Here is a 72,089-nt window from a genome sequence, read left to right as displayed (position 1 = left end):
CACATCTGCCGACTATATCTTTCGCCATTTCATTTGTCCGTGGCCAATAGAATCCAGCTCGGTATGCTTTAGCCACGATGGCCCGAGAGGACGCATGGTGACCACAGGTTCCCGAGTGGATGTCATTGAGGATCATTCGACCTTCTTCTGGTGTTATGCATTTCTGACTGACTCCAGTCACACTTTCCTTGAACAGTTGTCCTCTTATCACAGTAAAGGCCTTGGATCGACAGACGATCTGTCGAGCCTCTTCCTCATCCTCTGGGATTTCTTTCCTGAGGATGTACGCAATGTAGGGCACTGTCCAGTCGGGAGTAATGGCTAGAACCTCCATGATCAGGTCGACCACGGCTGGGACCTCGACTTCAGCCGGGTCTGTGGCGCTCTTAGGCTGCGGGGGCTCTTCAGTAAAAGGATCTTCCTGAACTGTCGGCGTGTGAATATGCTCCAAAAACACATTGCTGGGAATGGCTTCTCTCTTGGAACCTATCTTTGCCAAGTCATCGGCTGCTTGATTTTTCAGTCGGGGTATGTGATGGAGCTCTAACCACTCAAACTTCTTTTCCAGCTTCCTCACCGCGTTGCAGTAACCAGTCATGGCTGGGATTCTGACGTCCCACTCCTTCATCACTTGATTGACTACCAAATCTGAGTCGCCGTAGACCATGAGGCGACGGACGCCGAGTGAAATGGCCATGCGCAACCCATACAGGAGTGCTTCATATTCTGCTTCATTGTTGGAGGAATCAAAGTGAATCTGGAGGACATATCTGAGCCTGTCTCCTCGGGGGGATACCAGTACTACCCCAGCACCAGAACCATTCAGCATTTTGGATCCGTCAAAGAACATGGTCCAGCGCTCCGAGTGAACTTGAGTCGGCTGTTGTTGTTCGATCCACTCGGCGAGGAAATCTGCTATTGCTTGGGACTTGATAGCTTTCTTTGCCCCAAACTTGATATCCAGGGGAAGGAGTTCAATCGCCCATTTTGCCACTCGACCAGTCGCATCTCTGTTGTGCAGAATCTCTGACAATGGAGCGTCGCTGACGACTGTAACAGAGTGATCAGAGAAATAGTGTGCAACCTTCTTCGTGGTCATGTAAATCCCATAGACGAGCTTCTGATAGTGTGGATATCTCTGCTTTGACGGAGTCAGGACTTCAGAAATATAATAAACTGGGCGCTGAACTTTATAAGCTTTTCCTTCTTCTTCCCGCTCGACCGTAAGTACTGTACTGACGACTTGTCCCGTGGCTGCTATATAAAGCAGTAAAGGCTCTTTGCTTATTGGAGCAGCAAGCATCGGCTGGGTGGAAAGCAGGGCTTTAATTTAGCTCTGCAAATGCTGCATCAGCTTCTGGGGTCCACTCGAACTTATCTGATTTCTTCATCAGTCGGTAAAGAGGCAGCGCCTTTTCACCGACGCGAGAAATGAATCGACTTAGGGTGGCCAAGCAACCAGTAAGCTTCTAGGCATCATGCACACGCACAGGGCGTTTCATTCAGAGTATAGCACCCACTTTCTCTGGGTTAGCATCGATCCCTCGTTCGGAAACGGGGAAACCGAGTAATTTTCCGCCAAGAACTCCAAACGTGCACTTTGATGGATTGAGCTTGATATCATACCTTTTGAGGCTGGCAAAGGTTTCAGCAAGGTCAGTCAGTAGGTCAGAACCTTTACATGACTTGACCACAATGTCATCCATGTATGCTTCCACATTCCGACTGATCTGAGTGAGCAGGCACTTCTGAATCATCCGCATGAATGTGGCTCCAGCGTTCTTCAAACCGAATGGCATTGTGACATAACAGAAGCACCCAAACGGGGTGATAAAAGCTGTCTTTATCTCGTCGGGTCCGTACAGACGGATCTGGTGGTACCCGGAGTAGGCGTCCAAAAAGGACAAACGCTCGCACCCTGCAGTCGAGTCGACTATCTGGTCGATGCGAGGGAGAGGAAAGTGATCTTTCGGGCAGGCCCGATTGATATGCTTGAAATCAATGCACATGCGAAGTGAGTCGTCCTTCTTTGGGACCATGACAACATTGGCTAACCACTCAGAGTGGTAAATCTCTCGGATAAACTCAGCTGCCAAAGCCGAGCCACCTCTTCACCGATTGCCTTTCTCTTCTGTACGGCGGACCGTCGAAGATGTTCTTTAACTGGTTTCACTTTTGGGTCGACTCGCAAACGATGCTCAGCCAGTCCCCTGGGAACACCCGGCATGTCAGAAGGCTTCCATGCAAAGATGTCCCAGTTCTCACGGAGGAACTGGATGAGCGCTTCTTCCTATTTGGAGTCGAGTGTGGTTGAAATGTGAGTCGGAGCAGTATTGGGTCTGTCGGGTGAATGTGAATCGACTTCGTTTCACCAGACGACTAGAATGCTGAATCTGTGGCTGGCTTCTTGGCTCGCAACAAATCACTCGGATCTGCATTTTTCTGGTATTCTTGCAATTCTACCACGGCCATCTGAGCATCGGCGATCTTTTAGCCCTTCTGGAAGCACTCTTCTGCCTTCTTCCGATTACCAGAGATAGTGATCACCCCTTTGGGACCAGGCATCTTCAATTTAAGATACACGTAACATGGTCGAGCCATAAAACATGCATAAGCTGGCCTACCCAGAATGGCATGATAAGCACTCTGGAAATGCACAACTTCAAATGTCAACTTTTCTTTGCGGTAATTCTTGGAATCACCCAAAACCACGTCGAGAGCAATCTGGCCGAGTGATGCAGCCTTCTTGCCTGGAATGACCCCATGGAAACTCATATTGCTCTCGCTGAGTCTGGACATCGGAATGCCCATTCCCTTCAATGTCTCTGCATACAGTATGTTCAGGCCACTGCCACCGTCCATCAGGACTTTTGTCAGTCGAGTGCCTTCAACCACCGGCTCGACCACCAGTGCTTGCGTCCCAGGGGTGGCTATGTGCGCTGGATGATCAGACTGGTCGAATGTAATGGCAGTCTGTGACCACTTCAAATAACTGGGTGTCACCGGAGCGACCATGTTCACTTCTCTATTGATGACTTTCAATCGACTTTTGCTCTCAACGTCAGCAAAAATCATCAGAGTGGAATTCACGTGGGGATAACCATCATCATCCCCTTCCTCATCCTCAGCCTTGTCTGCTTCCTTCTCCTTTTCTTTGGGTTGTTTCTCTCGGAATTGCTGGATTAGGAGCCGACACTGCCGAGTGGTGTGCTTCGGGTAATGAAATTACCCTCTTCATCTTTTTTGGTGTGGATGTGGCACGGCAGATCCAACACGTCATTTCCATCTTGATCTTTTACTTTCTTGGGGTTCCACAACCCTTTGGGCTTCCCCTTGAACTTTCCTTGAACCACAGCCAAGGCTTCACCAGGAGCAGCTGGCTCGGCCTTGCGCTTCTGTTTCCGACCGGAGTTTCCTCCTCCAGCTTCGTGGGCGACTGCTTTGTGCTTGCCACTCCGGAGTCGTTCTTCTTCTTCATCATTGGCATACTTGGTGGAAATCTCCATCATCCGAGCCAGAGTCATATTTCCTGTCCGGCCGAATTTCATATTCAACTCCCGATACCTAACACCTTCCTTAAAGGCACAAATTGCCTGATGATCTGACACATCCTCTACCGTGTGGTGTAGGGTGATCCATCTTTGGATATGATCCCTCAAAGTTTCATTCGGTTTCTGAACACAACACCGTAATTCTGTCAAACCTGTCGGCCGTTTGCGAGTGCCCTCGAATGTTCTGATAAACACTCGGGCGAGATCTTCCCCAAGTATAAATACTGCTAGGCGTCAACTGATTCAGCCATGCTCTAGCCGAGCCCTCCAACATCAGAGGAAGGTGTTTCATGGCCACTTCATCAATGCCGCCACCAATCTGGAAAGTAACTCAGTAGTCTTCAAGCCAAGTGTCCGGCTTGGACTCACCAGTGAACTTACTGACTCCAGACGCCAACCTGAAGTTGGGGGGAATCACTGCAGCTCTGATAGCTCTGCTAAAGCACTCTGGTCCTGAGACATGCGCTCTGTTGCTGGTTTGCAGATCCCTGTCCTGGCCCTCTCGATGAGCTCTGTTTCTGTCGTCCAAGCCCTGAACGAGAATAGATCTCGCATCAAAGCCTGGCTCCCTGGGGTTGACTAGAATACCTCGCCCAACACTGTGAGGGCATCTGTCTTCATGTTGCTGAGGCACGTACGACCCACTCCTTGGGGGAGGCGTGGGCACTCGACGACGATCATCGCGATCGACTTGGTGATCATACTGCTCTCGGTTTCTGTACTGATCTCGTCGATCTCCACGTCCCTCACGCCTCGGGGGCGATCTTGGGCTATGGGCCGACTGAACTGTGTCTGCAACCTCGGATCTGCTATGGATCCTATTCCACGACTGAGATACAACCGTATTCTGTTCTCCCGCCGCCTAGAGCAAGGCCCGGATCTGCACCAGACCGCGGCCATCTTCTGACTGGGAGGGTTGGATCGACTCCACTATCCGGGCAGCAGCTACTAGATTCTGGATCAGGGTTCGGTATACCTGAGTCAGAGGAGGAAAAAGTTGGCGTCGACTGGATTCGGGAGCGTGCTGCCGAGCGCGATCGTCGAGGGCGCGCTGGAGGTTCTCCAGTCGAGTGCGCTCAGCCAAGTTGGCCAAGCGCGCCTGCTCCAAGGCCTGGGCCTCAGGGGTTTCTCCAACTATAGGAGTATGCAGTGCATCCATGTTCCGGCGGCGAAGTTCCTCCCTCTGCTGCGAAGAGAGGGGTTCGGGGCGGTACTCTTCATGAACGCGCGACGGATCGCCGTTCCCGTCGCTTCCGTCTTCACGGGTGAAGCCAGGAGGGCTGCGTGGTCCATTGACCATCAGAACTTCAGCCGCTGGGTCGCTGCTGTCGCACTCGGATGCGGTCTCTACGGAGCCAGCCAACAGATCGAACAGGCCGTAGAGAGTTTCGTCGGGCTCGATCGCCACGACTTGAGGGGTGGCCGACCGGCGGGCCACTGCATGCCTCACCCACCGCTGAAGCCTCGACCGACTGGAGCGTTTGCTCCGGCGGGCCGCAGGGAGGTGGAAAGCTGCTGGAGTCGACTGATACTGGGTCAACGGCTGCCGCAGGAGGAGGACGCGGATGCACGCGCGAAAGTGCGTCGCCCCACGGGCGGGGAGCGCGTCGACATCGAGTGGAGCCTCCTGAAGCCAAGCGGAGTCGTCAGCGACAAACACGAGCACGTCGAGACGGATCTCGCGGCCCACAGCCAAACCTCCGCCTGAAACCATGATGAAGGGGATCGGAAAAATTGCAACTTCTCCAACAAGTCGCTAAGACACCTGCCCCACGGTGGGCGCCAACTGTCGTGGTTCTAAGCCTGACAGTAGAATAGGGGGTAGGAATGTAGAGGCGAGATCCTAGCTATGGAGAAGTTGTACACGCGAGTTTTACGAGTTCAGGCCCTTCTCTGAGGAAGTAACAGCCCTACGTCTCGGAGCCCGGAGGCGGTCGACTGGATATATGCGTGTCAATTACAGAAAGTGTGAACCCTTGTCCCAGAGGAGGGGGTGTCTTATATAGAGTGCGCCAGGACCCCAGCTCCCCTCCGTTACACAGGGTTCAATGTTCATAAAGGAGGAGCGTTACTGGTAATGTCTGAAGTAAAGTGCTATAAATGTCCATAAAGCTATGGTTTAAACCCCGACCATTGCAGAGTGAAGGGCTTCTCATCTTCTGGTGGTCGAGTGTCTTCAAGGTGGTCGAGTGAACACATCTTCATGGTCGAGTGGATGATCGTTTCTCTTTGACTTCTTCTGATTCTTTGTAGAGATGTCCTTGGGGAGGGTATGTTGGACAGATCCATGACCCTACCCTAGGTACATAGCTTCATCATTAGCCCCCGAATGGATCAGGGTTTGAGTGAGGAAGGAGTTGGGAACACTTCCGACTCATTCTTTGTGCTATGAGTATATCTTGTTCTGGAACAATGAATTGAGGAGACGACGTCGACTCCTTTTTCAGTCGCCTTGGTCCATTCTTGATCTTGTTCTGGAACAAGGTCGGGATGTGTTTTGTTGGAGCCTTACTTCATCAGGGTCTTTCACAGTAGACTCTATGTACCGTGCACTCACGCATTCTGAGGTACCAACGAGTAATAATAAGAAAATTTGGAAGTCTAAAATTCCACTAAAAGTGAAAATCTTCATGTGGTATCTCCGTAGGGGAGTTGTGTTAACCAAAGACAACCTCGCATGGCGAAACTGGCAAGGGAGTAAGAAGTGTTCTTTTCATACTCATGACGAGACAATCAAACACCTCATTTTCCAATGCAAATTTGCACGTTCTACGTGGTCAGTCATCCAAATAGCGTCAAATTTGTATCCGCCCACAAGTGTTGCCAATATTTTTGGTCATTGGTTGGACGGTATTACATATAGGTTCAAAACGCTAATAAGGGTGGGAGCGTATGCCTTAATTTGGTCACTTTGGCTATGTAAGAATGATTTGGTTTTTAATGACAAAAATGTTTCTCCTCTACAGGTTATTTTCCGGTGCACGCACTCGCTACGTATGTGGTCTAGGCTACAACAGCCGGAGTACCAACCGATGTTCATGGTGGTGTGTACGCGATTGGAACAGGTGGCTACGGAGGTTTTTTCCCAACATGGCAGCATAACCTACGGATCGATCCACCACCTTCTTCGACATATGCGTACTGTCTGTTGGTGTCAAAACCGGCGGATCTCGGGTAGGGGGTCCCGAACTGTGCGTCTAGGCCGGATGGTAACAGGAGGCAAGGGACACGAAGTTTTACCCAGGTTCGGGCCCTCTCGATGGAGGTAAAACCCTACGTCCTGCTTGATTAATATTGATGATATGGGTAGTACAAGAGTAGATCTACCACGAGATCAGAGAGGCTAAACCCTAGAAGCTAGCCTATGGTATGATTGTTGACGTGTATGTTGTCCTACGGACTAAAACCCTCCAGTTTATATAGACACCGGAGAGGGTTAGGGTTACATAGAGTCGGTTACAATGGTAGGAGATCTGAACATCCGTATCACCAAGCTTGCCTTCCACGCCAAGGAAAGTCCCTTCCGGACACGGGACGGAGTCTTCAATCTTGTATCTTCATAGTCCAGGAGTCCGGCTGAAGGTACAGTTCGGCTATCCGAACACCCCCTAATCCAGGACTCCCTCAGTAGCCCCTGAACCAGGCTTCAATGACGACGAGTCCGGCGCGCAGTTTGTCTTCGGCATTGCAAAGCGGGTTCCTCCTCCAAGTACTTCATAGAAGATTTTGAACACAAAGATAGTGTCCAGCTCTGCAAAATAAGTTTCCACATATTGCCATAGAGAGAATAATATTTACACAAATCTAATCTGCTGACGTATTCCGTAGCGTGACACACCACGGCCAAGCCTTTATCCGAGTCGTTTCATTATCCCACCTCAACGTGTTATGCGAGGCGGTTTCCTTGGCACGTCTTATCAAAGCAGAGATCGTGTCCCCTTATTCCGGGATTCTCATCAATACGGGCGTGGGTAACCCAACCGCGCCTTTGATTACGGCGCTTGGAGATAAGCGAGTTTCACCAGGTTGGTGGGGACATGTAGTTGCGTCCACCCATATAAGGGGATAAGGATCCACCTTTTCACCCACGCCTTCTTCCTCCTTCGCCTATCCATTGTTGCGCACTCGAGCTCCAGCGCCCAAGTCCGCACTACCACCTCAACCTTCTCCAGTCATGTCCGGAGCGGGAGGCAAGTGGATGGTCTCCTCCGTCACGGAGGGACACATCAAAAAGCTGAGGAAAGCCGGATATCTGGCTAGCGACATCGCGCACTGGCTTCCCGAAAAGGGGCAGCTCATCCCCACTCCTAGGCCCCATGAGAGGGTGGTATTCCTCCCCCATTTTCTCCGCGGACTGGGCTTCCCTCTGCATCCATTTGTCCGGGGGCTCATGTTCTACTACGGCCTGGATTTCCACGATCTGGCCCCGAACTTCGTCCTCAACATCTCGGCGTTTATCGTCGTGTGCGAGGCGTTCCTCCGCATCTGCCCCCATTTCGGCCTATGGCTTAAGACTTTCAACGTCAAGCCAAAGGTGGTGCGCGGCAGCCAGGCGGAGTGCGGCGGTGCCATGGTTGGCAAGATGGCCAATGTCCTGTGGCTCGAGGGCTCCTTTGTGGAGACCCTGAAGGGGTGGCAATCAGGGTGGTTTTACGTCACCGAGCCGCGCGACGCCGAATGGGTCGCACCCCCTGAGTTTCGATCTGGCCCCCCTACGCGGCTCACCTCCTGGAAGGAGACAGACCTGTCTTGGGGTAAAAAAGGAGAGCTGACTGGACTCCAAACATGCATCCAAACCCTGGTGGACAAGAAGCTCAACCTTGTCAACGTAGTCCAGGTTATGCTCATCCGCCTGATCCTCCCGTGTCAACGACGGGCCTTCAACCTGTGGGAGTTCGACCCGGCGCAGCATCAAACTCTAAACAGGCTCTTTGACACGACGTACGAAGATGCCTGGAGGATGCTTTTCAAGGGCGCCGAGGCTCCCGCATCCGCTGCCGAGGATAGCGGATTCAGTACTCAGCATCACGCTCATGCGGTAAGCTGTCTTTGTCCTTTTACAGGGTATCAGTTTTTCATAGTTTGACTCTATGCAGGATCTGAGTTCCCTTATCTTTTATAGGATTGGGTGGTGACGTCCGGACAGATCAACTGTCCGGCTCCTTTGCTCGAAGGCCCAGCGGACGCTCGCTTGGCGAAGCTGCTGGTTCCGGCGCCCTATGTGGTGCCAGAGAAGAAGGCCACGAAAAGGGCCACGGGGACTCGAAAGAGTGCCCGGCGCCAAGAGGTGTCGGATTCGTCATCCGACGGTCCCGAAGCGCCTTCCTCTCGCGAAGACGAGGAGGAAGAAGAAGAGACCTCTCCCCCTCCAGCGGGAGGAGAGAAGAAAAGGAAGGCCGCCCTCTCTGCGGAGGCCGGAGGGTCCAAGAAGGGGAAAACCCTTCCTCCGGACTGCTCCACCGACGCCAATGATGACGAAGAGGAGTGGCAGCCCAGGGCCAAGCCCGTGGCAAAATCGTAAGTATCCGGATACCGGAGTGACTCATAGTATTTGTTTATTGCACAGCTTTCCCTTATGTTGAATGTGTTTATGCAGCCCACCCAAAGACCGGCTCGACGCATCATCGAGCGGCTCACTGGACTCGTCGGAGGTGAACTCACTTCCGACGGCTTACTCCCCCCGCCCTACGGGCGACACCGAAGTGTTGTCCCAACAGGTTCCAAGCAGGGAGGAGGTGGTCCTGGAGGCGCCACAAGGCGACCTCCCGGACTCCAGGAGTAAAGGGGAGGAAACCCCCCAGGGCTCCAAGTCCGGCTTAAGGCCGGACACCGCTCTGAAATCTTCAAAGGTTCCAGAGTCCGGCGGGCACCTCCTTCCAAGAGGAGCAAGCCTACCGTGCCGGTGACCCCCGTCCAACCGGGGGCGCCGGACAATCTGTTGGAGGTGCTCGAAGGCGCCTCCATCGAAGAGGAGCACCGCACTATTATGAGTGCGGTGGTCCAGAAGGTTCAGTCCGCCAAGAGCGGACTGACTGAAGCTTGTACTAGCCTTTTGACAGGCTTTGTGGTAAGTAAATAATGTGTAAATAATATTACTGCATAAACAGTAGCCCCTGATGCTCTGTTGGGCGTTCATGAAGAAAAGCCGAATAGAGGATCAAAAATTCGCAGGAGTCTAACAAAGGAGTCAATATGCGTATGCAGGCTTCTCTGCTGGCGTCCGCCGCACTGACTGTGGAAGTGGACACGCTGAAGCAGAGCCTCGAGAAGTCCGAGCAAGAGCTCGGGCGTGCCAAGAAGCAGCTCGAGGAGAAGGAAGGTAAGAAATACCTTGGTTGAATATGTATATAAAAGAGGTGCAATTGCAAGAAATGATAGGATTAGCATGGCTATTTGTAGGGGCCACATCTGAGGTGGCGACCCTTAAGCAAGCGCTGCTCGAGGCCGAGAAGAGTGCGGCCGCGGAGCGCACCGAGCGGGAGAGGTATGAGGCCGAGGTTGGCAAGGTGCGGCAAGAGCTCCAGGTTCTCATGAAGAAACATGAGAGTTTGGAGCTTGACACGAAGACGCGAGCGTCCGAGCTCGCGGCGGCTATTGAAAATGCCAAGTCTGCCAAGGCCGAATCCGAGAAGACCCTCCAGGAGTTGGATGAGGTGAAGAAAATAGCAGCGGGTAAGGCATTCTTTATGCAAAGTAAACACATAAACGTGAGTTACTTGATACTTACCCGAATCCGGAGCTCTCCAGGGGCATTTGCAGATCTTCCCCGGAGTGTATCTGATGCCGCCGCATTCTATCGAGCCGAGGAGGGAAGCTCGACGGAGAAGGTGTTCTGGTCTCAGTATGCTGAGGCCGGACACCCCGTGCCCCTGAGCGCCCAGCTGAAGCAACTGGTCGAGCTCCACAAGGCGGCCGAACAGGCTATGAAGGGTCTCCTAGTTCGGCTGTGGCCTGGAGAGGCTCTACCTGGGAGCTATTTCGGGCTGGTGCGGCGGCTGGTGGAGGCCTGTCCAAGGCTCGAAGTCATCAAGCGCTCCATCTGTATTGAAGGTGCCCATAGGGCCTTTGCCCGTGCTAAGGTGCACTGGGGCAGGCTGGATGCGGAGAAGCTTGTGAAGGACGGGCCGCCAGCGGGGAAGGAGCATCGCAAGCCCGAAAATTATTATAAGGATGTTCTGAAGGGTGCCCGCCTTGTGGCGGATGAATGTACTAGGGATGTAATTTTTGAGTAAAACTCGCTCGTTTTTGTCCTGTGCGCTGAAAACTTGTTCATATGCGTTGAGCAATGCTGCTTGAATTTAAAATATTACCTTCTGTGCGGCTGTTTATCAATACTGAGAGATGGCGAGTCGTCGGCTTCTGCCCCCTTGCCACTAGTGCTGGGGTGTTCGGGGATAAATCTGGGCGCTCTTTTTCCCATGTTTGGGTCCTTCGAGGGAGGCGCTCAGCCCGACGAATGAGGCAATCGGACTATAATGCGTGAACACTCTCACTTAGCCATAGAATTCTATAATTTTAAATTTCGGCGAAGCCCCTAGTATTCGGAAGACCGAGTTTGGGGCGCTATTCACGCCTTGGCCGGACAGAGCCGACTCGTCTCCCTAAGCGGCATAAGTCTTTAGGGACTCGAAAAAACCTCTCGAACAGCGACCAGCTCTCGCTTCATCATGACAGTCAGTTTTAGCTTTCTCCACTGAGGTGCTCGGCCCAGCTCAACTGGGGCACAATCGCAGTGGTTCTCCTAGTGCTACCTTAGCCGATATAGTGGAACGTAAGGCACCAAAACATAGGAGCCGGGCAAACCCAACTATTGACCCAAGACATGATTCGGAGCCGATGCATATAATGCTATAAGTTCGGGGTGCCGCACTTGTGAAAGTGTTCGGACTTCTCACACCATATTGAGGGGTGCTAAAAAGCCCCTGGCGTATTTTGGCCGTACCAAGTTGTACGGGTGCAACATGTCGTTAAGGAACATTTATTTATAAAAAGATAGTGCAAAAATAGACAAAAGCTATGCATTGTTTATTAGAAATAGCTGCGATGAAAGCAGAACAATACAGGTAATGCGATAAACGAAAAGTTGGACTATTTAACATGTCTGCTCCATGGGCAAGCTGCGGAATAGTATGCGAAACGGGTATACTGCTCGTGATAGAGACCACCTGGGATTTCCGTAATGCGGCATGGCTTGTCTTCCTCCCTGGTTCTTGCATCGTTTGTGCGGCAATTGAACTGCCGAACAGGCCTTCCGAAGAGTAGAGTCCTGGAAGTAAGAGAAAAGTAAAAAATCGGCAGCCCCTGGTGCGGTTTAAGCCGTGTTTTGGGTGTGCCGTGATGGTTCCCCTCCCCCTGTGCCCGTGGTATTTCTAGAGCGTAATTATGTACGCCAAGTACTGGCGTCGCCTTTTTGCTAGGGTTGGGGTAGGGGCCGTATTGCTATGCCTGCTCGGAACATGCCAGGCGGTCTTGTTGTAGGTTACTCTAGGCGCGCTTGATGGTGTTCGGGCGTTTAATGGCCGGACTGGAGAACTGCCTGGAGAGGCTGCTTTGTACTTCCGCTGCAAGGGCCACCGTGTGCTCCTCCGTTCGGAGGGAGCGTTCGGTGTTTCCATTGACCGTAATTACTCCACGAGGGCCTGGCATCTTGAGCTTGAGGTATGCGTAGTGCGGTACCGCATTGAATTTGGTGAATGCGGTTCGTCCGAGCAGTGCATGATAGCCACTGCGGAATGGGACTATGTCGAAGACCAATTCCTCGCTTCGGAAATTATCCGGAGATCCGAAGACCACTTCAAGTGTGACTGAGCCTGTACAGTTGGCCTCTACACCTGGTATTACGCCTTTAAAGGTCGTTTTGGTGGGCTTAATCCTCGAGGGATCGATGCCCATTTTTCGCACTGTATCCTGGTAAAGCAGGTTCAGGCTGCTGCCGCCGTCCATGTGGACTCTAGTGAGATGAAATCCGTCAATAATTGGGTCTAGAACCAATGCGGCAAATCCTCCATTACGGATGCTAGTGGGATGGTCTCTTCGATCAAAGGTGATCGGGCAGGAGGACCATGGGTTGAACTTTGGGGCGACTGGCTCTACCGCGTATACGTCCCTTAACGCGCGCTTCCGCTCCCTTTTTGGGACGTGGGTGGCGTATATCATGTTCACCGTCCGCACTTGTGGGAGAAAACCCTTCTGTCCATTGTTGTTCGGCGGCCGGGGCTCCTCGTCGTCATCGCTATGCAGCCCCTTGTCTTCATTGTCGGCGCTTAACTTGCATGCCTGCTTGAACACCCAACAATCCCTGTTGGTGTGATTGGCCGGCTTTTCGGGGGTGCCATGTAGTTGGCACAAGCGGTCGAGTATTAGGTCCAAGCTGGACGGGCCCCTAGGATTCCTTTTAAATGGCTTTTTCCGCTAACCGGATTTAGAGCCTCTGAATCCGGCATTAACTGCCATATCCTCAGCATTGTCGCCGTTAATGTGGCGCTTCTGCTTGTTGCGACGCGACCTGCCACTAATGTCCCTGGTGCCCGAACTACCAGGGTTCTTGGTCATATTGTTGCTGCAAGCAAGCCAGCTGTCTTCTCCTGCGCAAAAGCGGGTCATGAGTGTCGTGAGTGCTGCCATGGATTTCGGCTTTTCCTGTCCAAGGTGCCGGGCCAGCCACTCGTCACGGATATTGTGCTTGAAGGCTGCTAGGGCCTCAGCGTCCGGACAGTCGACTATTTGATTTTTCTTTATTAGGAACCGTGTCCAGAATTGCCTAGCCGATTATTCTAGCTGCTGAATTACGTGACTTAGGTCATCGGCGTCCAGGGGTCGCACATAAGTGCCCTGGAAATTGTCGAGGAATGCGGCTTCCAGGTCCTCCCAACAACTGATCGATCCTGTTGGCAAGCTGTTGAGCCAATGCCAAGGTGGTCCTTTAAGCTTGAGTGGGAGGTATTTGATGGCGTGAAAATCGTCACTGCGGGCCATGTGGATATGAAGGAGATAATCCTCGATCCATACTGCAGGGTCTGTTGTGCCATCATATGATTCAATGTTTACGGGTTTGAAACCCTCGGGGATTTGATGATCCATTATTTCGTCTGTAAAGCACAGTGGGTGTGCGGCGCCTCTGTACTGGGCGATATCATGACGTAGCTCCAATGAGTTTTGTCTATTGTGTTCGGCCCTGCCGAATGTGTGGCCGGCATGACGGTTACTGTCTCGAGTCGTGGGGTGCCCACGCGATCCGTAGATCGATCGTGTTTGCCTTGCCTTGTCCTCCAGCATGTCTCGTAAGTCTGGCGCATATTCCCGTGCCTTGGTACGGGGTGCGGCTTGAGTGGAGGGCCGGGTGGCCTCTCTGTCGCGGCCACGAGGTGGCCGTTCGGCCACATCAAGTGCTTCCTCCTCTAATTGGGGTAGCAACCTGCGCTTTGGGTAACTCTTGGAGGGGCGTTCGAGTTTATGCTCTTCGCCCGCAAGGACTTCGGTCCATCTGTCAACCAGCAAATCTTGATTAGCTCGGAGTTGTTGCTATTTTTTCTTGAGGTTTCTTGCCGTGGCCATAAGCCTGCGTTGGAAACGCTTTTACTCGACGGGATCCTCTGGCACGACGAATTCGTCGTCGTCGAGGCTTGCCTCGTCTTCGGAGGGAGGCATATAATTATCGTCCTCGACCTCTCTGTCTGCCGCTCTCTCATGAGGGCTGGTTTCTCCATCCTCCTGTGCTAAACCTTGTTGTAGGGGGTTTTCTTCGGCACTCTCCGGAGTATTATTATCTCCCGTGCTAGAATCACCGTTTTTGTGTTGGCGGGATTTTGAGCGGCGCCGCTGACGCCGGCGCTTGGGCTGTTTCTTGGAGGGGTCATCCTCCGCTTTTCCGTCGCCCTCTCCCTCTTTGGGGGTGTCCACCATGTATATGTCATATGACGAGGTGGCTTTCCAGGGCCTAGTAGGCGCTGGTTCTTCATCATCTCCTTCATCGGCGTCCATACCGTCGATGTCTTCGGAGTCGAAGTCGAGCATGTCGGTTAAGTCGTCGGCAGTGGCTACAAAGTGGGTGGTGGGTGGGTTTTGAATTTCTTCATCGTCCGTACCCCAACCTTGCTGACCGTAGTCCGGCCAGGGCTCTCCTGATAAAGAGAGAGACTTCAGTGACTTCAGGATATTGCCGAGAGGTGAGTGCTGAAAGACGTTCGCGGCCGTGAACTCCATGATCGGCGCCCAATCGGATTTGATCGGCAGGGGCGCAGAGGGTTCGGAGTTCGGAGAAGAATCCGGCTTCGTGGATTCACGAGTCTTGCAGAGTACGGGGCTGGTGTTCGGCTCAACTGCCGTTGGGATCACAGCCCCCGAGGTGGCGTCCAACCGCCCATCCTCGATCGGCGCGGTTGGCTCCGAACTAAGGGTCGGAGCCGATGCGGGTGCGGCCTCCAGGGCACTATTCGGCGGCAGAGCTAGATCATGCTCGTCATGACAGTGCGGCGCGCTCGGCGGTGGTTCGAGTCCGTCAAAGATTAAGTCCCCGCGGATGTCAGCCGTGTAGTTTAAATTTCTGAATCTGACCTGACGGCCAGGGGCGTAGCTTTCGATCTGCTCTAGATGGCCAAGTGAATTGGCCCGCGGTGCGAAGCCGCCAAAGACGAAGATCTGTCCGGGGAGGAAGGTCTCACCCTGGACTGCATCGCCATTGATGATCGTAGGAGCCATCAGGCCTGACGGCGACGGCACACAGGAACTCTCAATGAAAGCACCAATGTCGCTGTCAAAACCGGCGAATCTCGGGTAGGGGGTCCCAAACTGTGCGTCTAGGCCGGATGGTAACAGGAGGCAAGGGACACGAAGTTTTACCCAGGTTCGGGCCCTCTCGATGGAGGTAAAACCCTGCGTCCTGCTTGATTAATATTCATGATATGGGTAGTACAAGAGTAGATCTACCACGAGATCAGAGAGGCTAAACCCTAGAAGCTAGCCTATGGTATGATTGTTGACGTGTATGTTGTCCTACGGACTAAAACCCTCTGGTTTATATAGACACCGGAGAGGGTTAGGGTTACATAGAGTCGGTTACAATGGTAGGAGATCTGAACATCCGTATCGCCAAGCTTGCCTTCCACGCCAAGGAAAGTCCCTTTCGGACACGGGACGGAGTCTTCAATCTTGTATCTTCATAGTCCAGGAGTCCGGCTGAAGGTACAGTTCGGCTATCCGAACACCCCCTAATCCAGGACTCCCTCAGTGTCAGTCTAAAGGGCTCTACTGTTGCCGATTTGTCAATTTTTATTTCATGAATTTTTGTCAGACTTCTGGATTTGGCTGTTTGCATCTTAGTTATGCAGAGGCCGGGTGTTACTCATAATGCTTTGTATCCGCTTGACGCTACATTTTGAGATAATAAAGTCTTCCTTTATCGAAAAAAAGATAGATTACGAAACACTCCAACACGGTGTTACAACGTCGCCTTCCTTCCTTTGCACCCTTTTCTTGGAGGTAATAGCACCCCAGGTACCCTAACTTGCATGGAAAGTGATGATTTAGTCCCAAACTTACAAAATGCTACTCCACCATACCTCAACTTGCACTAGATGTGATGATTTAGTCCCCGGCCTATCAAGCACGACAAGTGGCAGCTAGCTGGCCGGGCAAGTTGTCGCCTGCACTTTTACAAAAAAAACACCCTGCGTTTTTCTAATTAACCCCCGCTACAGGCAGCTCTTCTGTTGCTCCACGTCCTGAATTTCGAGGAGGCACTGGCAAGGTGTGGTGGTTCCGCTACTCATACTGGAACAACAGCCAGACCTACGTCCTCACCAAGGCTGGAGCCGCTTCGTGAAGGAGAAGGGCCTTGGCGCCTAAGACGTCATCGGGTTCTACCGCTCCGCCGCCGGCAGCACTGGCGAAGGCACCAAGTGTTAGAAAATAAACCATGATGCGTGTGAGTCCGTGGTCACCAGCGTGTGTGCGTGTGTATGTCTAGGTCTACACCGGACGCCGGTGCATGGCTGCGTGGGTTCTCGAGTTCAAGCCGCAGTCCATTGGCATCGTGCGCGCGTAGAGCCAGCTAGTTAGTTGGATACGTCGTTGATGTCTACTACACAACCTTCTTCTTGTAGACATTGTTGGGCCTCCAAGTGCAGAGGTTTGTAGGACAGTAGCAAATTTCTCTCAAGTGGATGACCTAAGGTTTATCAATCCGTAGGAGGCGTAGGATGAAGATGGTCTCTCTCAAGCAACCCTACAACCAAATAATAAAGAGTCTCTTGTGTCCCCAACACACCCAATACAATGGTAAATTGTATAGGTGCACTAGTTCGGCGAAGAGATGGTGATACAAGTGGTATATGGATGGTAGATAAAGGTATTTGTAATCTGAAATTATAAAAACAGCAAGGTAACTAATGATAAAAGTGAGCGTAAACGGTATTGCAATGCGTTGAAACGAGGCCTAGGGTTCATACTTTCACTAGTGCAAGTTCCCTCAACAATAATAACATAATTGGATCACATAACTATCCCTCAACATGCAACAAAGAGTCACTCCAAAGTCACTAATAGCAGAGAACGAACGAAGAGATTATGGTAGGGTACGAAACCACCTCAAAGTTATTCTTTCCAATCAATCCGTTGGGCTATTCCTATAAGTGTCACAAACAGCCCTAGAGTTCGTACTAGAATAACACCTTAAGACACAAATCAACAAAAACCCTAATGTCACCTAGATACTCCAATGTCACCTCAAGTATCCGTGGGTATGATTATACGATATGCGTCACACAATCTCAGATTCATCTATTCAACCAACACATAGGACCTCAAAGAGTTCCCCAATGTTTCTACCGGAGAATCACGACGAAAATGTGTGCCAACCCCTATGCATAGGTTCATGGGTGGAACCCGCAAGTTGATCACCAAAACATACATCAAGTGAATCATGTGATATCCCATTGTCACCACAGATACGCACAGCAAGACATACATCAAGTTTTCTCAAATCTTTAAAGACTCAATCCGTTAAGGTAACTTCAAAGGGGAAACTCAATCCATTACAAGAGAGTAGAGGGGGGAAGAAAACATCATAAGATCCAACTATAATAGCAAAGCTCGCGATACATCAAGATCGTATCACCTCAAGAACACGAGAGAAAGAGAGAGAAAGAGAGATCAAACACATAGCTACTGGTACATACCCTCAGCCCCGAGGGAGAACTACTCCCTCCTCATCATGGAGAGCACCGGGATGATGAAGATGGCCACCGGAGAGGGATGCCCCCTCCGGCAGGGTGCTAGAACGGTTCTAGATTGGCTTTCGGTGGCTACGGAGGCTTCTGGCGGCGGAACTCCCGATCTATTGTGCTCTCGGATGTTTTTAGGGTATATGGAGATATATAGGCGGAAGAAATACGTCAGGGGGGCCACGAGGGGCCCACAAGGGTGGAGAGCGCGCCCAGGGGGGTGGGCGCGCCCCCCTTCCTCGTTGCTTCCTCGTAGATCCCCTAACGTGCACTCCAAGTCTTCTGGGCTTCTTTTGATCCAAAAATAAGTTCCGTGAAGTTTCAGGTCAATTGGACTCTGTTTGGTTTTCCTTTTCTGCGATATTCTAAAACAAGGTAAAAACAGAAACTGGCACTGGGCTCTGGGTTAATAGGTTAGTTCCAAAAATGATATAAAAATGTATAATAAAGCCCATAAACATCCAAAACAAAAGATAATATAGCATGGAGCAATCAAAAATTATAGATACGTTGGACACGTATCAGCATCCCCAAGCTTAATTCCTGCTCGTCCTCGAGTAGGTGAATGATAAAAACAGAATTTTTGATGCGGAGTGCTACTTGGCATAATTTCAACGTAATTCTTCTTAATTGTTGCATGAATATTCAGATCCGAAAGATTCAAGATAAAATTTCATATTGACATGAAAATAATAATACTTCAAGCATACTAACTAAGCAATTATGTCTTCTCAAAATAACATGGCGAAAGAAAGTTCATCCCTACAAAATCATATAGTTTAGTCATGCTCCATTTTCGTCACACAAGAATGCTCTCATCATGCACAACCCCGATGACAAGCCAAGCAATTGTTTCATACTTTAGTAATCTCAAACCTATAAACTTTCGCGCAATACATGAGAGCGAGCCATGGACATAACACTATGGGTGGAATAGAATATAATGAGGGGGTTATGTGGAGAAGACAAAAAAGGAGAAAGTCTCACATCAACGAGGCTAATCAATGGGCTATGGAGATGCCCATCGATTGATGTTAATGCAAGGAGTAGGGATTGCCATGCAACGGATGCACTAGAGCTATAAATGTATGAAAGCTCAACAAAAGAAACTAAGTGGGTGTGCATCCAACTTGCTTGCTCACGAAGACCTAGGGCACTTGAGGAGGCCCATTGTTGGAATATACAAGCCAAGTTCTATAATGAAAAATTCCCACTAGTATATGAAAGTGACAAAACAAGAGACTCTCTATCATGAGGATTATGGTGCTACTTTGAAGCACAAGTGTGGCAAAGGATAGTAGCATTGTCCCTTCTCTCCTTTTCTCTCATTTTTGTGGGCCTTCTCTCTTTTTTATGGCCTTTCTTTTTTTTGGCCTTCTCTTTTTTTATGGCTTTTCTCTCTTTCTTTTTTTATTATTATTCCTCACTTGGGACAATGCTCTAGAAAATGATGATCATCACACTTCTATTTATTTACAACTCAATGATTACAACTCGATACTAGAACAAAGTATGACTCTATATGAATGCCTCCGGCGGTGTACCGGGATAGCAATGATGCATGAGTGACATGTATGAAAGAATTATGAATGGTGGCTTTGCCACAAATACGATGTCAACTACATGATCATGCAAAGCAATATGACAATGATGATGCGTGTCATAATAAACGGAATGGTGGAAAGTTGCATGGCAATATATCTCGGAATGGCTATGGAAATGCCATAATAGGTAGGTATGGTGGCTGTTTGGAGCAAGATATAAGGAGCTTTATGTGTGAAAGAGCGTATCATATCACGGGGTTTGGATGGACCGGCGAAGTTTGCACCAACTCTCAATGTGAGAAAGGGCAATGCACGGTACCTAAGAGGCTAGCAATGATGGAAGGGTGAGAGTGCGAATAATCCATGGACTCAACATTAGTCATAAAGAACTCACATACTTATTGCAAAAATCTACAGGTCATCAAAAACCTCGGCACTACGCGCATGCTCCTAGGGGGGTAGATTGGTAGGAAAAGACCATCGCTCGTCCCCGACCGCCACTCATAAGGAAGACAATCAAAGAACACCTCTTTTTTCAAATTTGTTACAAAACGTTTACCATATGTGCATGCTACGGGACTAGCAAACTTCAACACAAGTACTTCTCAAATTCACAACTACTCAAATAGCATGACTTTGATATATATATATATTTTTGACTATATACTGCAATGCAACAGCCTCACAGCCCTTTATTAAAACCAAGAAGTAAAGGATACAAAGTTACAAAGAGAAACAGGGTTAAGGAGGAGAGGCTACTTACAAAGAGAGTTTAATGTAGGGAAGCTATCCAAGAAGTTAGACTATCTCTATATTTACACTTGATTCTATGAGCTAAAAGAGAAATATCATGAATAAAATTCCTCCTCCAAGATCTGAAGGTAGGCAACTCATTTCTGAAGATCCTCCCATTCCTTTGAGTCCAAATATTCCAAGTAGCCGTGAAGACTACCTCAGTAAAAAAGGATAGCCAAAATCCTTCCTGGCCGCGCAAGCCATTTCAAAAGTAGTCTGGTTAGGGTGAACACTCCATGAGATGCCCAAGTAATTCCAAACACGTTGGCTGAAGTTGCAAGCAAAGAAGAGATGAGCTCTATCTTCATGCAAAGCTGAGAGACACATAGCACACGTGTCATCCTGAATAATCCAATGCCTTCGCTGCATCATGTCCCTAGTATTTAGACGATCCATCAAAAGGAGCCAGCCAAACACCTTGAGCTTGAGTGTGCAAGAGCATTTCCAGATCCACCCAAATATGGGGTCAACCACGACGTCGGAAAAACAAGACAAATAATAGATCCTTGACCGATAATCCCCAGATTTTGAAGGCCATTTCCAGACATCATTTTCCCCCTCATGCAAATTGATCAAAGGCATTAAAGCATGAAGCTGATTGAATTCCTCGAAAGCTTCAACTGATAAAGGCAGGTGAAAATTGTCGGTCGGGTCAGATAGCTCCATCACATCCTTGATGGTAAGCGTGTCATCAATCACAAAAGAGTGGAGCCTCGGGAATCGTTGTTGCATGATAACCACGGCGTTATTAAGTTGCCAACGATCCAGCCAAAAAACCACCGTATGCCCCGAGCGCACGTGAGGGACGGCCAATTTACAAAATTTGTCATATAGCTTCAACACGTCTCGCCACCAGAAAGAACCACAACTTTGAGTGACTTGGGGCGGTGCAGCAGCATAATATGTGTCCCAGATGAGTGAAACCCAGGGCACATCCAACTTATTAAAAAATTGAAGAGATGCTTGATCAGCAAGGCATCATTTTGTATGCCTAGGTCAAGCACTCCAAGGCCTCCCTGTTTCTTAGGCCGACAGACCAAATCCCAAGCTGCCAATGATTGCCTTGGTGTATCAGAATTTCCCTGCCACAAACATTGCCGCATGATACGTTCAATCTGCTTCAAAATTCCTTGAGGCAACGAGAGAGTGCACAGAAAGTATATTGGCATGGAACAAAGAACAGATTTCAAAAGCTGCAGCCGGCTCCCTTGGTTCAACAGACAAGAGGAAGCAGATAATCTTCTCTCTATGCAATCCACTAAGGGCAGCAAGTCATAAATTGTGGGCCGAGAGGTACCCATTGGCAATCCAAGATAGGTAAATGGCATGGAACCAACATCACACCCAAGCAAAGCAGAAACACGCTTACCCTCATCATCGGACAGATTTATTGGAATCAATGAAGATTTGGTAAAGTTGACCCGCAAACCCGTAGACTTAGCAAAGACTTTATTATATCCCTCCTGGATGCCCATCATATTAGGACTAGTTTCATAACCAAAGAAAACTACCATGTTGTTCTAAAGACTCTCAAAATAATATAAATGAAGCACGAGAGTTCATCTATTTCTTGAAAATAAAACTACCACCATGCTCTAAAAGATATAAGTGAAGTACTAGAGCAAACAACAAACTACTCCGAAAGATATAAGTGAAGATCAATGAGTAGTCGAATAATTATGCAACTATGTAAAGACTCTCTAACATTTAATAATTTCAGATATTGGTATTTTATTCAAACAGCAACCAAAGCAAAATAAAATGACATTCTAAGAATGGCAAACATCATGTGAAGAAGCAAAAACTTAGGATCAACCGAAACTAACCGATAGTTGTTGAAGAAGAAAGGTGGGATGCCAACCGGGGCATCCCCAAGCTTAGACGCTTGAGACTTCTTGAAATATTATCTTGGGATGCCTTGGGCATCCCCAAGCTTGAGCTTTTGTGTCTCCTTAATTCCTCTCATATCACGGTCTCCCTAAATCTCAAAAGCTTCATCCACACAAAACTCAACAAGGACTCGTGAGATAAGTTAGTATAAACCATTGCAAAAACCTTATCATACTCTACTATAGCAAATCACTAAAATTATTACTAAACATTGCATACTAAATGCCTCTGCATATTTAATAGTCCTATCCTCAAATAGAATCATTAAAGAAGCAAACATATGCAAACAATGCAAACATAAGAGCAATCTGCCTAAACAGGACAGTTTGTAAAGAATGCAGCAACATCCATACTTCCCTAGTTCCAAAAATTATGAAAGAAAATTCCCACTGTAGTAAATTTATCAGAGCTTAATATGCAAAAGGTTTCAACATTTTATCACATTCTTACTTTTCTAGGGAATTATTGCAACAGCGGTAAACTTTCTGTTTTCAAACAGCAACATGAAGACTTGTAAAATAGGCATAGTAAAGGCTATCAATGCCACCTTTATTGAAATAAAAGATGCAAAACATTGTTCTAAATAACATCAATCAAATCCTAACAAAATAAATTGACTCTCCAAGCAAAACACATATCATGTGGCGAAGAAAAATATAGCTCCAAGTAAAGTTACCGATGAACGAAGACGAAAGAGGGGATGCCTTCCGGGGCATCCCCAAGCTTAGGCTCTTAGTTGTCCTTGAATATTACCTTGGGGTGCCTTGGGAATCACCAAGCTTAGGCTCTTGCCACTCCTTATTTCATACTCCATCGAATCCTTACCCAAAACTTGAAAACTTCACAACACAAAACTTAACAGAAAACTCGTAAGCTCCGTTAGTATAAGAAAATAAATCACCACTTCAAGGTACTGTAATGAACTCATTATTTATTTATATTGGTGTTAAACCTACTGCATTCAAACTTCTCTATGGTTTATAAACTCTATTACTAGCCATAGATTCATCAAAATAAGAAAATAACACATCAAAAACAGAATCTGTCAAAAACAGAACAGTATGTAGTAATCGGGATCAAACGTATACTTTTGGAACTCATAAAATTCTCAAATAAATTTCTGGACATGCGGAATTTATCTATTAATCATATTCAAAAAGAATTAACTAAATAGCACTCTCCAATTAAAAATGGCAGCAATTCTCGTGAGCGCTTAAGTTTCTGTTGTTTTTACAGCAAGATCAACAAGACTTTCCCCAAGTCTTCCCAACGGTTCTACTTGGCACAAACACTAATTAAACACATAAAACCACATCTAAACAGAGGCTAGATGAATTATTTATTACTAAACAGGAACAAAAAGCAAGTAACAAAAATAAAATTAGGTTGCCTCCCAACAAGCGCTATCATTTAACGCCCCTAGCTAGGCATGATGATTTCAATGATGCTCACATAAAAGATAAGAATTGAAACATAAAGAGAGCATCATGAAGAATATTGATAATACATTTAAATCTAACCCACTTCCTATGCATAGGGATTTTGTGAGCAAACAACTTATGGAAACAATAATAAACTAGCATAGGAGGGCAAAACAAGCATAACTTCAAAACATTAAGCACATAGAGAGGAAACTTGATATTATTGCAATTCCTACAAGCATATGTTCCTCCCTCATAATAATTTTCAGTGGCATCATGAATGAATTCAACAATATAACCAGCATCTAAAGCATTCTTTTCATGATCTACAAGCATAGAAAATTTACTACTCTCCACATAAGCAAAAATTTTCTCATTCGGAATAGTGGGAGTATCATAAGAAACTCGAATACTATAAATTGTTTCCACATTAAAAGAGTAATGTTCAGAGAAGGGGTAACCATAATCATGACAAGTTTTATAAATATAATCACTACTTTTAATAGCATAAGTATCATCACTATAATCATCATAGGTAGGAGGCATGCTATCATCATTATAAACTTGCATATCAAAACTTGGGGGACTAAAAATATCATCTTCATTAAACGTAGCATCCCCAAGCTTGGGACAAACATTAATTGCAGTAAATATATTCTCAAAAACATCATCTTCATCAAACATAGCATCCCCAAGCTTGGGCATTTTCATATCATAAGCATAATCACTCTCATAATTAATAGTATGGATAGCACCAATAGTATAGCAATTATCATATTCTTCCAAGCAAGTGCCAAAAAGATTTTCAAGATCATAAGAAGTATCATTATCTTCCACAATTACATTTTCATGAGGCACAATAGTAATAGGAGCAGCATTATTTGGGAGAGATATCTTTTTACCTCTCTTCCTTTTTCTTTTCTTCTTCTTCACCACATCATGTGTGGGTTCAAGCCTCTTTTTGGAGCTCCTTATTAATGAGATTGGTTGAATAGGAGGCTCCTCCTCGTTACCTGATTCATCATAAGAAATAATAGGATAATATTGGGAAGTCTCTTCCCTTTCGTTAGTATTCTCTCCATCCTCTATTTGTTTTCTTTTCTTTATGTAATTGTCAATATAAGGATTTTCAATGCAATTCACCGCACAATACATATAAATATTCTCTATATCAAAATCAAGAAATCTATCAAGATTAAACTTTGGAATACCCTTAGTTATACATTTCATTTCCTCATACCTCGAAAGAAGACTAAGCTCTTTATGATGCTCAACGGTAATCAAATTATCACAATTTTTGGATACGATTTGGTCATGAAACAATTTGCATTGGAGATTTAAATGACCATGTTCATTGCAAAGTTCACAAGGGGCGCGAAAAATATTGAATTTTTCAGCACAATCATCAAGACTTTCTTGCAACAATTTAGTTTCTAAGTACTTATGCCGCTTGCAATATCTATCTTCCCTATTTGGTGTGTACTTGCAAACCCAATGCACTCCACAAAAATTGATATGTTTATAGGAGACATTTTCATCATAACTAGTGTAATCATCATTAGTACCATGGATATTAAAGGAGGTCATACTAACAACATTGCAAGGGAGTAAGAAGTGTTCTTTTTGTTCTCATGACGAGACAATCAAACACCTCTTTTTCCAATGCAAGTTTGCACGTTCTAAGTGGTCAGTCATCCAAATAGCGTCAAATTTGTATCCGCCCACAAGTGTTGCCAATATTTTTGGTCATTGGTTGGACGGTATTACAAATAGGTTCAAAACGCTAATAAGGGTGGGAGCGTATGCCTTAATTTGGTCGCTTTGACTATGTAGAAATGATTTGGTTTTTAATGACAAAAATGTTTCTCCTCTACAGGTTATTTTCCGGTGTACGCACTCGCTACGTATGTGGTCTATGCTACAACGGCCGGAGTACCAACCGATGTTCATGGTGGTGTGTACGCGATTGGAACAGGTGGATACGGAGGTTTTTTCCCAACATGGCAGCATAACCTACGGATCGATCCACCACCTTCTTCGACATATGCATAGTGTCGGTCTAAAGGACTCTACTGTTGCCGATTTGTCGATTTTTATTTCATGAATTTTTGTCAGACTTCTGGATTTGGCTGTGTGCATCTTAGTTATGCAGAGGCCGGGTGTTACTCATAATGCTTTGTATCCGCTTGACGCTACATTTTGAGATAATAAAGTCTTCCTTTATCGAAAAAAAGATAGATTACGAAACGCTCCAACATGGTGTTACAACGTCGCCTTCCTTCCTCTTCACCCTTTTCTTGGAGGTAATAGCATCGCAGGTACCCTCGCTTGCATGGAATGTGATGATTTAGTCCCAAACTTGCAAAATGCTACTCCACCATACCTCAACTTGCACTAGATGTGATGATTTAGTCCCCGGCCTATCACAGCACGACAAGTGGCAGCCAGCAGGCCGGACAAGTTGTCGCCTGCACTTTTACAAAAAAAACACTGCGTTTTGTCTCATTAACCCCCGGTACATGCAGCTCTTCTGTTGCTCCGTGTCCTGAATTTCGAGGAGGCACTGGCAAGGTGTGGCGGTTCCGCTACTCATACTGGAACAACAGCCAGAGCTACGTCCTCACCAAGGCTGGAGCCGCTTCGTGAAGGAGAAGGGCCTTGGCGCCTAAGACATCATCGGGTTCTACCGCTCCGCCGCCAGTAGCACTGGCGAAGGCACCAAGTGTTAGAAAATAAACCGTGACGCGTGTGAGTCCGTGGTCACCAGTGTGTGTGCGTGTGTATGTATAGGTCTACACCGGACGCCGGTGCATGGCTGCGTGGGTGCTCGAGTTCGATCCGCGGTCCATTGGCGTCGTGCGCGCGTAGAGCCAGCTAGTTAGTTGGATACGTCGTTGATGTCTACTACACAACCTTCTTCTTGTAGACATTGTTGGGACTCCAAGTGCAGAGTTTTGTAGGACAGTACCAAATTTCCCTCAAGTGGATGACCTAAGGTTTATCAATCCGTAGGAGGCGTAGGATGAAGATGGTCTCTCTCAAGCAACCCTGCAACCAAATAATAAAGAGTCTCTTGTCTCCAACGCACCCAATATAATGGTAAATTGTATAGGTGCACTAGTTCGGCGAAGAGATGGTGATACAAGTGGTATATGGATGGTAGTTAAAGGTATTTGTAATCTGAAATTATAAAAACAGTAAGGTAACTAATGATAAAAGTGAGCGTAAACGGTATTGCAATGCGTTGAAACAAGGCCTAGGGTTCATACTTTCACTAGTGCAAGTTCCCTCAACAATAATAACATTATTGGATCACATAACTATCCCTCAACATGCAACAAAGAGTCACTCCAAAGTCACTAATAGCGGAGAACGAACGAAGAGATTATGGTAGGGTACGAAACCACCTCAAAGTTATTCTTTCCAATCAATCCGTTGGGCTATTCCTATAAGTGTCACAAACAGCCCTAGAGTTCGTACTAGAATAACACCTTAAGACACAAATCAACCAAAACCCTAATGTCACCTAGATACTCCAATGTCACCTCAAGTATCCGTGGGTATGATTATACGATATGCGTCACACAATCTCAGATTCATCTATTCAACCAACACCTAGGACCTCAAAGAGTGCCCCAAAGTTTCTACCGGAGAATCACGACGAAAACGTGTGCCAACCTCTATTCATAGGTTCATGGGTGGAATCCGCAAGTTGATCATCAAAACATACATCAAGTGAATCACGTGATATCCCATTCTCACCACAGATACGCACGGCAAGCCATACATCAAGTGTTCTCAAATCTTTAAAGACTCAATCCGATAAGGTAACTTCAAAGGGAAAACTCAATCCATTACAAGAGAGTAGAGGGGGGGAAGAAAACATCATAAGATCCAACTATAATAGCAAAGTTTGCGATACATCAAGATCGTATCACCTTAAGAACACGAGAGAGAGAGAGAGATCAAACACATAGCTACTGGTACATACCCTCAACCGCGAGGGAGAACTACTCCCTCCTCGTCATGGAGAGCACCGGATGATGAAGATGGCCACCAGAGAGGGATGCCCCCTCCGGCAGGGTGCCGGAACAGGTCTAGATTGGCTTTCGGTGGCTACGGAGACTTCTGGCGGCGGAACTCCGGATCTATTGTGCTCTCGGATGTTTTTAGGGTATATGGAGATATATAGGCAGAAGAAATACGTCAGGGGGCACGAGGGGCCCACGAGGGTGGAGGGCGCGCCCAGGGGGGTGGGCGCGCCCCCCTGCCTCGTGGCTTCCTCGTATTACCCCTGACGTGCACTCCAAGTCTTCTGGGCTTGTTCTGATCCAAAAATAAGTTCCGTGAAGTTTCAGGTCAATTGAACTCCGTTTGGTTTTCCTTTTCTGCGATATTCTAAAACAAGGTAAAAACAGAAACTGACACTGGGCTCTGGATTAATAGGTTAGTCCCAAAAATGATATAAAAGTGTATAATAAAGCCCATAAACATTCAAAACAGAAGATAATATAGCATAGAACAATTAAAAATTGTAGATACGTTGGAGACGTATCAATCTTGCGTGCGGTCGTATCAGTAGTAGTTAGTTAATGTGTAGCGTGCATGCAATAGTCAGTTAGTGCATGCATGTAGATATCCGTTGGTTGCCAGCTGAGACGTACGCGTACAACCGCGCATTGTGGGCGCTGGCGAGTACGGATCGTGCGAAACAGTAGACCTGGCTCCCCGTGCCTGCCAGCCGCGCCTCCAGCCCCTCGGCGAAGCTGTGCGCCGGCCTCTACGTGGCGTCTCCCATCGGCCCGGAGTGCTGCTTGATCTGCCTGAGCAGCTCCGTCGTGCCCCGGTGGTCGCCCGCGGCCACGGCCTGCGCGCAGTGGGTGAGCATGGTGCGCAGGTCCACCGCCTCGCTCTTCTTCGCGCGTGCCGCCTTCCCGTTCTTCTTCTTGGCCTCGCTGTCCATGGCGAGGCGCGGCTCCTCTATCCCCTGCATGCATGCATCATACCCCTCCAGCATTATTTCGTCTAACATCTCACGGGCGCCGGTCTCCTCGATGTCCGGCATCATCGGCTTGCTGCTCCTGGCGGTCTCCGCCTCCAGGTCGTCCTCGTCGTACCTGTATTTGCGGCCCCGGCCATTGTCAGACGTCGGTGTTCCATTCGCCACCTCCTTCTTGATGGTGAAGCCGCGCTCCTTGCCGGGGATGGCCTCGAGGAGGGTGTTGTTGGTCGGCAAGAACTTGTTGGCCTCCTCCATGCCCTTGAGGAAGGCCGAGTTGAGCATGTCCATGTCACCGCCGTTACAGAAGAAGGCCGAGAGCAGCCCGCCCTGGCCGCCATCGCCATCTTCCGCTCGGCCTCCTCCTCCGCCAGACCATTTAAGATTGCGAACTCTGGGTGCCCGGGCTGCCGCTGTTCTGGCCGAAGAAGGCGTTGGCCCCATCGGCTGCGCAAGTTGCGCCGGATTCTGCTGGAACCCCGCAGCTGGGGCGTCAGCAAGGAACATGATAATGTTTAATTAGACAAGACGCATCGTGGGCGCTGGCGAGTGCGGATCACGCGAAAGTATCTTGTAAATCGCGCGAAACAGAAGAGCTGCATGTAGCGGGGGTTAATTAGACAAGATGCAGGGTGTTTTTTTAAAAGTACAGGCGACGAACTATCCGGCCAGCTGGCTGCCACTTGTCGTGCTGTGATAGGCTGGGGACTAAATCATCACATCTAGTGCAAGTTGGGATATAATGAAGTAGTATTTTGCAAGTTTGGGACTAAATCATCACATTTTATACAAATTAAGGTACATGGGGTGCTATTACCTCCTTTTCTTGGTAAAAAGAAACACATTGAGTACAGAGCATGCATGATTGAATCTCCGGCCGTCTCGATAGGCGTGTCTCGTGATTCAGCCGTCCACACTGATACAATTACACGTCGACCGTTAGTGTTGGTACGTACGTAGTACATAACGAACGGGGACGCATGGTCCTGGAAGGACGGCGTTGGCCGCTTCCATGAACAGAATAAGGTTCACACGAAAAAATCAATAACAGAACGTAATAACATGTTACAGTCTGAAATGAACTCTAAAATTGTAGACCTCGACGGAAATAAACTTCACATCTAAATCCCTGAAATATGTATCCTGACCTTTCAGATCTCAGTCATTTTGAACCTTTTGACGTTTCTAGGAGAGGATTTGATGACATGGCACTAGGAGTCTGGGATTGCTGACTTTGACCGAATCAATGACTGCCAAGGTGGGCCGTGGGCGTGCTCACATGCGAGCCACCGCCATGCCCATTTGACCACTGCTGGCTATCTGCGTTGCGCTTCGGCGCTGCCAGTACGAGCTCCACTGCCTGCCTCCTGCCCATGCTCTAGCTCGCTGCCCTGTCCTCAAACGATCTCCGTTTTGCCCGCGTCCCATGCTTCGTCCTGTACATCTTCGTCGCCGACTTCTCATTCTGCCTCGCGTGTGTCGTGTTTCTTGCTGGGAACAGATGAGTAGCACGCTTGTACATGCGTATATTTACGCGTTTAGCCGGTGCAATCAGAAGCACGCCCGTGGCTTGCTGGCTTGTACGTGCATATAGCCCGCGAACATTGATCAAGCTCTACAACAAGCCGGTGCATGGCACCAAGCACCGGATCGGAGCCAGGTAAAAATGTTCTTGGACCACCACGGCGACCCCCGCGTCCAGCACACCACGGTGGCTAGCAGCAACGTGCTCAGAAATCACAGGGTGATGTGGCTGCGCTCCGCCATGGGTGGCTTCGACTTCCTGGTGCCCCGTAGCCGAATTGCTGAAATATTACCACGGCGTGCACGCCTCACTAGATGCATGGCCCAGGTCTCAGCAAGTCACGCGGCACGGCGGCAGCGCTTGAGGCAACTGGCAAGGGAGCCAGTGAGGCGCTCTGCCCTGGCTTCAACTAGACGCGCCACCGCCTGAGCGACGAAGAAACCGACGATGTAAGGACGCCCGACAGCCCAAGCGACGCAGGATATGGCTAGACGGTGGGCAGCTCGCCGCTGTAGGAAGTTGGCTGTGCTGCCATGGCTAGCACCGAAAACGAGTAGGTCCTGGTACCCCAGCCGGCGATCCTCGCGTGGCCATGAGTGGTTGCCAGTGACACAGCTCTCGTGGCCGCCCGCACGAGGTGCAGTCCAGGGTGATGATGCTGAGTGCCGAGTGCTGACAAGGGGTTTGATTCTGTGGGACCCATCTGCATGTGTTGGCTGACTAATCAATCCCGGCCTTTCCATATGGTATGTAGGAATCCTCTGTTTTGGTACGACCTCAAGGTTCAAAACGACCGGGATAAGTGAAGTCATGGTACATATTTCATGGATTTAGACGTGAGGGTTTGTTTTCATCGAGCTCTACAACCTCAGGGTTTATTTTAGACTTCGCTCCATGTTTTTTGGAACGAAGACGCCAACAGCGTCCAACTATAAATTAATAAAGCCAACAGGAGTAAACCATCATAGTTCACACAAGTCATTGAACGACAGGCCATCAAAATGACCAAAAGATAAGAAATTTAAAGTTCAGCGATATCAGCATGCAAGCTAGCAGATCATCAGCACGTAGGCTGGCATAACAAAGTTCTAAAAGCTACGGGGACGAACAAAAGGTGCCGAGGATAAGGACGATGCAAAGTATCAGTCAAGGCCTGCATCTTGTCTCGCTTCCATCTGAATGCAGTGGATCTTTGCCATCGTCTCGGTCATGCGCTCCTCATCACGTGGTTTTCCCAACAGAGCCCAAGTCTGAGACCTCCAGGTTTTTGTCAGCAATGCGAAGCTGAGCGCTCTCGAGAGAAGAAAGATCTCCCAGCTTGGCCTTGGACCTCGCGCTCGGGGCACGTTGCCGCACCGGAGTCGCCTTGGACCTCTTCGCCTTCGCGCCCGCTCCCACCGACGCCAGCGCCGCGCCAGATCACCCCAAAGCTGCTCCGACTCTGCCACCGCACACACCTTGGCCGCCGGCTTCCGGCCCGCCGTCTTCTTGTGGGGTCTTCTCGATCCAGCCGAGCTGCGGTGCCCAGAGGGAGGGGTAGGAGCCGAGTCGTCGTTGAGCACACATCCCGCATCCACGCCACCAGTAGCCACCAGAGAGTTGTGGTCCGTGCCCCCCACGTCACCTAAGAGCACCATATCCACCATGGGAGCCAGGGATGGCGAACCCAAGTGGGAACCGTACTCATCAAAAGAGACAACAAGCGTCCTGGCCAGCGGAGGAAGACTGACAGCAGTATCCTGCGTAGCCACAGCCCGAGAACCCCCGTCCAGCATCCCAAATTTATCCCAAGTCTCGGTATCAATGGAGGTGTCGTGCATGCTTTCGTCCAGCTCATCTTCTTGGCCACCCATCACCATATCCTTGGCCATCGCCGACCCGCACGCGCCTCCCGTCGGCTGCTTGGACCTTGATTTGGTAGCCTTCCCCATTTAACCACACCTCGACGAAGCCGTTGAGCTTAATTGTCTGGCGAAATGCACGCCAGCTTCATCCTCATTGGCCCCAGCCGTATGAGAGAGAGCTCATCCACCACAATGATACGACCCAGCATCTTGAGACCTTCCATCAGATGCTCCACACGGCGATGCTTCCTGGGAATGTCGTGGAGCTGAACCCACGTCTCTGGCATGACCATAGGTGCCACCTCCTCATGCAGTGACTCCCGCACCCGAGCGGTTATGTCGTTGATAGAGAGGAAAAGTTTGCCGCTGGATTTGGCCATATGGAGCAAATTACTCGAGGAAAGATAAACGAGAAATAATTGTCCCCAACCTGGGCAACCTGCCAATCCCAATCACCAGTCACCATGTGTTTAAGCTCTTGCTTGAGGACAAGGAGCGAGAGTTGGCTCGGATCTGCAGAGATGATAGCTGCGTTGTTGATTTTCAGATCCGCTCCTCCGTCCATCTCCTCATCCTCCTCAAACTGTTCCCATGATCTGGAGGTTTAGGGCCTTCCCACGCGTTGGGCATGCAGCCGAGACGTGACCCTCCTCCTTGCACAGCACACACAGCGGCTCGAACTTGCATTTGGACTGGTAATGCCCCAAGTGACCACACTTGAAGCATTCCACATCCGAGATCTCTTCCACTGGAATGGGCGCATTGGCCGAGCCTTTGGGGGCTATAAGGCCTGTTACACATTGTGTCATCCTGTAAGCACCACTTTTGCTTGATCACGCTCGCATTTGCCTTCCTATGCTCTAAGCTTTGCTGTGTCACTGTCCAACGTGCTTGAATGCTTGATCAGGTAAGATTCTTCCAGCAATAGACTAGTCCTAAGTTCTAACGTGCATCTTTCACGGGGCTATCAGCCAGAAAGTAAAACCAAAACATGGCTAGCAGCTAAGTCTGGGATTCTGGGATCAGTAGAACTGTGATGACGACTAAAAATGAAAGTTGAGTTCCTAAGGCCGCCCATTCCCAATGCAATGTATATTCCTTCTCGGTTAAAATATGCAAAGCTAGGTATATGTCAATAGCTCAAGAAGCCAGGTGAGGCGGGATTGTGTATGTATGTTGTGACCTAGTTGTGAGTGCACATATATACACATCCTTTTACAAGGAATAAATGAATGGTGAGGTTTGTGGTAGGTGAAGTTGTACTTTACATCAATTGCAGACAGTTTTACCATCAGAGACAACCATAGACATTTCATCATCTCGAAACATTCCACACCGGGAGGTTGTTTCATGTACACTTCCTCTTCCAGAACACCATGAAGGAACGCGTTCTGTACGCCTAGCTGTCTGAGACTCTAGCCCCTGGACACAGCAATGGACAAAACGAGACGAATAGTTGCAGCTTTTACCACTGGACTAAATGTATCCTCATAGTCAATACCATACCGTTGCTTGAAGCCTTTTGCCACAAGTCTTGCCTTGTAGTGACCAATAGTGCCATCAGATTTTCTCTTGATTCGAAACACCCACTTGCAATCAATGAGGTTTTTACCATGTTGTGGAGGGACCAAATGCCATGTTTTCTTTCTCTTCAATGCCATGTACTCTTCATGCATGGCCTTCTTCCAATTTTCATCGGCTAGGGCTTCATCAAGTGTGTAGGGTTCACCTGGTTCACCTGTGGAGCACACCATACCATATTTTGTAATATGCTTATAATTAATTAGTTGAATTACCCCCTATTGCAGCCATGTACGTCATGGTGTTGAGGTAGCTGGCACGGGTGGCGCAGAGGATCCTGTGCAACCTGCAGGTACAGTAGGAATCGATCCCGAGGCAGATCCCAGCGAAGCAGCAGCAGGTTCGGCAGCAGATTCCGCCAGCGGATCTTCTGTGGCGGTAGACGACGGTGTGCAACGGCGCGGCTCCGTAGAAGATCCCAGCGGACGGGGCTCATCATGACGCCGCGATGGAGAGGCGGCATCCGCTGCGCCAGAGGCGGGTCCCGCGCCTGTCGGCCGACTCGGGTTGCGCCGTTTGTAGCACACGGGTTGGACCGGAAACCGGGCCCCCGAAGACCCAATAGGAGGCGGACAGGCGACGCCGCGTGATTCGCTCGGGTTGATGGAGACGCCGCCGCGAATCGCTGGTGGCCGCGTGGCACACGCGGGCTCGCTCACTGCGCGCGCTGTCGGCGGCTCCATGCGCAGCTGATGGTGCGGATTCCTGAGGGGATTCTGTCCCCCTGCCAGCAGCGGCGGATCCCGAGGACTATCTGCTGGGCAGGTCTGACTCTGCCATGGGAACTGATCCCGAGGCGGATTTGTTCCCTGGTTCGGGGCACATGAAATATGGCACGTGCACTTCATTTTCTGCATCGTTTTGCATTCCGTTTTCTTCTGCAACATCACACAACTCATGCACAATAGTTTGAGGGTTAGTCAACATATGATCATCATGGTTTCGTTCCCCTTCATCAAGGCCAGTGAGAGAAGATGGTAGAAGGAAGGTTTCTTTACGGAGTAAAGCACCGGCGTTAGGATGAAGGTCGGCAAAGGGAAATGTGTTCTCATCAAACACAACATCACGGGAAATATAAACGCGCCCGGTGGAAACATCTAGGCACTTAACCCCCTTGTGTTGGGCGCTATAGCCAAGGAAAACACATTGTTTAGATCTGAACATGAGTTTGCGAGAGTTGTAGGGACGGAGGTTGGGCCAACATGCACAACCAAAGACTCATAGAGATGTGTAGTTGGGCTTGACATGAAGAAGCCGTTCTATGGAGGTTTCATTGTTTATGACACGGCTTGGGAGCATATTGATGATATGAACAACGGTGAGGAACGCTTCATCCCAAAACTTGAGAGGCATGGAAGCACTGGCTGAAAGAGCTAGACCAACTTCAACTATATGCCTATGCTTGTGTTCGACAGAACCGTTTTGTTGATGAGCATGAGGGCATGACACATGATGTGAAATGCCAAGTGTTTGAAAGAAGGAATTTAATTTCTCGTATTCCCCTCCCCAGTCGGATTGGACAACAATGATCTTGCTATCGAACTTGCGTTCAACAAGTGCTTGAAAGTTTTTGAACACTTGAAAAACGTTGGATCGTTTCTTAATAAGATAGATCCAAGAAAATTTGCTATAGTCATCAATGAAACTTACATAGTACGTGTGTCTACCAACAGAACTAGGAGCAGGGCCCCAAACATCGGAGAAAATTAATTGCAATGGTTGAGTAGAGACACTTGTAGAAATAGGATAAGGTAATTGATGACATTTTGCTCTTTGGCAAGAATCACAAATAGTTTCAACATTTCGCTCACCAACAAACGGGAGCTTATTTTTCCTAAGCAAACGTTCACCAAGAGGAAAAGAGGCATGCCCTAAACGATCGTGCCAACGTGTTGAAGAAAGTTTGACAACACCATAGGCTTTTTTATTGAATCTCCTAAGCTCCGGAATCAACGGGTAAAGCCCTCGAACGCATCTACCTCTATATAGTACCTTCTTCGTGGCGTGATCCTTTATCAAAAAGAAAAAGGGATGGAATTCAATAAAGACATGATTGTCAATGGTAATGCGATGAACGGATAGGAGATTTTTGTTGGCACTAGGAACATGCAAAATTTTGCGAAGATGAATTTTACGAGAAGGGGTATGATACGTCTCCGCCGTATCTATAATTTTTTATTGTTCCATGCCAATATTCTGCAACTTTCATATACTTTTGGCAACTTTTTATACTATTTTTGGGACTAACATATTGATCCAGTGCCCAGTGCCAGTTCCTATTTGTTGCATGTTTTTTGTTTCACAGAATATCCATATCAAACGGAGTCCAAACGGGATAAAAATTGACGGAGATTTTTTTGGAATATATATGATTTTTGGGAAGAAAAATACAAGCGAGACGGTGCCCGAGGGAGGCACGAGGCAGGGGGCGCTCCCCTGACCCTCGTGGCCACCCCGTAAGGCGGTTTATGCCCTTCTTTCGCCGCAAGAAATCTAATATCTGGATAGAGATCGTGTTAAAATTTCAGCCCAATCAGAGTTATGGATCTCCGGAAATATAAGAAAAGGTGAAAGGGCGGAATCTGAGAACGCAGAAACAGAGAGAGACAAAGAGACAGATCCAATCTCGGAGGGGCTCTCGCCCCTCCCACGCCATGGAGGCCAAGGACCAGAGGGGAAACCCTTCTCCCATTTAGGGAGGATGTCAAGGAAGAAGAAGACGAAGGGGCCCCCTCTCCCCTTCTCTTCCGGTGGCGTCGGAACGCTGCCGTGGCCATCATCATCACCGCAATCTTCACCAACAACTTCACCGCCATCATCACCAACTCTTCCCCCCCCCCTCTATGCAGCGGTGTAACCTCTCTCTTACCCGCTGTAATCTCTACTTAAACATGGTGCTCAACGCTATATATTATTTCCCAGTGATGTATGGCTATCCTATGATGTTTGAGTAGATCCGTTTTGTCCTATGGGCTATTTGATGATCAAGATTGGTTTGAGTTGGATGTTTTATTATTGGTGTTGTCCTCTGGTGCTCTCTGTGTCGCGCAAGCGTGAGGGATCCCCGCTGTAGGGCGTTGCGATACATTCATGATTCGCTTATAGTGGGTTGCGTGAGTGACTGAAACGCAAACCCGAGTAAGGGGGTTGTTGCGTATGGGATAAAGAGGACTTGATGCTTCAATGTTATGGTTGGGTTTTACCTTAATGATCTTTAGTAGTTGCGGATGCTTGCTAGAGTTCCAATCATAAGTGCATATGATCCAAGTAGAGAAAGTATGTTAGCTTATGCCTCTCCCTCATATAAAATTGCAATAGTGATTACCGGTCTAGTTATCGATTGCCTAGGGACAAATAACTTTCTCGTAACAAAAAGCTCTTTACTAAAACTAACTTAGTTATGTCTTTACCTAAACAGCCCCTACTTTTTATTTACGTAATCTTTATTATCTTGCAAACCTATCCAACAACACCTACAAAGTACTTCTAGTTGCATACTTGTTCTAGGTAAAGCGAACGTCAAGCGTGCATAGAGTTGTATCGGTGGTCGATAGAACTTGAGGGAATATTTGTTCTACCTTTAGCTCCTCGTTGGGTTTGACACTCTTACTTACCGAAAACTGTTGCGATCCCCTATACTTGTGGGTTATCAAGACCTTTTTATGGCGCCATTGCCGGGGAGCAATAGCGTGGGGTGAATATTCTCGTGTGTGCTTGTTTTCTTTATCACTAAGTAATTTTTATTTGCTGTTCTTAGTTGTTCTTTGTCTTTAGTTATGGATATGGAACACGAAATACCAAAACAATTAGGTGTACTTGCTCCTCATGGAGATGAGGAACCTCCTAAAACCCTCGATGCTCGTTATGTGACAGATATTATGTACTACTTTGATAATCCAGAGAAAACCCCATTCAATTTGGTAATGGGAGACACGTTGGATCAACATGAATACTTTAGGGATTATCACTTGACTTAAAAAGGGAAACTATTATGGGATCAATATATGTTGTATTGGTATGCTAGGCAACTATGCTTGAGATATGATTATACTTGTTTCTCTAGGATGAAGGCTCCACACCTTCCCTTTTCATGTGAATTTAATGATAATGAAACTTTGGCTTCTTATGCTAGAGGTATATATGACTACTATGATGTGGAACAAATAGAAAATTTTGTTACTTTTATGGGTGCTTATGAAATTGAATCTATGTTCAAAGAATATGAAAATCTTTATGATGCTGTCTACAAACCTGAAAATTTAGCTATCCTTAAATATTGTTATGAGAATTATGAATACAATTCCGATATTGATGCGTTTATTGAGAAAGTCTCTGTTGTCCCAGAAGAGACTAATATTTTGCAGGAATCTATGGAAGAAGAAATTGATGAAACTGTGAGCTCACTGAATGAAAAAGATGAGGAGGAGAGCGAAGAACAAAAGGAGGAAGAGCGGATTGATCACCCGTGCCCACCTTCTAATGAGAGTAACTCTTCAACTCATACATTGTTTAATTTCCCTTCGTGCTTACCGAAGGAGGAATGCTATGATAATTGCTATGATCCCGTAGATTCTTTTGAAATATCCCTTTTTGATGATGCTTGCTATGCTTGTGGCCAAGATGCCAATATGAATTATGCTTATGGAGATGAACTTGCTATATTTTCTTATGTTAAACATGAAATTGTTGCTATTGCACCCACACATGATAGTCATATTATCTTTTTTAATTCTCCAAACTACACTATATCGGAGAAGTTTGTGCTTATTAAGGATTATGTTGATGGGTTGCCTTTTACTACTACACATGATGATTTTGATAGATATAATATGCATGTGCTTGCTGCTCCTACTTGCAATTATTATGAGAGAGGAACTATATCTCCACCTCTCTATGTTTCCCACACGATAAAATTGCAAGAAACTATTTATACTATGCATTGGCCTTTACTATGTGTGCATGAATTGTTCTTTTATGACACGCCGATGCATAGGAAGAGAGTTAGACTTCGTTATTACATGATATACGTTGCTTTGTGCTCACTACTAAATTACAAATCATTGTTAATTAAAATTGGCTTTGATATACCCTGGGATCCGGGTGGATTCATTACTTGAGCACTATATGCCTAGCTTAATGGCTTTAAAGAAAGCGCTGCCAGGGAGACAACCCGAAAGTTTTAGAGAGTCATTTATTTCTGTTTAGTGCTTTTATAAAGTTTAAAAACAAAAAAATAAAGAGGGGAACCTAAAACTTTTTCAAAAAGAAAAGCGAAAGTGAGAAAGACGAGCATTGTTAAAATGGGAGCTAGCCTTGAACTTTGTTCATGCCCATGGAAACTTTGTGACCCTTGATTACACAAACTTTTCAACAAAAATAATTATCCCCTTGTACAATTCCATTGTATTATAAAAATAATGTGCCAAGGTTTGCCTTTAGAATGTTTACTTTGCTTGTTGGTTTGTACGGTGGAGGATATAAACTTTGGCTGTAGTGCGCGATTTTACATTTTTTACTGGAACGTCAAATGGTTCTGATTCATTTTGCACTGTCTTTCTACACAAATTGTTTATTTTTCCTAATTTTTGCATAATTTTTCAAGTATCATAAGTATGGTGAATGTTCAGATTGTTACAGACTGTTCTGTTTCAGATAGATTCTGTTTTTGATGCATAGTTTGCTTGTTTTGATGAAACTAACGATTTATATCAGTGGATTAAGCCATGGAAAAGTTATATTACAGTAGACACAATGCAAAAACAAAATATGAATCGATTTGCAACAGTACTTAGAGTAGTGATTTGCTTTATTATACTAACGGATCTTACCGAGTTTTCTGTTGAAGTTTTGTGTGGATGAAGTGTTCGATGATCGAGAAGGTCTCGATGTGAGAAGAAGGAAGAGAGGAAAGAACTCGAGCTTGGGGATGCCCGAGGCACCCTAAGTAAATATTCAAGGAGACTCAAGCGTCTAAGCTTGGGGATGCCCCGGAAGGCATCCCCTCTTTTTTCAACAAGTATCGGTATGTTTTCGGTTTCGTTTTCGTTCATGCGATATGTGCAATCTTGGAGCGTATTTTGCATTTAGTTTTCATTTTTCTTTTATGCACGATGCTGGTATGAGATAGTCCTTGGTTGATTTATAGAATGCTCATTGCACTTCACTTATATCTTTGAGTATGGCTTTATAGAATGCTTCATGTGCTTCGCTTATATCATTTGAAGTTTGGATTGCATGTTTCTATTTACATAGAAAACCGCTATTTGTAGAATGCTCTTTTGCTCCACTTATATTTGTTAGAGCGTGGGAATATCTTTTTTAGAAATAATTAAACTCTCTTGCTTAACTTATATCTATTTAGAGAGATGACAGGAACTGGTCATTCACATGGTTAGTCATAAAATCCTACATAAAACTTGTAGATCACTGAATATGATATGTTTGATTCCTTGCAATAGTTTTGTGATATAAAGATGGTGATATTAGAGTCATGCTAGTGGGTAGTTGTGATTAGTAGAAATACTTGTGTAGAGGATTGAGATTCGCGTAGCATGCATGTATGGTTAACCGTTATGTAACGAAGTCGGAGCATGAGGTATTTATTGATTGTCTTCCTTATGAGTGGCGGTCGGGGACGAGTGATGGTCTTTTCCTACCAATCTATCCCCCTAGGGGCATGCATAGTAGTACTTTGCTTAGAGGGCTAATAAACTTTTGCAATAAGTATGTGAGTTCTTTATGACTAATGTTGAGTCCATGGATTATACGCACTCTCACCCTTCCATCATTGCTAGCCTCTTCGGTACCGTGCATTGCCCTTTCTCACCTCGAGAGTTGGTGCAAACTTCGTCGGTGCATCCAAACCACATGATATGATACGCTCTATCACACATAAGCCTTCTTATATCTTCCTCAAAATAGCCACCATACCTACCTATTATGGCATTTCCATAGCCATTCCGAGATATATTGCCATGCAACTTCCATCATCATCATATACATGACTTGAGCATTCATTGTCATATTGCTTTGCATGATCATAAGACAGCTAGCATGATATTTTCATGGCTTGTCTGTTTTTTGATGTCATTGCTACGCTAGATCATTGCACATCCCGGTACACCGCCGGAGGCATTCATATAGATTCATATCTTTGTTCTAGTATCGAGTTGTAATATTGAGTTGTAAGTAAATAAAAATGTGACGATCATCATTATTAGAGCATTGCCCGCAAAAAAAAAGAGGCCAAAGAAGCCTAAATAAAAAAAAGAGGGGGCCAAAGAAGCCTGCAAAAAAGGAGAAAAGGGGGGCAAATTGCTATCCTTTTACCACACTTGTGCTTCAAAGTAGCACCATCTTCTTCATATAGAGAGTCTCTTGAGTTATCACTTTCATATACTAGTGGGAATTTTCATTATAGAACTTGGCTTGTATATTCCGATGATGGGCTTCCTCAAATGCCCGAGGTCTTCATGAGCAAGCAAGTTGGATGCACAGCCACTTAGTTTTCATTCTGAGCTTTCATACACTTGTAGCTCTTAGTGCATCCGTTGCATGGCAATCCCTACTCACTCACATTGATATCTATTGATGGGCATCTCCATAGCCCGTTGATATGCCTAGTTGATGTGAGACTATCTTCTCCTTTTTGTCTTCTCCACAACCACCATTCTATTCCACCTATAGTGCTATATCCATGGCTCACGCTCATGTATTGCGTGAGGGTTGAAAATGCTGAAGCGCGTTAAAATCTATGAGCCAATTGCTCGGCTTGTCATCGGGGTTGTGCATGATGTGAATATTTTGTGTGGTGAAGATGGAGCATAGCCAGACTATATGATTTTGTAGTGATAACTTTCTTTGGCCTTGTTATTTTGAAAAGACATGATTGCTTTATTAGTGGGCTTGAAGTATTATTTTTTTTATGTCAAATGATAGACTATTGCTTTGAATCACTCATGTCTTAATATTCATGCCATGATTAGATATGTGATCAAGATTATGCTAGGTAGCATTCCACTATCTTTTTTATCATTACCTACTCGAGGACGAGCAGGAATTAAGCTTGGGCATGCTGATACGTCTTCGTCGTATCTATAATTTTTGATTGTTCCATGCCAATATTCTACAACTTTCATATACTTTTGACAACTTTTTATACTATTTTTGGGACGAACATATTGATCCAGTGCACAGTGTCAGTTCCTGTTTGTTGCATGTTTTTTGTTTCGCAGAATATCCATATCAAACAGAGTCCAAACGGGATAAAAACTGACGGAGATTTTTTTGGAATATATATGATTTTTGGGAAGAAAAATCCACGCGACACGGTGCCCGAGGGAGGCACGAGGCAGGGGGCGCGCCCCACCCCCCTGGGCACGCCCCTGACCCTCGTGGCCACCTCGTAAGGCGGTTGGTGCGCTTCTTTCGCCGCAAGAAAGCTAATATCTGGATAGAGATCGTGTTAGAATTTCAGCCCAATCAGAGTTACGGATCTCCGGAAATATAAGAAACGGTGAAAGGGCATAATCTGAGAACGTAAAAACAGAGAGAGGCAAAGAGACAGATCCAATCTCGGAGGGGCTCTCGCCACTCCCACGCCATGGAGGCCAAGGACCAGAGGGGAAACCCTTCTCCCATCTAGGGAGGAGGTCAAGGAAGAAGAAGACGAAGGGGCCCCCTCTCCCCTTCTCTTTCGGTGGCACCGGAACGCTGCCGTGGCCATCATCATCACCGCAATCTTCACCCAACAACTTCACCGCCATCATCACCAACTCTTCCCCCCCTCCCTCTATGCAGCGGTGTAACCTCTCTCTTACCCGCTGTAATCTCTACTTAAACATGGTGCTCAACGCTATATATTATTTCCCAATGATGTATGGCTATCCTATGATGTTTGAGTAGATCCATTTTGTCCTATGGGCCATTTGATGATCAAGATTGGTTTGAGTTGCATGTTTTATTATTGGTGTTGTCCTATGGTGCTCTCCGTGTCGCGCAAGCGTGAGGGATCCCCGCTATAGGGTGTTGCAATACGTTCATGATTCGCTTATAATGGGTTGCGTGAGTGACTGAAACACAAACCCGAGTAAGGGGGTTGTTGCGTATGGGATAAAGAGGACTTGATGCTTTAATGATATGGTTGGGTTTTACCTTAATAATCTTTAGTAGTTGCGGATGCTTGCTAGAGTTCCAATCATAAGTGCATATGATCCAAGTAGAGAAAGTATGTTAGCTTATGCCTCTCCCTCATATAAAATTGCAATAGTGATTACCGTTCTAGTTATCGATTGCCTAGGGACAAATAACTTTCTTGTAACAAAAAGCTCTTTACTAAAACTAACTTAGTTGTGCCTTTACCTAAACAGCCCCTACTTTTTATTTACGTAATCTTTATTATCTTGCAAACCTATCCAACAACACCTACAAAGTACTTCTAGTTTCATACTTGTTCTAGGTAAAGCGAACGTCAAGCGTGCGTAGAGTTGTATCATGGTCGATAGAACTTGAGGGAATATTTGTTCTACCTTTAGCTCCTCATTGGGTTCGACGCTCTTACTTATCAAAAACTGTTGCGATCCCCTATACTTGTGGGTTATCAGTGTACGTATAACCGAGTGACCAATGTGACGTATGCTCATACCTGCACCACTGGCCGTATGAATCTGGTCCTTCCCGTGATACTTTCACGGAGAGTCACCTTATCCAGCTCCCCTATGAGGTGATTGGTTGCGCCACTATCAAGGTACCAGTTTGTGTCAACGCCATAGGATCCTTCAGCGGCGGCAGCAACTTTGTCATCATCTTCAGCGGAGGCATCATCTTCGTCAAAATGATACCAACAGTCTTTGGCAGTGTGGCCTGGTTTGCCGCAGATTTGGCAGCGAACGGCATCGGGACGCGAACGGCATCGGGATGCGAACGGCTGGAGCCGCCGCGGCGACCCCTGTTGTTGGTGGAGTTGGGGTGACCGCCGCGGGAGCCGGAGTTGTTGGTGTTGCTGCTGCTGTGCTTGCCCTTGGTGCGAGGAGGACCACGGTGACGGGAGGAGTACCCACCACTCCTATGGGTTGCTGCGTTCGCCGAAGACTTGAACCCGCCGCCAGCACTGTGGTACTGGGCGACGTGCTGGTCGAAGTTGCTCAGTATGGCGTAGAGCTCATCGAGGGACACCGGTGTGACTCGGGCATCCAGGGCAGACACGAGCGGCTGGTAGTCCATGTCCAGCCCGTGAAGCGGATACGAGATCAGCTCATCGTCCTGGATGGGCTTGCCGGCCGCGGCGAGCTCATCAGCAAGGCCACGCACGGGGGCGAAGTAGGCGACCACCGATTGGTTCCCTTTCCGCGCATTGATCAAGGCAGTGCGGATGTTGTTGACGCGGCTCAAGGACTGCGACGAGAGCATACCTGCGAGTGCTGTCTAGAGAGCGTGCGCGGTGGTGACCGCGGTGACCGTGATGAGCACCTCTTTGGTGAGGTTGTTGAGTAGGTAGCCTAGAACCTGCTGGTCCTCCCTTACCCAGATGGGATGGAGAGGATTGGGCTCGGACGACTCCTTCCTGTCCTTGTCCTTGGTGACGAGAAGGCGGGATGGCTCCGGCTGGGTGCCGTCGACGTAGCCATAGAGGCCGGCTCCCCTCAACTGCGGCGTGATTTGGGTGCGCCACAGGACGTAGTTCGTCCGAGAGAGCTTCTCCGTGACCTGACCGCTTAGATTGGATTGGGTGGCACTGGAGGAAGACATGGCTGGCACTGGTGGAGATCGAAAGCTAGGGTTTGGAAGAGGAGGCTCTGATTACCATGTGCGATAGGCGGAAACGTCTTGCCTCGACCTGAGGCAACGTGCTACGTGTTTATAGGCAGGGGCGCACCTCCCTCTAGCGCATACATTGTTGGAGATATTACAGGAGGTTTACAACTTGGAGAGCAAGAGATAGAATTGGTTACACGAGATAAGAGAAGATAGAATTACATGTAACTTAAACTAGCTATCTTCCTAGATCCTGCGCAACCTCTTGGATATCTTGGACTCTGTCATACGTGACACATATTATGTTTAACACGGACGTGCATCTTTCTTGGTCTTATCACTGAACATGGCCACAAAGCAAAACCAAAAGGGACATTTGCATTTATGCCCTTAACTCGAACCCACTACTCAGTTTTGCCCTTAATTTTTAGGTATGCTCAGTTTTGCCCCTCCGCCGTTAGTTTCACTTATAGAAATGCCCTTCTCTGTCGTTACCGTCCGGTCAAAGGTCTTTGACCGTCCTGAAAAAATAGCAAAAAAAATCAAAAAAATATGAAATTTGGTGGGATCGAAGATAGTCATGTCCGCAAGGCGCGTGCACATTTTCATGCCGTTCGGACACTCCGGGAGCTCGTGTCAAAGGAAAACATAAATTTTGTACGCATGCGAGCAGTAAATTCAAAAAAAAATAGAAAAAAATCAAAAAAAATATGAAATTTCGTGGGACTCAAGATATTCAGGTGCGCAAGATGTGTGCACGTTTTTGTTGTGTTTGGACATTGTAGGAGCTCGTGGAGAAAAAAAACAAATTTTAGCTCAAAAAAACTTTGAAAAAATGCACTATTTTGTTTTTTTTTCTCTAGAGCGCCCCGTACGTCATTTGATCACCAAAACTTGCAAGCACTTTGTGCACTCAAGCCTCTTTGACGCCAAATAAATTCAAATTTTTTTGAACTTTTTTGCTATTTTTTCGAATTTACTGTTCATAGGCATAAATTATTTTTGTTTTCCTTTGCCACGAGCTCCCGGAGTGTCCAACCAACACAAAAATGTGCACGCGCCTTGCGGACATGACTATCTTCGATCCCACCAAATTTCATATTTTTTTGATTTTTTTTTGCTATTTTTTTCTGGATGGTCAAAGTACTTTGACCGGACGGTAACAGCGCAAAAGGGCATTTCTATAAGTGACACTAACGGCGGAGGGGCAAAACTGAGCATACCTGAAAATTAGGGGCAAAACTGAGTAGTGGGTTCGAGTTAGGGACAGAACTGGAATTGGCCCAAACCAAAACATGGCTAGCAGCTAAGTCTGGGATTCTGAAACAGGTGAAACTTTGATAATATCTTGAACTAAAAGTTGAGTTCCCAAGGCTGGCCATCCCCAATGCACGGTATATGCCTTCCTGGCTGAAATATGTTAGGTTAGGTAAACGTCAATAGATCAAGGCGCCAGGCAAGGCGGGATTGGATGCATGGTATGAGCGTATATACACAACCTTTTATAAGGCATAAATCTGTTGTGATATTATTTTATTATTAATTACTGATATAAAGGCTGACTATATTAATCTTGAACTGTACCTGGTGTCCACTGCAGGGATTTTATTCTACTAGATGATCAATGCATGAGATATGTTGTTGTTTGCTCTATTGATTTGAAGTTATTAGAGTTCTGGATTGTAATCGATCGGGTGACATGAATAAATTCTTAAATGATTGCATGTATTGGTTGATACAGAGACCAGGTTGATCCTCGTTTAAAAAGGAAGGAAAATGTTTAGATTCCACCACTTGATTTTCTCGCACCGTAAGTCTCCTTTGTTGTGTGACACGTGTCCCCATGGGGCCATCCCAACGCTCTTCCTTCAACCTTAGGCTAGCCATAGTGGGAGTAACTTAGGTAGTAACTTAACACACCCTAAGACAATTTTGCTTATGTGGCATGTGTTTAATGAGAAAAGAGATGCTTGTGGTAACATAATATGTTACTGTAACATAGCGCTTCCCGAGGCATAATGAGTCTATGAGCTAATAAATGAAACCATCTATGACACTAGTACTATGTTACTTTGCACTATGAAGGTAGTAACTTAGAGTAGTGTCATATGCATGACACTAGTATAAGTTACTCCCCACTATGACCAGCCTTAACTCCCCCTTCTCGCTAACTCCACTCGCTGCCGTCCTCTCCTCTCCAATGTCAAATCTCGCGGCTACAGCCTGCACACCAGATTTCGCGAGCACCCCACTCCCTGCTGCTCTGCTTCACTGCAGCCCGCCGTCGGAGCACCGATGAATCCTTGCAGTAGCCTCGCAACATGACGGCGCCTCTCGCAGGCTGCAGCACCGATTTGCAGCGAGGGCGATGCCTTGTAGCGCAGCGGCGGCACTTGCAGCACCACCACAACATCTTGCAAGTTAGAGCCCCGGTGACCCTGGTGCCCGTGTTTCCAACACACACATGGCGAGCGATGGACTTGTAACACCTTCCGGTGTTCGCAGCACCACGACGTGTTGCGTCGCTGGTGGCCATGGGATTGGATCCACCAAGCAACGGGAAATTTGGAACTCGCAATGCCTTGCAACGCGTCCTGGCATTCAAAAAGCGAGTCGTCCTTGTCTGGTTCTATTGGGGCAGCGGTGTAGTTGCGAGAGGAGCATAACTGCATAAGCGTCACGCGGGTGAGAGAGGCCGGCTAGACCTGTAAGCCGGCGATGACTCCTTGCCACAAACTCGTACCCTTCACTTATGGCATCGGCGGTGCCTTGGTGACAGCGTCGGTGACCACCGGTTGCAGCACCCGTGATGGCGCTGCAATGGAGTGGCTGCTGCTGTCGCTGGCTCTGCACACAAGGACGACGGCGCTGCAATGGAGCGGCTGCTGCTGCCGTCGGGCACTGCATACGAGGACGGTGGCGCTGTAATGGAGCGGGGCTGCTGCCGACGATGCGGCAAGTCGAGGACAGCAGTGCCGCAATGGAGCGGGTGCTGCTGCCGCCGGTGTTGCATATGAGGATGGTGGCGCGGCAATGGAGTGGGCGGCAACGGCAGTTGTGCTGCGAGGAGGGTCACCCCTGTTGGCGCCCCTGGCAACGGGACCCCTCCTGTCAGCAACGGGCCTAGCTCGCCCGTGCCTCCAAGACTGACACGTCCTCGCATGCCCAACCCAAGAGTCATTGGGCCCGAGTGGGTGTAGCCAGGCCCAGCCCTGCAGGGCCCCTACTTATACCGAAGAGACTGAAGAGAAGGGCATCTAGTGGATCACGGAACCGGCGGCGGCACGAACCCTAGTTCTTCCTGTTCGATCCATTCTTGTACTCGATATTGTATCCCGACTATATTTCCACCGATAGAAATACTAGATCGATCCCTTCCCTTGTTCATCCCTAACATCTGGTATCAGAGACCACCACCACCCCCATCCCTCGCGCGATCTGGCGCAATTCATCGAGACTCGCCGTCTTCACCAAGCTCGTGTTCAAATCGAAGCCATGGACCCGACCATGAAAGAGTACATGGAGAAGATCACGACCTCCATGGACGAGTTTCGTCTGGAACTGCGCAACAACACGGCGGCGGTGCACACGCACACCGCCAAACTGGATGATCTGGCCTCCTGGCGGCCGGATCTGGAGCGACACGTCAACCAACTCTCTGACGCGGTCGCTGAACTGCAGAGAGGGCCTCCGCCTACGGCGGCGGCGTCCGGTGTGGCGGCCACAGAGACTTCTGCGCCCTTCTCCAACCTGGGAGTGCCCGGCGCCCTCCCTGGCGCGGGAACCTCGGCCAGTCAACAGCCACACCGGTCAAGTGACCACGGCGACGCATTCCTACACCGGGAGAAGAAGCTGGCGATGCCGCCGGTGCCGCTCCCGGGCACTGGTCAGTACAATCCCCAGTCGCCCACCCCACCTCTTTCCCCTTTTGCTCATGCAAGTCAATTGCTCGTTGGGTTGGGTCAAGCCCACCCCTCAGTCACTTTCCCTCAATTTGCTGGGGAGAACCCAAAATTATGGAAAACACTTTGCGAGCAATATTTTTCTATGTTTGGCATTCACTCCTCATTCTGGGTACCTATGGCCGCACTCAATTTTTCCGGAGCGGCCTCTGTTTGGTTATAGTCCATTCAGAATCACCTCTCTGAATTTGATTGGGAAGCATTTGCAGTTCTTCTCTGCACTCGCTTTGGTCGTGATAAACACCAACTCCTAATCAGTCAGTTTTACACTGTTCGTCAAACGTCTACTGTTGTTGAGTACATTGAGCGATTTGAATAATTGTTAATCATTTAGCTTCATATTCGGAGACTATTCATCCTTACTTTTACCTGACTCGTTTTGTCGAGGGCTTAAGGGCGGACATCAGAGCAGTGGTGCTGATCCAGTGGCCACCTGACTTGGATACAGCCTGCTCACTGGCTCTGCTGCAAGAAGTCGTTGACTTGGCGCATCAAGCACACCCACCACGGGCCACATCGCGCGGTGCTGATGTTCCTCCATGACCCAGCTCGCCGCTACCATTACCTCTTCCACCACGCCCGCCACCTGCACCGACCTCGACGCCTGCAACGGATCACAGAGGGATGGAAGGCGCACGCGCTGACAATTCCAAGGTCAATGCGCTGCGCGAATATCGCCGTGCTCGCGGGCTTTGCTTCAAGTGCGGAGAGCGGTGGGGGCACGATCACACGTGCCCCACCACGGTGCAACTCCACGTGGTGGAGGAACTCTTGGAGCTCTTCGGCATCGACGTTGTCCTAGATGATGGGCAGCCGGAGGTCGCAATGGCTATTTCCAAGCATGCTGTCACTGGAGACAAGTCACCCAAGGCGTTTTAACTTCACGCGTGGCTCCAAGGCCATGAGATTCTCATCCTGGTGGACTCGGGCAGCTCTACCTCATTTGTGGATGCCGCTCTAGCCACCCAATTGTCAGGCGTTACTCCTTTAGCTCATGTTGGGCGTGTCAAGGTTGCCGGCGGGGGTGAATTACAGTGTCAGGCGGCCATTCCTAAATGCAGATGGTCGTTGCAAGGCCATGAGTTCACCATAGACTTCAAGGTATTATCTCTGGGCATGTACGATGCAATTCTGGGAATGGATTGGCTCGAAGAGCATAGTCCAATGACAGTGGATTGGAAAGGGAAACACATTGCTATTCCTGATGCAGCTGGGACAGTTCACCTTCATGGACACCCATCAACTGCTTCATGTGAGGTGATCAACAGCATGCAGCTCAACAGCTTGTGTCGCCAGGGCGTTGTCTCACATATGGTGCAGCTGTATCATGTCACTCTGGGCTCTGGCGAGAAACAAGAAGCCACACCTGAATGTGTCCAAGCTGTCCTGAACCAGTACCCTGAAGTTTTTGAAGAACCCACTGGTCTGCCACCCAAACGCAGCTGTGATCACCGCATACCTCTGATTCCAGGAGCACAGTCGGTCAATATTCGACCATACCGTCACAAACCAGAGCACAAGACTGAAATTGAAGAACAGGTGGCTGAGCTGCTCAAACAAGGTGTTATCAGGTAGAGCACAAGCCCTTTTGCATCTCCAGTGATACTAGTAAAGAAGAAAGATGGTACTTGGTGTTTGTGTATCGATTACCGCCATCTGAATTCCATGACTTCCATTGCCAAATTCCCAATTCCAGTGATTGAAGAACTACTCGATGAACTCCACGGAGCTGTCTGGTTTTCCAAGCTCGATCTCCGAGCCGGATACCACCAAATTCGCATTGCAGAAGGAGATGAATTTAAGACAGCATTTCAAACACATTCTGGGCATTTTGAATTTTTGGTGCTCTCTTACGGCCTAGCCGGTGGTCCAGCCACGTTCAATGGCGCAGTGACGGGCACACTCCACCCCCTCCTGCGCAAGTGTGTTCTGCTGTTCTTCGATGATATTCTCGTCTTCAGCCGCACGCTCGAAGACCACACAGCACACCTCGCGCAAGTTCTTCAGCTGCTAAAAAGGGATCAATGGAGGGTCAAGGCATCGAAATGTTGTTTTGGTCAGAAGAAATTGTCATACTTGGGACATGTTAGTAGTGCTAACGGAGTAGCGACAGAACCCAGCAAGATTCAGATCGTCTCTGACTGGCCTACACCAACAGACACTAAAGAGGTGCGTTGTTTCCTCGGGCTCGCGGGCTACTACCGTCGGTTCATGAGTCACTTTGGAATCATGGCTCGGCCTCTTTTCAACTTGCTGAAAAAGGGGACCCCGTTTGTGTGGACACAAACGACCGAAGAATCATTCCAGCTGCTTAAACAGGGACTCATCACAGCTCCTGTGCTCGCCCTTCCGGATTTCTCGAAGCCATTCATGGTTGAGACTGACGCGTGTGATGCGGGTGTGGGAGCAATTCTCCAACATCAAGGACACCCCATTGCGTACATGAGCAAGGCGCTCTGCCCTCAGTTCAGAGGATTGTCAACCTATGAGAAGGAGTATCTCGCTGTGGTGGTAGCTGTTGATCAATGGCGTCCCTATCTCCAACACAGTGAATTTGTGATCCAAACAGACCAGAAAAGCCTCGTGCACCTTGAAGAACAACGGCTCACGGCCCTGTGGCAGCAGAAGGCGTTCACTAAGCTGTTGGGGCTTCGCTATACAATCAGGTATAAAAGGGACACAGACAATGGAGCAGCAGATGCCCTCTCTCGAGCCACTCACTCTGAGCAGCTACAGACACTCTCGACATGCCAACCAAGTTGGATGGAAGATGTGATTAACAGTTACAATGCTAATCCCCAAGCACAAAAAGTGTTAGAACAGTTGGCCATCCGAGCTGACCCCAAAGGCCGTTTCACCTTGGAGCAAGGCATTCTGCGATTCAGAGGAAGGATTTGGCTTGGGGGTTCTACGTCGATACAACAACAAGTGATTGCTGCCTTCCATGACACGCCTATCGGTGGTCACTCCGGATTTCCGGGCACTTGGCGACGTGTGCACCGGCTGTTTACGTGGCCTAAAATGAAGACACATATTCAGCATTATGTGAGGTGCTGCCCCACCTGTCAGCAAGCTAAACCTGATCGAGCAGCTTACCCAGGATTGCTAGAACCTCTTCCAATTCCAAAAGAATCATGGGAAATGATCAGTATGGACTTCATCGACGGGCTGCCTCAATCAGGAAGTGTCAACTGCATTTTGGTCATCGTGGATAAGCTGACAAAATTTGCTCATTTCCTGCCTCTGGAACATCCCTACACAGCTTCAAAAGTGGCTCTGCTGTATATGAACCAGGTCTACCGACTCCACGGATTTCCCGGTTCAATCATCTCTGATCGCGACCCAGTTTTTACTAGCCACTTCTGGCAGGAACTGTTCAAGTATGCAGGCACAGGGCTTCGCATGAGCTCAGCCAACCACCCGCAGACGGACGGCCAAACCGAACGCGTCAACCAGTGTTTGGAAACCTTTCTCCGCTAATTCACACACGCCTGTCCTCGACGCTGGAGCTTTTGGATCCCGCTAGCTCAATTTTGGTACAATTCGTCATATCATTCAGCTATTGGTATGTCACCCTTCAGAGCTATGTATGGGCATGATCCACGTCAATGGGGCATTACTGCAACCAATGCCTGCTCAGTTCTAGCTTTGCGCTCGTGGCTCGATGAATGTGCAGTGGTTCAGGAGTTACTGGAACAGCATCTCCACCGTGCTCGACAATGCATGAAACAGCAAGCAGATAAGAAGAGGTCAGTCCGAACCTTCTCAGTGGGTGATCATGTATACTTGAAGTTGTAGCCTTATGTGCAAATATCAGTGGCTGCACGCACCTGTCACAAACTAGCTTTCAGATTCTTCGGACCCTACAAAATCATCAGTTGCATCAACCCTGTGGCATATAAGCTTCAGTTGCCGGAGCACTCGCAAGTGCACCCTGTTTTCGACGTCTCCCAATTGCGCAAGGCTCTCCTCCCAGGTACATCAGCATCACCGGATCTTCCCGCTCACTCCGACATTCCTGTCGTGCCTGCAGCGGTTATCGATCAATGTTGGCGCAAGCGTCGTGGCACCATGGTGGAGCAGGTCCTCATACGCTGTTCCAACCCAGCGGCCGTCGCTGACTCATGGGAGGATCGTGTGGGGCTCCAAGCTCGCTTCCCATCTACAGAGGCTTGGGGTCAAGCCTCGGCTCATGAAAGGGGGGATGTCAGCGCCCCTGGCAACGGGACCCCTCCTGTCAGCAACGGGCCTAGCTCGCCCGCGCCTCCAAGACTGACGCGTCCTCGCAGGCCCAACCCAAGAGTCACTGGACTCAAGTGGGTGTAGCCAGGCCCAACCCTGCAGCGCCCCTACTTATACCGAAGAGACTGAAGAGAAGCGCATCCAGTGGATCACGGAACCGGCGGCGGCACGAACCCTAGTTCTTCCTGTTCGATCCATTCTTGTACTCGATATTGTATCCCGACTATATTGCCACTGAGAGAAATACTAGATTGATCCCTTTCCTTGTTCATCCCTAACAACCCCGCGCTTACGCATCCGAGCGTTGCGGCGACAATGGGTACGAACCAGAAGTGGCATTCAGCGAGCTCCACGTTGACTAAATCTGACGGCCAGGTTGCGTCGAGATCACAATGATTGGAGGGCACACGACACGGCGTAAGTTTCAAACTTAGGGTCTCTTTGATTCAAAGGATTTTCATAGGATCTTTGAAGGATTAGAATCCTCAGGAATTTTTCCTACGTTGATCGTTTGATTCATAGGATTGAATCCTGTAGGATTTTTTTTTCTAAGGATTCATTTGTACTACATTTCATAGGAATTCTAACATCCACTCCAACCTCTTGGAAGAATTCCTTTGTTTTTTCCGTGGCACAATCAAACAAACTCAAATCCTATAAGGATCCAATGGACATGCCATTCCAATCCTATGTTTTTCCTATTTCTATGTTTTTGCAATCCTATTAATCAAAGAGGCCCTTATCGGCCGGCTAATCGGTAGCAGTCGCCCAATAAGCCTTTATTCTGAAGAGATAAAAGATCCGGTGAGATGTCATTATGCATCAATTAAAACTGATGAATGTGAATAGCAAAAATTGTACTACTTGGGGTCTTGAAGTCTACTTGTGAAGTTGTCATCTGGTTGGTGAAGTCATACTTTACTTCAATTGCAGACGATTTTACCATCAGAGATAACCATAGACATTTCGAGGATGGTGACGCTTATATATACATGCAGTTTTAGGGGCTGAAGAGAAGCATATGCTAGACAATGATTGGATTCCAAGAGTTCACGCCCCCTTTCGCTGTTGAATGTGGAAATAGTCGGCGCAAACAACATATTCCACATACAGTCGTATTTGTACAGTACTAGTTGATTCACTCATTCACCCGGCAGCACCTCCAAGCTAGTTTGCATGTGACAAATAACAAACAAAACATAATAATGCGTTGCAGATCTGTTACACGTTGGGTTATGATTCCTGAGCGTAGGAGTGCAGATATTCTGGTGGATTGCTCGATCACATGTTGGCGCCACCCTTGCATTTTTCTCCCCTCGCTTTTCGCTGTTCCACGACTCGTGTCACTAGCCAGCTTGATGGTGTGAGATTCTTGCGGACACAAACAAATACTAATAGATAGATATTAAATGCTCCGATCCAGTGCCGAATGTATAGACACCATGCCTCGCCTTCATTAGGAAGGATGGTTTTAGTCGCACATGTCTTTTCCAGGTAGGAAGGATGCCCGTGCGATCATTACATGCCATGTCTTCGCCCGACCAGTCCCCAGGGAAGGAATCCAATAATGGGAGTGTCAATGCAGAACTTCATTAATGAATGGATTTACACCGTCCCACCATGCAGCAGGGACTAACTTCAATAGCCCATCATAGCACTCTCAGTCAGTGGGTAAGGGAACTCTTGGTATTGATAGAATAACATTTCATTTTTATAAGTTTTAGTGGATGCAGAGTCAATAAATACTATTTTTTTAGCATAAGGTCAGGTTACAGAAAGACCTATTGCGTTGAATCACTTGAGTGCAGAAAATGGACAAGGGAGGCACTTTGAGCTCCACAATAGGCGGGGTGAGTGCAGTTGGGGCTCATCGGGGACCGCACCATCCAAAGCGGCCCAGAGAGGCTCTTGCACCTTTGGGCCGTCACCGCCGAACCGCATGCCCGAGAGACACTTCGAGCTCATGTTGCGTCCTCCGAGCATGCAGAGGCCCCTTAGTCTGAAGCCCAAACAGCTTACTGTGCCAGGCAAGCGACCCGGGCCGTTGCCGGATCCAGCTACTCCACTTCGATCTTCTCCGTGTCTTGGAAGAACGAGGAGGATCGGGCTAGTCCGCTACGTCCTGTGCTGGTCCTTGACCACCGCCGAGACGAACACCCGCCTCCGTCGCCACAAGAATGCCAAGATGTTGTGCCGGGGTGTCAAGGCATCAAAGCGGCTCACAGTCGAGCAAGCCGCATCATCACCATAGCACGCCACCTCGTCGTGCTCCCCTCGTCCTCCCGACTCTGACGGTCCCCTGGACTATGACCCATATGCCCTCTTTGCGGTGTACTATTGACGTCGTAGTTTTGACAAGGGCAAGGGCAAGGAGAACCGGTGGACATCTTTCATCCTAATTTTATCCAAGAACAAAGTGCTATATATAGTCTGTGCATATGAATTTTCTGTCCGCCTATGTCATATCCTAGTCCCATGTGTATGAACTTGCTACCTATCTTTGATGTGTTTTTTCGGTTGTCTACATGTGTTGATCAAAGTCGCATGAGTTGTGTGGGGTTAAATGTGTGTGTGTGATTTTGTGGGCGTCCATGAACATATACGGGGCAAATAGGCAAATCCGGTTGAGAGGCTCTGACAATCTGTGAGTAACTTGGCAGTGAATGATGATGCATGTCCACATTTTTTTAGCAGAGATAGGTCTAGAAAGCTTCATTTACTATCATGGAATTATGTGTTATTTTCTATGTATTTGAGTCAACCAAATTAATCCACTAAGGAATATGACACGCACAGTCCAAATTATATATGTACCTAAGTACTTTATCTCCACTACCTGTATTATCTTAACATGCACACATGCCACCTCATTAAAGGCCTGCCACAACATGCATGGAAAAAAATATTAGTTGATCCTATGCACACATCTCACATCACCACACATGCCACTTCATGAAAGATTCACTCAAGATGCATAGGAAAAAGTTTCCCATTATTACTATGTCACTTATATTCAAAATATTTTCTGACTACACACTTTTTTTTCGAAAAGGGGGGACTCCCCGGACTCTGCATCGGAGCGATGCATACGGCCAACTTATTAAATGGATAAGAATGTTCAACAAGGTCTTAAAGTCACAAAAACACTGACTACACACTAATCAAATACAATGTACCATATTTATTTTTAGTTTTAGTTCATGTACTATTAACTCAACTATGCATGTCTTATACAATCAAATCACGAAATATATTGCAATCGATTCCCGCAGTAACACATGGGGTATTCTACAGTTTTAGTAATATGTAGGTCCTCATGCAAAGATCGATCAAAGAATGTACTAACATGTTCCAGGTTTGTTACACGTTGCGTCATTCTGTAAGCTGGTAGGTGGGAGGGACCTTCAGTACTGCTCTGGACTGTTGACGAACCAATTTTAGTCTACTTTAGATGGTTGGCACCACCCTCCCTTGATATGCGCCTTGGCGTGCCACTGTCCAGTTAGTTTAATCTTGTAAGATTCTTGCAGCAATAGACTAGTTCCTACATGCATCTTTCAAGGTCCTATCACTGAACATGCCCGCAAAGTAAAACCAAAACATGACTAGCAACTAACACTCGTATTCGGAAACTGATAGAACAAAATGTTCAGTTGGAGCTGAAAGTTGAGTTCCTAAGGCCGCCCATGCCCAATGTACTTTATATGTGTGCCCGGTTGATGACCGCCCGGAATATGCTAAGGCGGTATATGTCAATAGCTCAAGGAACCAAGCAAAGCAGGATTGCATGAATGGTGTGACTTGTGAGTGCGTGTATATACACATCCTTTTACCAGGCATAAATCGACTGTGGTATCATTTTATTAATTAATGATATAAATGTTGAATATATTAATCATGGTACTCATATGAACTATACATGGTGCCCACTGCGAATATTTTACATTACTGGATAACCAATGCATGGGATATGTTGTTTGCTCTGTTGCTTTGTACTTCTTCTGCGTTGTAATTGGATGATATGAATATAAGTTCATAAATGATTGTGCGGATTGGTTGATATAGAGATCGGAGTTGATCCTTCTTTAAAACAACATACTAAAATAAGCCTTTGTTGCCAAGAGAAAAATATTTGATATTATCCCATCATGCATCAATTAAATCTGATGAATGCCACAAAAGTTGAACTTGAAGTCCAGATAGTGAAGTCTACTTATGTCGTTCTAATGAATTTCATGAGTAGTACTTTTGTTGTTGTACGGTGAGGTTTGTGGTTGGTGAAATCTTACTTTACAATCAATTGCAGGCAATTTTATCACCGGAGACAACCATAGACACTTTCATCACCTTGAAACATCCCACACCAGCAGCAGCCTGAGCGGCCTGACGAAGAGGCTGGCGATGCCGCACGGTGGTCTGAATCTATACATGGAGTTATAAGAGTGGAAGAGCGTAGGTTCACTTATTTTGGTTCATATTAGTCCATATTGAAACCTTTAGAAATATTTATATTTAAAAATGAAGGGAGTAACAGATAGATTACGAAATGCTCCAACACGGTGCCACCACGTCCTGCTTTCCTTCCTTTCCAGCCTTTTCTTGGTGTAAAAAGAAACGTACTGAGTACGGAGCATGCATGATTGAATCTCCGGCCGTCTCGATCGGCGTGTCTCGTGATTCAATCATTCCACACTGATACAATTACGTCGATCGTCAGCGTTAGTAGGAGAGGCCGAACGCCGACGCGTGGCCCTGGATGGACGGCGCCGGGCGCTTCCATGAAGCTTCTGGAGACGAGCCAACAAATTAGTGAATCACGCATCGCATGGTGCTAGTCACCATGCCTTATATATATGCCTGCCTACATTCGCTATGTTCTGTATCTTTGCAGCTTTTGTGATACTGCGTGCAGATGAGCTAGCCGGTGGCACGTCAGCCCGTTTTGACGGACGCATGTGCGGTGCCTAGCACCGGCAAAATGCTACTCCTGTATATGCATAGTCACATCGTACTCGAATTAGGTCAAGGTGATGGAAGGGCTTTCATATAATAACATAGAGCCTACCATCGCGCTTGTCAGCCACTCAATTAGATTGCTGAAAAGAGAAGGCAAAATTCGATTTCCAAGTTGCCACGGATCCATCCATGATGCATCTCAGGTGTAGGGCGTGTAGAGCTTGTTTTCATGTCGTTTGCTTCAATCGCCTTGCGTCGTGCACGGCCGCATGTACGCGTGCGCCATGTCGATGGCCTTACATGCTGTTATGCATTGCATTCTGATGCGCTGCGCGGTTGCTCATGTAGAAAGTAGTACATCAAGCTAAATGAAGAAAAAAAAAATCTGCCTTTTGCTGGTTATAATATACTCTCTCCGTTCTTAAATATAAGCCTTTTTAGACATTTTAAATGGATTACAAGATACGGATGTATGTAGACATATTTTAAAGTGTGAATTCACTCATTTTGCTTCGTATGTAGTCACTTGTTGGAATGTCTAAAAAAACTTATATTTAAAAGCAGAGAGAGTGGTTGGTTGCGCGAATTAGCTTCTTACGTGGTTTATACCATACCGAATGAAGTATCAATTATTGTTGAAGGCAATGTGTACATGGTTGCAGCAGGTGTTTAGATAGGTTTTTATCCAACATGGTCTCACAAACGCATACTGTACTCATGTCCTTGAGATGTCAGCTTAATGTATATGCGTGCCTTAATTAGTACTGCATAGGTAAATAAGAACATATCACTGGATCAACATGTTTTGTTTCACATGCTAGTTGTGTGTTTCGATTACCACAACTGCTAACGATGTACGTCGAGAAAAAGAATCCAAGTTAGGTTGGATCGAATCCTTTGTTTTAGTTGCCTATAATTATTGTCTTCTTTCCTGGCCTAACACCACAAAACATCATGCTAATAAGTAACGATATTAAGTGAGCCATTCAAGACGAGGATCACCTTATCTCTCATCGACCAGTTCGTATGTTGCCGTGCATATCGATCTCCATGCATGATATATAGCCTCTTGTTGTCTCCATGGTCGATCGGCAAATTAGGTAGAATTCCAGAAGAGCATTCAACACACTAGCTTGCCTTCCCTTTGTTCTTCTACGTACGGATCACTCTTAGGGAAAAGAAATATTTACTCCTTCCGGCGTTTCTGAAAAACTCTCTCCGTTCATAAATATAAGATGTTTTGGATATTTCACTATGGACTACATACGATCGAAATGAATGAACAAACATGCAACAATGTATGGTTAATGTCATATTTGAATGTAATTTTCAGTGATACTATTTTTGCTATATTATAATTTATTAGTTAATGTCATGATCAAAATGATTCAAAAATACCAGAGGGACTAGTAAACGAGTACATATATAGTAAGATACAAAGCATTCTAAATTTAGAGCCTCGTCAGTGGCCCTGGATCGCTATGCGCCCCACCGGTAGAGCTGTGTGTTGCTGGTTGAAAGTGACACACACCTATACCTTTACGGGCCGAGCATTTTTTCTGGTTTTGAAAAGGTTGCAGAACATTTTGCTTGGTTTATTTTTCCTTTTTGTGGTTTCTTTATCGGCTTTAATAGTTTAATTTTTTTTCTTTCATTATATTTCCCCATTTCTTCTCATTTTTCTTTTTCCACATTTATTTCATCACCATTCTTAGAAAATTCATGTACATTTTCTATAATTCACTACCTTCTTTTAAAATGCATAAATACTTTTAAATTCATGAATATTTAAAGCTCATGAATATTTTTAAACCATGTGAATTTACAATTCGCAAAGCTTTTCCCAAATTCACGAACATAGTCTGAAATCCACACAAATATAATTCATGAACATTTTAAAAAACCGTAATTTTTTTATATTTACAAAATTTTTTAATCCAATATGTCTTAAAAAATCCATGAACAACTTTTGATTTAACTGACTTTTCAAATAAAAAACTATCAAAGCTTTTTTAGCTAGCACTCGAGCGAACAAAGAAAAGCAAAATGAGCAAGCTGGAAGGGAGGCGAGTTGAGCAAGCGAGAGCTTCATCGGCCCGCCCATATGAGCGTTATAGCAATAATTCCATGTTTTCAACATGAAATAGGAGCTCCAAGGAGCTCACACAACCACCATCGGTTGACACCAAGGCCAAAACATGTAAGAACATCACAACCACACGCCGAACAACTCCACTCACGTCTTAGATAGAATACCAATTCCAAAAGTAGTCCTACACGATATACAAATTTAAAAAGGCACCACCTCAACACAATTGAAACCCAAGCCAACACAGGTAAACTAAATCAAAACAAACGACCGCAATAACCTGCTAGAGAAAAAAAGTTAATCCCACGAGTGAAGTACAGTGGGGCCAATCACACATTAGCCTCTAGTATGATGCATACGCAGTCGATGTTGTATAACTTTGACGAGCAGTTTTAACATGGTCCTTTGTGGCATAAGGGTAACTCCAACGCGGATTGCTACCTCTTAAGCACTGCGTTGGTTTTCCCTTGAAGAGGAAATGGTGATGCAGCAAAGTAGCGTAAGTATTTCCCTTAGTTTTTGAAAACCAAGGTATCAATCCAGTAGGAGGCCACACGCAAGTCCCTCGTACCTACACAAATAAATAAGAACCTCGCAACCAACGCGATAAAGGGGTTGTCAATCCCTTCATGGTCACTTACGAGAGTGAGATCTGATAGAGATGATAAGATAATATTTTTGGCATTTTTATGATAAAGAGTAAAAGTAAAGATTGCAAAATAAAAGGTAATAGAAATAGCTTGTTGACGGAAGATTAATATAATGGAGAATAGACCCAGGGGCCATAGGTTTCACTAGTGGCTTCTCTCAAGATAGTATAAGTATTACGGTAGGTGAACAAATTACTGTCGAGCAATTGATAGAAAAACGAATAATTATAAGAATATCTAGATTATGCATACAGGTATCACGTCCGTGACAAGTAGATCGACTCCTGCCTGCATCTACTACTATTACTCCACACATCGACCGCTATCCAGCATGCATCTAGAGTATTAAGTTCATAAGAACAAAGTAACGCATTAGGTAAGATGACATGATGTAGAGGGATAAACTCAAGCAATATGATATAAACCCCATCTTTTTATCCTCAATGGCAACAATACAATACGTGTCGTTTCCCTTTCTGTCACTGGGATCGAGCACCACAAGATTGAACCCAAAGCTAAGCACTTCTCCCATTGCAAGAAAGATCAATCTAGTAGGCCAAACCAAACTGATAATTCGAAGAGACTTGCAAAGATAACCAATCATACATAAAAGATTTCAGAGAAGAATCAAATATCATTCATAGATAGACTTGATCATAAACCCACAATTCATCGGATCTCGACAAACACACCGCAAAAAGAGTTACATCGAATAGATCTCCAAGAAGATCGAGGAGAACTTTGTATGGAGATCCAAAGAGAGAGAAGAAGTCATCTAGCTAATAACTATGGACCTGAAGGTTTGAAGTAAACTACTCACACATCATCGGAGAGGCCATGGAGTTGATGTAGAGGCCCTCCGTGATCGATGCCCCCTCCGGCGGAGCTCCGGAAAAGGCCCCAAGATAGGATCTCTTGGGTACAAAAGGTTGCGGTGGTGGAAATAGGGTTTCATGGTGCTCCTGGTTGTTTTCAGGGTATATGAGTATATATAGGAGGAAGAAGTGGGTCGGTTGAGCCATGAGGGGCCCATGAGGGGGGGGGAGCGCGCCCAGGGGGGTAGGCGCGCCCCCCTGCCTCGTAGACTCCTCGTTGATTTCTTGACGTCCACTCCAAGTCCTCTGGATCACGTTTGTTACAAAAATATCTCTCCCGAAGGTTTTATTCCGTTTGGATTCCGTTTGATATTCCTTTTCTGCGAAACACTGAAATAGGCAAAAAAAACAACAATTTGCACTGGGCCTTGGGTTTGTAGGTTAGTCTGAAAAATAATATAAAAGTGTAAAATAAAGCCCATTAACATCCAAAACAGATAATATAATAGCATGGAACAATCAAAAATTATAAATACATTGGAGACGTATCAAGCATCCCCAAACTTAATTCCTGCTCGTCCTCGAGGATATAAACGATAAAAACAGAATTTTTGATGTGGAATGCTACCTAACATAATTCTCAATGTAATTCTTTTTATTGTGGCATGAATATTCAGATCCGAAAGATTCAAGATAAAAGTTCAATATTGACATGAAAATAATAATACTTCAAGCATACTAACTAAGCAATTATGTCTTCTCAAAATAACATGGCCAAAGAAAGTTATCCCTATAAAATCATATAGTCTGGCTATGCTCTATCTTCACCACACAAAGTATCTAAATCATGCACAACCCCGATGACAAGCCAAGCAATTGTTTCATACTTTTGATGTTCTCAAACTTTTTCAATCTTCACGCAATACATGAGCATGAGCCATGGACATAGTACTATATGTGGAATAGAATGGTGGTTGTGGAGAAGACAAAAAGGAAAAGATAGTCTCACATCAACTAGGCGTATCAATGGGCCATGGAGATGTCCATCAATAGATATCAATGTGAGTGAGTAAGGATTGCCGCATGAAGCAGGAATCGCTAGTAATCGCCGGTCAGCCATACGGCGGTGAATCCGTTCCTGGGCCTTGTACACATTGCCCGTCACACTATAGGAGCTGGCCATGTTTGAAGTCATTACCCTTAACCGTAAGGAGGGGGATGCCTAAGGCTAGGCTTGCGACTGGAGTGAAGTCGTAACAAGGTAGCCGTACTGGAAGGTGCGGCTGGATCACCTCCTTTTCAGGGAGAGCGCAACGGATGCACTAGAGCTATAAGTGTATGAAAGCTTAAAAAGAAAGTAAGTGGGTGTGCATCTAACTTGCTTGCTCACGAAGACCTGGGGCATTTTGAGGAAGCCCATCATTGGAATATACAAGCCAAGTTCTATAATGAAAATTTTCCACTGGTATATGAAAGTGACAAAATAAGAGACTCTCTATTATGAAGACCATGGTGCTACTTTGAAGCACAAATGTAGTAAAAGAATAGTAACATTGCGGATATTCATTTCTGAGCTCGGGCTCAGATGAACCCTAAATCAGCATCGTCCAGCAGCATGGTGATCTGTGCCGCCAGTGGTATTCTATCTCTGTATTTCTCAGGTATAGTACTAAATAAAAGCCATGTCGCAGGCGCATTAAATTTGACGGCAGCGCGCCCTGTAGACGCGGAACAGGTAACCCGACCACGGCTCACCCAATTTTCCGAGCCAGTCTGAGTCGTGTCATCCCACGGACTCAATAACGGCCACCATGACCAGCGCCTCATAAATATATCAAACCATGGGACGCAATACTAGCAGGTTTGCAAAACTGAGATTCAGGTATACCAACACCCTCACCCTCGGCCACACTAAAGCTAGTAGAACAAACATTTTAACAACCAGTGAACCAGAAACAGTTCGGACAAACAAGATCATCGTTTTATTATCTGATTCAGGCTTTTTGCCACCTCGAAAATGGAGGAACAAGCATGGAGCACTGCTCACTAGAACACACTAGAAAATCTTCAGCAACTAAGAACAGAGTACAAACTTAAATATCACATCCCATTTTTTCAGCAATTCCCAGTGGCCTGGTACATATGTTCCAGTGATGACCTACCATACTATAGTTCTTGCATTTTCCAGGGTTTGCACGGCTTCTTCGGTGCATCCCAGGGCAGGTTGTTCACTTGTGTCCCTCGCGCCGGCAGAAGCTGCAGAACTTTGTCCATTTGCTCAGACCCTCGTATGATGCCTTCTCCAGTATCTGTCGGCCTTCCAACCCCTCTGCTTATCCGGGACTGCAAGACCTTTGCCAATCGGTCCTCAAAAGCCAAGCAATCTCTCTTCTCTGCAAACGGTGCACTAGTAACCAACAATCATTCAGACTAGCTAACATGTGCTCGAATGACTCTGCACTCGCATCCCCCATCATCATGACATCCATAGCTTTCATATATAGCGTCGAATGTCTGCACGTGAAAGACAAGTTAACTGAATGGTCTTTCTGGTATTGAATCAGGTGCTAGGGTAGTATGTTCTTCACGTCCTTGGTCCACCGCTTGACAATATGCTTAACAGGAATCTCCTCTAAGTGAAGTACATCCATGAACTGTGACAGCAAAACACGGTTTTCAGAAATGTACATCCTCAAAGCAGGTCACTCGCATCTACACAACCTGCTATTCTCAGCCTCTGGCTTCCCTGTTTTCCAAAAAAAGTAGAAACGCTTTGTTAGTGACACATTCAACTATTCTTTTTGAGTTCATATACTTGAACAAGCGGCTTTAAGAATTTACCGAGCAGACGCGGACAATCTCCTGCATTGATTTGGTCCTCTCTGCGTTCAATCTGCTTTTCCCATATCTTATCCCAAAGCCAATCTGCCACGAATACAAATTGTATAAATTGTACGCCTCAAATTGAATCGAAACTTAGTCCTAGTTCAGGACAAACAACACATTTTTGTCGGTTTCTCCGCATACTTGTGAATTGACTACTCAAGGGCACTCATTCTTGAAGGAAATGGGTTCTGTCTGGCAGCACGCTCCCTAGACGCAACCTGTATTTCCATAGAAAGACAACATTGGTCAGTTTCAACACGAGGGAACAGGGGAGGAGGCGCAGAAGGCATACTTCGCATAATTATTAAGCTAAGCAGACGGAATGAGGGTCGGATATCAGATGCAAAATACATTTGGCATGGTGGATGCTTGCATTATTGGAAGAAAGATATTTTCAACACATTCAGAAGTTGACATGTACCCAAAGCAAACGTGGGGTAAATACGGAAGACAATTTTATGTATGGATGGTTTGCCATGGAATACAAAATCATGCCTCATACTCTTTTTTCTCAACCACAACTTGACTTCTCAGGGTTCTACATTTTGCGTTCCCAGTTCTGATTTCGTTAGGATTACTGAATCATGCATGTACCTATTTGACACGCGCAACTTCAGTAACTACTCTTCTGTCAGCTTCTAAAATTCAGCATAACTGTGATTTTTGTTTGTTCTAAAACAAAAACTAGTGTTCTTTTCCATCACAGAGATCATGGCGGCCAATTAAAGTACGTAGTTCGACAAACGGACTAGCAATCAACAAAAAAAATCATATTAGATGCACGGCAATGGTTTCAGACCGCAACTTATTGTTCATCCTGGCGCCTCCGGATTCACCCTCTGTCAACTGTTCGGACCTCGTCGGAGACGCCTCGCGGCGTCGCCGCCCGCCGCCCTCTTCCCACACCTGGCTAACGCCGCCAACTCACTGCCCGCATCCGGACCCAACGTTTGAGTCAGCCGGCTCAACGCTTGTCGCACAATTCCACGAGAGAACCGCCAGAGGAACCGGATCTCAGTGGTCTAGGATGTTCGCGAATTCTTCACGGAGGGGAAATCTGCAAAGGCATGGCCATGTCGAGGCGCACAATTTGTCAGCCGTTGACCCATGTCCAGTGCAACTAGAAAAATACATAGATCTCCAATTTGGGAAGGGTTCCCTTACCTGTCGACCCCGTCGAGAAGGAACTCAAGGCCATTATCTTCCATTGTTGGTTAGCTTCAGCCGCCGTAGACTTGAACGGCAGTGGGGATGGAGTATAGCTGCTCGCGGCGGCGGTGGCAGCGGCGGCTTTGTTTCGAGGATCACCGAGGGCAAGGGTTTGTGGGTTCAGCGCGGTCCCACCCAGGGGACGACCTCTACTTATCCATCGAAGCGGCACCACGAACAGTCAGTCGCCGTCTAGCTATTGATCGAAGACGGCTCTGTACCTAACATCTGTTCCACGGCTCGGCCTAAAAGTAAACGATCTGGTCCACGGACCAGCCAGACTCGCGCTCGGGGCGGACGTCCACGCATACGATTCTGGCCCACGTACACGCACTGTTAGCTACCCTACTGTGCTGTATAACGATTTACAAACGTACCACCGCAGACTTGTCAGGCCACATTATGCGAATCCCCATACGAGAACCAACGAGAGAGATTTAGGGAGCAGGTGAGCCCGAGCACCAAAACTCCGCGTCCGTAACATTGTCCCTTCTCTCTTTTTCTCTCATTTTTTTATCTGGGCCTTCTTTTCTCTCTTTTTTATGGCCTCTTTTTTTTATTATTTTTTCGCCTAGAGTCTCATCCCGACTTGTGGGGGAATCATAGTCTTCATCATCCTTTCCTCATATGGGACAATGCTCTAATGATGATCATCACACTTTTATTTACTTACAACTCAAAGAATTACAACTCGATACTTAGAACAAAATATGACTCTATGTGAATGCCTCCGGCGGTGTACCGGGATTGTGATGAATCAAGAGTGGCATGTATGAAAAATTAAGCATGGTGGCTTTGCCACAAATACGATGTAAACTACATGATCATGCAAAGCAATATGACAATGATGAAGCGTGTCATAATAACAGAACGGTGGAAGGTTGCATGGCAATATATCTCGGAATGGCTATGAAAATGCCATAATAGGTAGGTATGGTGGCTGTTTTGAGGAAGGTATATGGTGGGTTTATGGTATCGCCGGAAGTTGCGCGGTACTAGAGAGGCTAACAATGATGGAAGGGTGAGAGTGCGTATAATCCATGGACTCAACATTAGTCATAAAGAACTCACATACTTATTGCAAAAATCTATTAGTTATCAAAACAAAGTACTGCGCGCATGCTCCTAGGGGGATAGATTGGTAGGAAAATATCATCGCTCGTCCCCGACCGCCACTCATAAGGAAGACAATCAATAAATAAATCATGCTCCGACTTCATCACATAACGGTTCACCATACATGCATGTTATGGAAATCACAAACTTTAGAACAATTATTTCTAAAATTCCCAACTACTCGACTAGCATGACTCTAATATCACCATCTCCATATCTCAACACAATCATCAAGTATCAAACTTCCCCTAGTATTCAATGCACTCTTTATGATAGTTTTTATTATACCGATCTTGGATGCCTATCATATTAGGACTAAATTCATAACCAAAGAAAATTACCATGATGTTCTAAAGGACTCTCAAAATAATATAAGTGAAGCATGGGAGATCAATAATTTCTATAAAATAAAACCACCACCGTGCTCTAAAAGATATAAGTGAAGCACTAGAACAAAATTATCTAACTCAAAAGATATAAGTGAAGCACACATAAAATACTCTAACAAATTCCGATTCATGTGTGTCTCTACCAAAAGGTGTGTACAGCAAGGATGATTGTGGTAAACTAAAAAGTAAATACTCAAATCATACAAGACGCTCCAAGCAAAACACATATCATGTGGTGAATAAAAATATAGCTCCAAGTAAAGTTTCCGATGGACGAAGACGAAAGAGGGGATGCCCCGTAGCTTAGGCTTTTGGTTGTCCTTGGATTTTCCCTTGGGGTGCCTTGGGCATCCCCAAACTTAGGCTCTTGCCACTCCTTGTTCCATAATCCATCAAATCTTTACCCAAAACTTGAAAACTTCACAACACAAAACTTAAGAGAAAATCTTGTGAGCTCCGTTAGTAAAAGAAAACAAACCACCACTTAAGGTACTGTAATGAACTCATTCTTTATTTTTATTGGTTTTAAATCTACTTTATTCCAACTTCTCTATGGTTCATACACTCAAATACTAGCCATAGATTCATCAAAATAAGCAAACAACACACGAAAAACAGAATCTGTCAAAAACAGAACTGTCTGTAGTAATTTGTAGGTTTCGAATACTTATGGAACCCCAAAAATTATAAAATAAATTGCTGGACGTGAGGAATTTATATATTAATCATCTGAAAAAAGAATTGACTAAATATCACTGTCCAGTAAAAAAATGGCAGCAAAACTCGTGAGCGCCAAGTTTCTGTTTTTTACAGCAAGATCTCAAAGACTTTCTCCAAGTCTTCCCAAAGGTTCTACTTGGTACAAACACTAATTAAAAGCATAAAACCACATCTAAACATAGGCTAGATTAATTATTTATTACTAAACATAATCAAAAATCAATAAACAAAAATAAAATTAGGTTGCCTCCCAACAAGCGCTATCGTTTAACGCCCCTAGCTAGGCAAAGAGATTTCAATGATGCTCACATGAAAGACAAGAATTGAAGCACAAAGAGAGCATCATAAAACACAGGACAAACACATCTAAGTCTAACATACTTCCTATGAATAGGCATCTTATAGGCAAACAAATCATCAAGGCAAGCAAAAACTAGTATATGCAAGGAAGCGGAAAGAAACAATAGCAATCTCAACATAACGAGAGGTAATTTAGTGACATGAAAATTTCTACAACCATATTTTCCTCTCTCATAATAATTACATGTAGGATCATAATCAAATTCAACAATATAGATATCACATAACATATTCTCAACACGATCCACATGCATGCGAAGTTGACGCTCTTCCAAAATAGTGGGACTAACATTAGCTAAAGTCATGACCTCTCCCAACCCACTTTTATCGAAAACAAAAGATTAAAAATTCTCCAAATATGTGGGATCTAAAGTTTACACTCTTCCAAACCCACTTTCAATAATATTGCAAACACTATTATCAATCCCATATTCATCATGGGGCTTAAATAAATTTTCAAGATCATAAGAAGAATCACCCCAATCATGATCATTGCAACGAGTAGAGGACATAGCAAAACTAGCATCCCCAAGCTTAGGGTTTTGCATATTATTAGCACAATTGACATTAATAGAATTTATAATAACATCATTGCAATCATGCTTTTCATCGAAGGAACTATCGAGTATGGGTGCAATAGCAACGATCTCATGTTTAACATAAGGAACTATAGCAAATTCATCTTCATAAATATTGGCATCATGGCCACAAGAATAACAAGCATCATGTTCATCAAGGGATATTTCAATCAAATCATCGGAATCATAATTATCTATAGATTCATGCATATCATTATTTTCTTCCGAAGCAACGATCATTCTTTCAATAAATTCTTTGACATAGACATTATGAGCATAGTTTTCATAACAATATTTAAGTATGCCAAAATTTTCAGATTCGTAGAGAGTAATATCATACTTTTCAATCAGAGAAGCAACTTCATAAGCACCCTTAAAAGCAACAAATTCTTCAATTTGTTCATTATCATAGTAACTATAAACACCCTTTGCATAAGAAGATAAGATTTCATTTTCATTAAACTCACATAGGTAGGGAAGGTGTTTTTTAGGGTTCTTAGAGCACCAAGTAAGATCACAAATTTCACAAAGATTTCAAGCATAACATAGCAATCTATTTATTTGATCCCATAAGAGTCTCCATTTTTCAGACAAACGGTGACGCACAAAATGAGCATGATCATCTAAAGATTTCCCATCAGCTAGGCTAGTTGGGGTTTCAGCACGAGCGCATAAGGACCAAAGATGATCCAAATATAACACTTTAAGTGGATCCATATCAATAGATTTTTAGCGAGCAAATATTCAAGCAAATAGAAGGCATGTGGAAACACAAACAAAAAGACATACATGAAGAAGGCGAAGAAAAGGCAAAGGCAAAGGTGAAGTGGGTGAGAGGAAAACGAGACGCAAATGGCAAATAATGTAATGCGAGGGATAAGAGTTTGTGATGCGTACTTGGTATGTCTTGACTTGTGCGTAGACTCCCCGGCAACGGCACGAGAAATCCTTCTTGCTACCTCTTGAGCACTGCGTTGGTTTTCCCTTGAAGAGGAAAGGGTGATGCAGCAAAGTAGCGTAAGTATTTCCCTCAGTTTTTGAGAACCAAGGTATCAATCTAGTAGGAGGCCACACGCAAGTCTCTCGTACCTACACAAACAACTAAGCAACGCGATAAAGGGGTTGTCAATCCCTTCACGGTCACTTACGGGAGTGAGATTTGATAGAGATGATAAGATAATATTTTTGGTATTTTTATGATAAGGAGTAAAAGTAAAGATTGCAAAATAAAAGGTAATAGAAATAGCTTGTTGACGGAAGATTAATATAATGGAGAATAGACCCGGGGGCCATAGGTTTCACTAGTGGCTTCTCTCAAGATAGCATAAGTATTACGGTGGGTGAACAAATTACTGTCGAGCAATTGATAGAAAAGCGAATAATTATGAGAATATCTAGGCATGATCATGTATATAGGCATCACATCCGTGACAACTAGACCGACTCCTGCTTGCATCTACTACTATTACTCCACATATCGACCGCTATCCAGCATGCATCTAGAGTATTAAGTTTATAAGAATAGAGTAACGCATTAGGTAAGATGACATGGTGTAGAGGGATAAACTCAAGCAATATGATATAAACCCCATATTTTTATCATCGATGGCAACAATACAATACGTGTCGTTTCCCTTTCTATCACTAGGATCGAGCACCGCAAGATTGAACCCAAAGCTAAGCACTTCTCCCATTGCAAGAAAGATCAATCTAGTAGGTCAAACCAAACTGATAATTCGAAGAGACTTGCAAAGATAACCAATCATACATAAAAGATTTCAGAGAAGAATCAAATATTGTTCATAGATAGACTTGATCATAAACCACAATTCATCGGATCTCGACAAACACACCGCAAAAAGAGTTACATCGGATAGATCCCCAAGAAGATCAAGGAGAACTTTGTATTGAGATCCAAAGAGAGAGAAGAAGCCATCTAGCTAATAACTGTGGACCCTAAGGTCTGAAGTAAAATACTCACACATCATCGGAGAGACCATGGAGTTGATGTAGAGGCCCCCGTGATCGATGCCACCTCCGGCGGAGCTCCGAAAAAGGCCCCAAGATGGGATCTCTTGGGTACAGAAGGTTGCGGCGGTGGAAATAGGGTTTTGCGGTGCTCCTGGTTGTTTTCAGGGTATATGAGTATATATAGGAGGAAGAAGTAGGTCGGTTGAGCCACGAGGGGGGAGGGCGCGTCCCCCTGCCTCGTGGACTCCTCGTTGATTTCTTGACGTCCACTCCAAGTCCTTTGGATCACGTTTGTTCGAAAAATAACTCTCCCGAAGGTTTCATTCCATTTGGATTCTGTTTGATATTCCTTTTCTGCGAAACACTGAAATAGGCAAAAAACAACAATTTGCACTGGGCCTTGGGTTAGTAGGTTAGTCCCAAAAATAATATAAAAGTGTAAAATAAAGCCCATTAACATCCAAAACAGATAATATAATAGCATGGAACAATCAAAAATTATAGATACGTTGGAGACGTATCACGGATCACCAAAACAACTGCAAATATTTGAACCGAACGGTTTGGTCACTTTTGGTCATCCAAGGGAGGTGACCTAATTTCTTCTGGCCAGTTGAGACGTTCGAATACCCAAAAACTAACACCAAACTAAGGGGTTGTGGTTGGGGGAGTCGAAACGACCGCCACTCTGGCCCACACAAGAAAAACCACCTGGAGCTTGCATTTTTCACTAGTCCATCCATCATCTTGTGCTCTGTATCCACGCTTGAGGGAGTCCTGGACTAAGGGGTCCTCGGGTGTCCGGCCTGTTAGCCATGGGCCGGACTGATGGGCTATGAAGATACGAAGACCAAAGACTGCACCCGTGTCCGGATGGGACTCTCCTTGGCGTGGAAGGCAAGCTTGGCAATCAAATGTGTAGATTCCTTTCTTTGTAACCGACCTTGTGTAACCCTAGATCCTCCCGGTGTCTATATAAACCGGTGGACTTAGTCCGGAAGGGAGATTCATTATCATAGTCATACAGGCTAGGCTTTTAGGGTGTAGCCATTACGATCTCGTGGTAGATCAACTCTTGTAATACTCATATTCATCAAGATCAATCAAGCAGGAACTAGGGTATTACCTCCATAGAGAGGGTCCGACCTGGGTAAACATCGTGTCCCCTGTCTCCTGTTACCATCGACCTTAGACGCACAGTTCGGGACCCCCTACCCGAGATCCGCCGGTTTTGACACCGACAACGCTCCCGGACTCTGACGCCGCCATTGTACCACCCAAATGAAGCCCAAGCCTTACCAGACCTCCGGCGCTCCACACAAGCGCCCGCCCGACTTTGCCTACGCCTCCGTCCCACCCTGAAACCGGACACATATCCTCTACCCCTACCAACGTCGCCTATGGCGGACACCACACCTGGCAAGTGTTCGGCCAAATTCCATTGCCAAAAGTTTTGACATTCTCATTGTTTACTTTGAAGCAAACACTATTGATTCATATGAGGATTACTACTGTGTCGAGTTCATGGATTCGTCTTCATCGGGCGAGGATGAAGACGGTGATGAAGGCGATTCTTGAAGACATGGAGCTTGTAGAGGAGCATGTTCTCAACTACAAGGGTTCAACAAAGCGACATTGAGTGTTGTATCGCAGAGGCCACAAGGACCTATGATGTTGTAAGACGACTACTTTACCCCCGGTGTGCTATTAGAACCTTATTTCTGTTGCTAATTTTGGATGGGGTGACATGTGTTTGCATCAACCATAGTGTAAGGGCCTATGATGATTACTTAGAGCTGAATAAGGATTCTGTTGGAAACATTGAGTTATCTGGTTACCAAAAGTGCATGGTTGCTATGAGAATGCTTGCGTATGGGATGGCCACGGATTCATGGCATGAGTACCGTCGGGTGGCTAGAAGCACATGCGACGAATATGATCAGATCTCTCTTTACGGACTCCTCTGCACACATAGGAAATAAATATGGTGACAAGGAGTCTCCCTGGCAGAGCCCCCTAGTCTGA

The 72,089-nt window shown here is 46.3% G+C and overlaps 1 protein-coding gene and 1 pseudogene across 1 annotated transcript; both read right to left on the bottom strand.

Moving 5' to 3' along the window:
- Nucleotides 1-28,200: 28,200 nt before the first annotated feature.
- Nucleotides 28,201-28,710, bottom strand: LOC147974593 (scarecrow-like protein 34). Its single transcript, XM_087519513.1, has one exon. It carries the CDS (start codon nt 28,708-28,710, stop codon nt 28,201-28,203), a length of 510 nt encoding a protein of 169 aa, XP_087375639.1.
- Nucleotides 28,711-31,151: 2,441 nt separating this feature from the next.
- LOC147974592 (uncharacterized) lies at nt 31,152-31,719 on the bottom strand (annotated as a pseudogene).
- Between the last annotated feature and the right edge of the window lie 40,370 nt (nt 31,720-72,089).

Source organism: Triticum urartu, chromosome 4A, assembly GCF_056163025.1.
Source record: "Triticum urartu cultivar PI428250 chromosome 4A, HENAU_Tu73, whole genome shotgun sequence".
In the NCBI taxonomy this organism is placed as follows: Eukaryota; Viridiplantae; Streptophyta; class Magnoliopsida; order Poales; family Poaceae; genus Triticum; species Triticum urartu.
Note: the sequence above shows the minus strand (reverse complement) of the source record. Positions and strands in the feature narration are given on the sequence as shown.

Excerpts from the sequence above, each read along its gene's own strand:
- LOC147974593 (XM_087519513.1), bottom strand. The coding sequence starts at position 28,710 with ATGGACATGCTCAACTCGGCCTTCCTCAAGGGCATGGAGGAGGCCAAC.